This window comes from Haliotis rufescens, unplaced genomic scaffold (genome assembly GCF_023055435.1).
Source record: "Haliotis rufescens isolate VD_foot unplaced genomic scaffold, xgHalRufe1.0.p SCAF_3, whole genome shotgun sequence".
Lineage (NCBI taxonomy): Eukaryota > Metazoa > Mollusca > Gastropoda > Lepetellida > Haliotidae > Haliotis > Haliotis rufescens.
Genome location: NW_025964001.1, coordinates 21,795,660 through 21,867,748, shown reverse-complemented (window position 1 = coordinate 21,867,748; position 72,089 = coordinate 21,795,660). Strand labels below are relative to the sequence as shown.

Genomic DNA, 72,089 nt, shown 5'->3' with positions numbered 1-72,089 from the left:
GGCAGGGGTGTAATACGGATCTGGTTATTAAACCCCCTGAGACATGACCGTCTTTTTGTTGGCTCTAGCGCACATGCAAAATGCCTCACATCATTGATAGGTATATGATAATTACTTGTATTCCAGTCTTGTCAGTTATATTGTATACTAAATAACTAATAACGATTGTAATAATAACAGTTACATTCTGCTACGAACGCACAATTTCGATCAATAATTTTGTCAAACATTCTGGAATACTGACATTAGACTGGGTATATAATCGAGTCTCGACCAGACAACCAAGTGATTAAAATCATGAGCATCGATCTACGCAAATGGGATACGATGACATGCATCAGCCAAATCAGCTAGCCTGATCACCTATCCCGTTTGTCGCCTAGCTTATACAGAAAGCATGAATTGCCAAAGGCCAATTCTAACTCTGATCTTCACGACGGGTTTCAGCATCTGTGATTGAGCAAACTGGGTTTAACGCGGCTTTGAATTGTAATTCAGTTACATCACGGGGTATCAGCTTGGAATAAAGCCGATGCATCCAAGCATCTTCATTCATGATCAGGACAGGGGGGATTATGAATTCGAACCCACAATAAGACCCTGGCACGGTTAGGTTTTGCTGTACTTAGTTTGTTGTTTAACGCAGCATTTAGAAATATCTACCTCACGGCGATCTGTACATAATCGAGCCTGAGCAAGACCAGTGATTGATGTTATGAGCAGCCTATGACGACAATCACCCTCAACCAATTCACCGATCATGGCCTGCATTTCCATTTAGTCGCCACTAAATATAACATGGTGGACTGGGGACCTATTCAATTAGTAAACAGGAATCATCGAGTCGGGATTAGCTGTAGACAACAAGTCGGTCTCAGTGAATGAATAAGTATGGCTTTACGCCTATTTTTAGCAATATCACGGCGGGAACACCAAGAATTGGGCTTTACATATTGTACCTATATATAGGGAATCGAACCCGGGTCTTCGGCGTGACCAGCGAAGGCTTTAACCACTAGGTTATTCTTTTTTGTAGTCCACCAAGTTCTCGGCTCAGCCTATATTGACGTCTAACGCCCTTTCAGGTCCGGTATCCCGATTCGGTAAGGTAGTGAGATACCACTGGACCAGCATTGAGTGAGTGAGTGAGTATGGTTTTACGCCGCTTTTAGCAATATTCCAGCAATATCACGGCGGGGGACACCAGAAATGGGCTTCACACATTGTACCAATGTCGGGAATCGAACCCGGGTCTTCGGCGTGACGAGCGAACGCTTTAACCACTAGGCTACCCGACCGCCCCTGGACCAGCATTGAACAGAATGGACGCTGGGCCAATGGCTTGCGCACAATTAATATGCGGCCAGGCGTCTATTCGAGAAAAGACGGTACGTATGTTACGTTCACCTGAACATTTTGCATACAGATTTCGTGACGTGACATTAATGTGATAAGGATAATACATTTCATACCCCGACCTCTTTTAGAGGAAATACGGTATTGTGGTTCAAATAGCTTATTTCATGCAATGAAAGCGAGATTATTTGACAAGACAAAAAGGACGTATGTTTTATATATAAGGCCAAACACACATATCGTATACGTTTGACATGCGTTCGTTTTGAGGTAAAGGAATTGCCATATATTGAGGCCAAAAACAAAATCACAAAGGAAAATCGACTCCTAAAAGCTCGCCTTTTCTGATGCTTCTATCCAGGGACCATCTGGTCATCCGTCGTTTCATTGATTTCAACGGCATCAGTTGATGGGTGGCCAAACAGGCAGTACAGAAGATTCACGGGCAGTTCTCCAATGCCATGTCTGGCGGAAGGGTCGTTGGTGTAGCAATAAGTTGGACTAAACTAGACATGCATAATGAATGAGTGAGTGAGTTAAAATTTAACGTAGCATCGGCATTATTTCAGCCATTCAGCGACGAGACCAAGTAAATATATTTACAATTTAGTTATTAATGCATTTTGTGAAACATATTTGAGCATAACAATATTATGTATTCAGGTTTAAAACATGGGCTATAGGCCACCAGTCACCAAAGCTAGGCCACCTCACTGAGGATCATGGGGACTTACAGTACCTCTGCTTCCTGCATGATACCCCAGCAGGATTTACGTCATCACTTTAGCCACTGGTGGTTGTAAACAATACTAGCCAGTATTTAAAAATACTCAATGAGTTGGCTTAAAAACACTGGTTGATGATAGTTACATCGGTTATGATAGGATTACGTGTCACACAGGGGGACAATAACTTTACGATACTTTAATCCCCTGGACAGAGCCTTCAATAAAGTCAGTGGATAATAGCATCACACCAAATTTAAAAACAAGCATTTAATTATTCACATACATATTTAAAATTTATTATACAGACCAATTTCTTTCAAATAGCTGATGATAAGATGCCCAATGACACGGGGAAAGAGATCTTTCAGATTTACGCCTTGATAATGTGAATCCCTTGCGATTACAAAGTCCACACAGTCAAGCAATATATGCTTGACGGTGAACCTTTCATCACAAGGGATACACTTAGGAAGTTCGTCCTCGTCGGTCTTAAGCAGATATTCTTGTGTAAACCGACTGTGGCCAATACGACATCGTCATGTCTAATAAGCTCCAATTTTGGGCACGATATTTATGTGTAACTGATTAAGGAGAGGATGACGATTCATTATTTGCATTCTAAAACACAAACCGTGAAAGTATTCTTCTCCCTTTCAATTTGAAGTCAATATCTGCCATGCAATACCGTGACATTGCTCATGCAAACATGCTCTCCATTATTTGGACAATTATGTCCAATCATTCACCTTCTCTCTGCCACACAGTCTCACTACTTCACAAACCACCTTCTCTTTCCTTGCATCTCTGTGACGTCTGCTCTGGTTCATCTTCCCACCCTATGACGTTCCTGTATCGCATATGTCATTCCGCAAAGTTGCTTGAATTTATCTCCTAGCTGTCATCTCCTTTCATCGCCCATCCCATGATCATTCTCAGCTTCTTTTTGTCCATTCTTTCCCGCTTCTCCACAGTCGCCCGTGTTTCCTTGGGACCTTCCAACAAAGTATTCCGCTATCTGTCCTCTTTTGTCATCTTCTCCCTCCTCTTCATGCTGTCTTCGTATCTCCTAATTCTAAGCATCTCCCTTCTACATGTTGTACGCCTGTCTCTTGCTCTCTCCCTTTCTTCGTTATTTTCACTGACTCTCCGTCAGCGCCACCTATTTTCCTCGACTTCACGAGCTTGCAGTCTTTCACCCATTTCGGTAATGGCTCATAATCATCAGGTGGTAAGTAGAACATACGTGTCATCCTATACAGAAGACATTTTTTTACATATTTAAATGATTGTCATTATACATGCATGTCAGTTTACAAGAAGAACAGCTTTAAGGTACTTATTTTGTCCATACGTTCGCCATCGCTCTAGACAACTTGGGCAGAGTAATCCACGCTTTGAACCTCTGCTTTCCAAATAAACTGAGGAAATGTAATTTTCACCCAAATACCCAGTAGCTATTGTTTATTGTATTTGTTTGGAAATACCGGAATTGAGATACTCGTGTACATAGTATGACATAAACACTCATATAATATCCTCTATATCTCCATGTCAGAATGACAAGATCTGATTGGTCCACGTGATAAAATACTATGTATCCCGTCTTAGAGGAAAATACATTTCTGAGAGGAAGAATAAATCCCTTATACCCCGCTTCGAAGTAAAAAGCCTCTTTTTTTCCAGTCAATAAAAGGGGTTATAGCGAAAACGGCACCTCAGCAAAACGTCACCGGGCGAAAACGGCACCTCGACTCAAGCGAAAACGGCTACTATTGCCTGGCGAAAACGGCACCTTATTTTTTTTTTACCTTGGTCAAATAAGTGCTATTAGTGCTAATTAGACCCCTACTCCAATTTACTCGCCGACTGATTGGGAGGCGCAGTTAACTTAATGTGAAAACACTTTACGCTTTCAAGTTTTAAGTACCTTTACTCAATTTAAACTGAAACTGTATTTAAAGGGGCACTGATCTAACGCATTTCCCCGGACTGGTTGTTGCCTTTGTTATTGTTTTTCCCCCGTGAGTACCCGGATGATACGCAACGCAACTGAGCGTGACCAGAGACTGGGCTACCGTCTGCAAGGACAGCTAAATAAACTTGGAGGCTGGAGGCAATATTTGTTTGACGCATTTTTGCATAAACACTGATTGGTTAACTGTGATCTATAAAAATTTCGACAAAGGGCGCATGTTAATTAATTTCTCCAGCCTAAACAAACAGACAAAAAGAACGACGGAGCTCATCGGATGTCGTCATTTGGAAATACCCGAGATGGTTATAGTTTAATACTAAAAAAAGTATCCTTGCAGTGAAAGCATTTTCGGATTTCCGATTGCGTCGATAATACGATTACTACTCTCTTGTTGTCATCCACGTTTTCTCGTATAACCCTACACTTGTGTATTTGTCGTCATTCACTTGATGCTCAGTTAATGAATTTATTACAGGTACAATTAGTGGTAGCACCACTTAGATTACCTGACAAAGGTTCCCATTTGGCATTTATTGTGTCTGGGGTAATTATTCAATCTAAATCCAGGTTTGAAGTGAGATGAAATGTGTGTTATGTAATATGCGAACAAGGAAGCTGCCTAAAATGTATACACATAAATTTGGTAGGTTGTAATTATGGTATTTGCATTTTGTTTTCCTTCATTTGAACCGATTCGTTCTTGGTCCTCTACATCTTGGTTGGGAAATTCTTCAATGCGCGATAGACGTTGTTTTCACAAGTATCCTTTGTAAGCGTGTATATATTACCGTCAATTTGTAAAATCTGATTCTCTCAGGCAATTTATAAAATGTGTAAATATTTCAGGCATTTTGACTGAAAAATCCGTCCAGATTGACTCAAATTGATTAAGACGATCCAACGGGCCTAAAAACACCACAACAGATTATTATGTAGGATGAGAAGCCAAACAACATAGAAATGTACTTTTCAACGTAACATTTTCTCTTGGTGATGACATTAAACATCAAAATGTTTGGAATTCGTTATTATAATAATACAGATGGAAATGTTTTTCAGTCACTTTGTAAAATAACTGAATATTTAGACGTTTAATAAATTTGTTACACATTTTGACAGTAAAAAAATATACACACTATAAAAAAAGCAATGCTCAGGTGAAATATTTACTTTGTGTTGCAAGTCGAAATAGTGTAATAGTGTCGAAAATTCGCAAAATTACCAAGCAAGTGACTTATCAAAACTTCGTCACCATTACCGATGCTACCCACAAAGATACCTACATTTCCTTATTATCTCGAAAACTGTATTTAATTTTGTTGATCAATGTGACCATACGCCCTTATTACTACCCATTGACTAATGCGCTTACGAATAGCGCAGCAGAGGTCGCGAACTAGTCTAGATTTCTGCTATACATCCGGGTACTCACTGGGAAAAAACAATAACAAAGGCAACAACCAGTCCCGGGAATTGCGTTAGATCAGTGCCCCTTTAAGAGGCCTAACATGGTGCTGTCAGATCACAATTATTCACAATGGCCTTTCGATGTGTTGCATGAGAGAAGAATGTCAGAAAACAACAACATGCTGTGATAACTGTGATCATGTAAATAAACCATATATATTACTACAAAACTCGTTCTTATCCTTATTAAAAATAGAGGTGCCGTTTTCGCCCGACACATAGTAGCCGTTTTCGCCAGAGAAATCGGTGACGTTTTGCTGGGGTGCCGTTTTAGCCTGCACCCCAATAAAAGTCACGTGACACAGAGCACAAGTTAACCTCAGCTCAATTGAACTGCTGTTCTAAAATAATTTTGAATTTGTATTAATTCTTCCACAATAACAGATTAAAACATGTTGGTAAGATAAATTCGTTTAAGCAGTATCACTCGGGGTATATGGGGTTTCATGCGTCCCTCGTTAAAACATAACGTGCGACGCATACGTGGTATAAAACATAACGTGCGACGCATACGTGGTATAAAACATAACGAGGGACGCACAAAACCCCATGTACCGCTCGTGATCCTGCTACAACTTATATTGTATAAAAATACGAAGGACAAATGTAAGTTTGTGTTGTGTCCTAAAAACGAAACAGATGGTATTAGAAAAATAAAACATAATGTCAAGGCCTTTGAATATTGATAATCCTATAATCCCCGACGAAAGCCACAAACCAAGAAACCATTTGTTGTTGCTGTTAAACCACGCACTGAGCATTAATGCTGTCACTTCTGATCGTCATGGCAACAACACGCAAACAGAAATACCATCAAATGAAGATTTATGTTCTGTTAGTTTTCTTTTGCGAATTTCCGAAACTAGATGGTAAAGAAAAGATGAGAACCCTCCATTGGAGGAAACGTCGAGTGAACTCTGACCGATCTTTCACCGCCCAGTTAAAACGAAGGATACCAGGGTGTCTCAGCCAATCAGGTGTCAGTTTTCTCAAACGGTCTGGCTTCAGTTCTTTGTCAGATTCGGCAATTCTGGTCACAACACAAGAAAATCCACACAGCATAAAACTTTCAATGGCTATATATATATATATATATAGAGAGAGAGAGAGAGAGAGAGAGAGAGAGAGAGAGAGAGAGAGAGATGATCACAACATCTCAATATGTTATATGTTTTTCATGTTAAACTCATTATGTCTGCATATAAAAGGGTACATTCAAATGAGGTATAAGTTCTCTCTTCAAGTAATATGAGGATGTAGATGTTGTGAAAGTTCAGTAAGCCAGGATACAAATGTACACCTGGGCAAAAGTTAAGCATCCCCCATAATTTTATAAATGTAGATGGAATATTGCTGAGGGCATCATTAAACAACAATAATAATAAACATGTAAATCTTCTACGTATGAAATATTCCTTAAGTGAGAATGGAGCGTGTCATGTTTATTTGCACCCACACGACTCCCACTTGATCCCACAAGTGCTGAATTGGTTTGGGATGTGGACTTCTTGCCGGAAACAATATTGCATCGATTCCATTCCAGCGCAAATGGCCCTACACTGTGCAAGTTCCGAGAGGTAAGACGGCCATTCACGTTTCCTCGAACTGTTATTGTGGTGATATGACAAAGATGTCTTCGTTTGTTAAGTGTGTTTATTCACTGGAAGTGTAGCTGTGTACAGGAGTGTGGCTGAAGCCATGTGCTTCCAGCCAGCAGCATACTCGTCAGAGTTATCTCCCCTCATGTCTTTGGCTGGGGCCCATTTAAGGATGGGGCCCACTTAGGGTTTAGCTAATACCACATCTCCCTTTGTTAAGCACAAAAGCAAGTTAAAACTAGTAATAAAAGAATAACTGTTGATGCTGAACTATACACTCACAAATAATAATGTCCTTTCCATTTTTTTTGGAGTAAACATACATTTGAACCTCAGTGTCTTTTACTGAAATCAAACACAATGTAGATTTAAATCTACTGAACTGTTAACGACTAACATGAAACAATCATGTTTCTTAACTGACTACTATTCATTTTTCTACAAATCAAGTCTGTCAGGTTTAACTGAAACCCTTCCGGATCTGGTCAGAGTCACATCAGGTGGAATGTCACGCTGCACACTTGATGGTACACCAGACGAGACATTCAAGGGCTGTGACCTGGCGTCTGTGTTTGTTGGCTGCTTTCCTGGTACAGGAGTGAGGTGTCTACGATTCCTGCGCAGAATGCTATCACCTGCCTCGATGTAGAATGATCTTGGAGTTTCAGCCTCCTTGTGGATTTGACCTTCTCTGATGAATCCACTGTCATTAACAAGCACTGTATCTCCCTCCTTCACCTGGGGAAGAATGCGTGATCTGTGACGAGAGTCATAGTTCGATTTTTGACGCTGTTGGATTTTGGTAAACGACGACTTCACTTCCTGTGAAGATGGTTGATTAGCCTGAAGTTGAGATGTATGAACTGGGAGAGTTGTCCGCAAGTTGCGTCCCATCAAGAGCTGAGAAGGGCTGAATCCATTTTGTAACGGTGTACTCCTATAGGTGAGGAGTGCCATGTAAGGATCAGATGATTTCTTCAAAAGTTGCTTCACAGTTTGAACTGCTCTCTCTGCCTCACCATTACTTTGTGGGTACCTTGGGCTACTTGTGATATGAGTGAAGCAATAGGTCTCAGAAAATTTCTGAAAAACATAGGACGAGTACTGTGGACCGTTGTCCGAAATCACAATGTCCGGAATACCGTGTCTTGTGAAAATAGATTTCAGATGGTTTATCACACTTGCAGAGGTAGTACTGTCAAGTTTTGCAATCTCAATATACTTTGAGTAGTAGTCCACTACAAGTAAGTATGGTATGGAATCCAGTTCAAATAGGTCTGTCCCCACTTTACTCCATGGGCGAGATGGAATTTCTGAAGATCTCAGAGGTTCAGGTGGGTTTGGTCGGAATCGCGCACATGTATGACAACCCCTAACTACATGTTCTATCTGTGTGCTGATGCCTGGCCACCAAACTGACTCATTTGCTCGCGCCCTGCACTTAGTAATACCTTGGTGAGAAGAATGCAAAATGTCAAGAATTTCAATTCTCATGCAAGCTGGAATTACCAGTCTTACTCCCATCATGAGTAGCCCATCTACTACAGTGAGATCCCCTTGATATGGCCAGTAGTTTCGTGCACAGTCCGGCAGAGATGTGTATTTTGGCCATCCATCAGTACAGTATTTCATTATGAGTTCACATACCGGGTCTTCACGTAGTTTGAGACGTATCTCATCCAGTCGTTGATCTGTTGCAGGTAATGTAGCAAGAACAGAATCAACATAGATATTTGTGTCCCTCAGAAGACAAGACTCTTGGCTTGAGAGTGGAATATCCGTCGGCGCTCTAGAGAGTGCATCCGCTGAACAAAGCTGTTTCCCTGGTACATGTGATATAGTATAGGAATAGGCCATGAGGCGCATCTTGAATCGCTGTATGCGAGGTGGCAATTGGTCCAAGCTCTTGTTTCCCAACAGAGAAAGAAGTGGTTTGTGGTCAGTGTTTATGTGAAACTGTTTACCTAGCAGGTAGTCACGAAAACGTTCACAAGCCCAGGTAATTGCCAACGCCTCTTTTTCCACTTGTGCGTAGCGCCTTTCTGTGTCCGTCATTGATCTAGAGCAGTAGGCTACTGCTTTATATACTCCACTGCAGTCTTTCTGACAGATCACTGCCCCCAATCCAAATGAGGAAGCATCGGCTGAAACACAAGTCTCCGCATTTGGATCATAATGTCCGAGTACTGGAGCAGATGTCAGTTGGTCCTTGATAGACTGAAACGCAGAACGCTGTGGTTCCTCCCAGACCCAAGCTCTGTCCTTGACAAGGAGTTCGCGAAGAGGTTGTGTTTTAGATGCAAGATTGGGTACAAACTTTGCCAGCTGATTAACCATACCGAGAAATGTCCTGATATCAGAGACTTTCTGTGGCTCGCTCATCCTGGTAATAGCATGAATTTTGTCTGGGTCTGCATAAATGCCAGTGCTGTCAATTATGTGTCCAAGGAACTTCACTTTATTCTTTGAAAACTGACACTTCTCCAGATTAAGTGTTATGCCTGCATCACGCAATCTGCTCAAGGCTGCCGCTACATGCTGATCATGTTCGCTTTCATCATGACCATGAATCAGGATATCGTCCATCTGGCACACAACTCCATCTAGACCTTCCAGAACCTGTTGCATTCTTTTCTGAAAATGTTCTGGTGCTGACGAGATGCCAAAAGGTAGGCGGTTAAAACAATACCGGCCAAAGGGTGTGATGAAACAGGTAAGTAGTGAGGAATCTGTGGATAATGGAATCTGGTGGAATCCAGAGTTTGCGTCTAGTTTTGTGAACACTTTAGCTCCACTCAACTGACTTAGTGTGTGATCCACAGCAGGAAGAGGGTGATATTCTCTCCTCACAGACTCGTTCAATTTAGTCAGATCAACACATATTCTGACCTTCTCTGAAGATTTTGGGACGACCACCATACCAGCACACCAGTCGGTAGGACAGTCCACTTTAGATATGACACCACTGCTTTCCATTGATTGGAGCTCCTGTTTCACTTTCTTCATGAGAGGTAGAGGCACACGTCTGGGTGTTGAGATAGAGAAAGGCTTAGCATCCTCTTTGAGCTTGATAGTATATTCACCTTCCATCTTTCCCAGCCCAGTGAACAGTTTGGGAAACATGTCTTTCCATTTGTCCCCAACAACGCTATCAATGCGGCTGACAAGGTTGAGAGCTTGAATTGCGGGTCTACCCAGCAGAGAACGAGTAAGACCTCTGGCGACATATATGTTCTGCTCAGTCACAACATCACCGTACACAGTTTTAAGTTTTGCTCTGAATTTTCCAACAACATACAAACTAGAGTTAGCTGGACCATACAGTCTCTTGCCACTTTGCTGAAGTTTTGGAAAAGGCTTAGACACATAAAGGTCATAGGGAATTACGGTGACGTCAGCACCCGTGTCAATCTTAAAGTCACGAACTAGTCGTGAGTTAACCTCAAGATTTACAAGCCAAGGCCGTGATGGATCAGAGCTTTCACTATCAGCACTAATGGAACCAAGAAAAGCATATTCCTGCTCGTTGGTACACTCATTGTTAGACCCTTGTTCGAGACGAATCTCAGATAGACCCCACCGTTGACTCCTGCATACTACATCCCAGTGTCCAACTTTACGACATTTCCGATAGGTTGACCTGGTTGCAGGACATTCTGCTCTTGGGTGTGAATCTCTACCACAGTATGAACATGTGGGTTTAGGCTTTGCATTGTTAAAAAATGGACGAGGTGAAGTTTTGGGCTTAGTTTTGCCACGAGGTTTCTTGCCTTTGCCTTTAGGAGTGACAAGTTCTTCAACTCTTGAATTTCCACTTGCTGTATTCAAAGACACATTGCCTCGAATCACAGGTTGCTGCTTGTGGATAATTTCAGATTGTCTGGCACTTGTGACAGCTTTCTGTAATGTTAATTCAGAGTCGTGCTGAAGTTTTTCTGATAATTTGAGGTCACGGATTCCAACGACAATTCTGTCTCGAATCATCTCATCATGAAGTGCACCATAATTACAGTTTTCTGCAAGAGAATAGAGATCTGTGATGAAACTATCAACTGGTTCACCATCTCTCTGTACACGCTGGTTAAATTTAGCTCGCTCAAATATGACATTTCGACGAACAGAAAAGTACTGATCAAACTTAGCTTTGACAATAGTATAGCTCGTCTGTTCCTCTTCAGAGAGAGTGAAAGTCGGCAAAATGTCATCAGCTTCTGCTCCCATCAGGTATATGAGCTGATTTACTTGGGTTTCTTGGTCTTTTGTAGCAAGCTTGGAGGTGATGCGATACCGCTCGAATCGACGGATCCATCTTGTCCATCCCTCTGTGTTAGAGAAATCAAATTGCTCAGGAGGAGTTATTTGAAAGCTTGCCATGACAAAATCCTTCTTCTGACACCATGTGGTGATATGACAAAGATGTCTTCGTTTGTTAAGTGTGTTTATTCACTGGAAGTGTAGCTGTGTACAGGAGTGTGGCTGAAGCCATGTGCTTCCAGCCAGCAGCATACTCGTCAGAGTTATCTCCCCTCATGTCTTTGGCTGGGGCCCATTTAAGGATGGGGCCCACTTAGGGTTTAGCTAATACCACAGTTATCAAATACAGTTTTCAGTCATTGGAAAAACAGACTCAAACCCTGACGGACCAACCACCAAAGGGCACTGTGACACAAATGGTCTGTTGATCGAGGCTGTATTTTGATGTTTGATGTCCGTCAGTTATGTGTCGCATAGCTTGCTGCTTTAAATCGAAAACACCATGGGGTAGAAGTAGCAAGAGTAGTAGAGTTTGCCAGTCATAGCTTGATATTATTAACTTCACATTCATTTTTTTTAATAACCATGATCATTAGATTACCATTTCATTTTTAAAAAGTGTGTGTGTGCGTGTGCGGGCGTGCTTCTACTAGCCCAGACTTATGCTAGTATTATAATGTTAGCCCACTGAGATACCAAGCCACACATTTAGCATGGATACCCCACTCACGCACTCAGTATACTTCCAGCCAACCAGTCATTGTTTTATCCCATCAATGCCAAGCGACTGGCTGGGAAACAACAAGTCCAATCTTTAAACGTTTGTTTTGGTATGATGCAGCTGGGGATGGAACTTCTCACCTTCCACTCCCAGGGCAGAGATCTATCCAAAGTTTCCAAGAGATCAACTTATGACATTAATAATGGCTGCGGTTCTCAAGAACGAACCTCAAACTGTCTACCAAATGCATCACAAAATTAGAGATCAAGAAGTACTTATCAATCACATATATCCTTTATTTAAACATATTCTTACATTACCATGCAAAAAATATTAAGCACCAAAGAATAACAGCAACAATCGAAAAACCCTTTAATATATGTTTATATCGTACCTCCACATAACCCAATTGATTGTATTACACACATACCCAAGCAATCATTCTAAAATCATCCATTACACATAGTAAATTAAGCAAAATATATGCACATTTTGTTTCCAAAATCATACAGAACAGATCTTATATAGGAAACAGTACAAGGTCCATTTGCACAATGGGAGCTTGGGGCTCTGACTATGGTAAGCTTAGGGGCCGAGCATTTCATAATCATTTATAGGGGCTAGGATTTCTTAAATGAAAAATGGGAAAAATAATTGTCCTCAGGTTTTACAGAAGCAGTGGACATGCTGGATGCTCTGAAAATAAATATGTTGTGGGTCAAAAAAGAATTCTTTGGCTCTGGCTACATAAGTGTTATTCTTATGTATTGAATTTCAAAATGAAAAAACTATTTCCCCCCAAAACTGTCACTTTGTACAAGAGGGTGCAGGTCTATAGCATTTTTAAGGTGTTTCATGGTTTGGCACATGCTTGAGCTGTATTCATACACAGCAACATGTTACAGTAGTATGAAGCACATATATATGAACAATTTCTCTAAGATTGTTGTATTGAAAATGGCAATGTTTTTTTCCTTTCCTGGAATATTGGCTACAGCAGAACGGTAACAAATGGGTAATTAGGACTATGTAAAAATAACTAACAGACGTGTACAATGAATATTTCAAAACTAATCAGAATTCTGTAGGGTAATTTGAGTGACCCCATTGCTAAGATCATATAAAAAAAAACACCTCCATCTTCATGAAAACCTAGGCGTTTCAGAAGAAATGCGGAAAATCGGTAAGAATATAGCTGGGCCGATATATATATATATATGTCTTTAGAAACTAAATAAACCCAGAGGTTGCAAATACCGCAGAATAATAGAGAGGTCAGAGGACATAGCAGGGCCCAAAATTAAAATATGCCCCAAACCGTTTTAATGTTATTCCCAATACCACAGATTCAATGCATATCCAGTTTATTGTTTCAGATGAAATGTAAAAGTTTATGACTGGAAGCAGGACAAGACACCATGATCACAATGAATGTTCAGGTGAGCTAAAAAGGGAGAAATTCTGCTCAGGATTCTAATAAAAAACAAAAATGGCCAGGTGGTAGACATTTATTTAATGGATTTATTATAGGTGCCAAAGAAAGGTTTCTGTCATTCCTAGGGTGAACCATTACTTTAGAATAATGATGAAATGAATTGTCTTAAGAATAACTAAATAAATAGCCTTCATTTGTCATGTCTAACAAGTCATTACAGTGAGCCTACTTCTGACTATAACAATCATCAATTCCTGGCACTAAGGTACCTCTCTGACAACAGTGTGAGAAAAGGGCCTCCTTCCGTGATTCTGAACTATCAAAGGTGTATTGTCAAGTATTGTAAGGCTGCTATGCAGGCAAGATACATTTGATATCAAAAGATCCATGTCAAACACATATAACAAGAAAAGCATCTTCAACTCAGTTACATGCATCACTTCACACATATAATCAAGGCCAGTAACTCTGTCGGGCATATGCCGCACAGAGATGGAACCATGTCAAGCACCTTAAGATGGTCATTCAAAATTGGTTTGGCTAAAATGGACCAAACTTTTGAAATACAAGAGAGTGTGTGGCTTTAATAATTCAATAACAAACCGAATACACACACTACCTTTAACATGTGTAAGGTATAAATAAGCAAAACTACCACACACACAATCACAGGCTGTTATCAAGTTACCGAGTCTGACCTCCCTATTCATATAGTGAGTGAGTGAGTTGGGTTTTACGCCGCTTTTAACAGTATTCCAGTTATATCGTGGCGTGTCAGCTTAATATGGGAGGAAAGCTCGAAGTGATGCAGGTCTCAGACGTTTACCACTTCGGTGAAACCCACGAGCACAGATATGGTGCTGATAAACCTAGAAACATAATTGGGGTGCACCGGGATTCGAACCCACAATCATAGGTTTCTGGCGTGCACAAGGGACGCAATTCTGCACAGCGAATCGCAGCGCCTTAGACGACTGGGCCACCTGTGCCCCCCCCCCCCTATTCATATAGACGCCTCTTACGACAAACAAAGGTTGCTCGGGACCTGTTCTATCTTGGAATTGCAACAGGGAGGCATGATTTATACTACACAGAATATCCTGTATCTGGACCAGAGTTTGCCATCTTTAAATGGTACATAGCTATGGATGCACCTGTTTTGTTAATAATAGTACAGCACACATCTCTGCTGTGGTACTTCAATATGGATGTAAACAGTTCAGCAGCAACAAAATGTGTAAAGTCCAAGTGTTCCTGAGGCTTTAACTTCATAAATGTAGTTGATACATGTACTTGACCAGCAAATACCAGCCACAAAAATATTGCACAAGTATTGGATTACCATGTGAAGACCAGTTTTTATGTCCATTATTTCAGCAAATAATCTATTACATAAATATTGCACATGTACAGGGATTGCTCATTTTTAAGGCCTACCCCTCATCCGACCCTTATTGACCCGGCAAAATAAATTGTTTTTAATCCCATGGGCTTAAAAAAATAAGGAAAATTGAGTGATCTCCCTCACTGGATGTTGTTCAACAAGTGTTGCATCACACTTCTATGTGGCCAATTTGCACCAATATTGCACCTTAAGCGCTGTTCGAGGTTTCCATAATTAGAAGACACATTGAACGCCTAACACAGTTGATGTTGATAGCTTAAATGCATATGAGACACTCGTAAACTGCTATCAGTTTGTAGTTACATTTTTGACAGCGGTCATTTTAAATTTGAACCTGTTCTTAACTCAAAATTCTAAATTGGGATATTCAGTCTTCGTATCATGTTTCTTTGCTTTCTAGTTTGTAAGCCCTGAGCTTAAAACTGGATAAAATGTTACTTAATTAAAATAGACAAAATCTGCAATCAAACCCAGAGCCCCATTCCACAAAGCGATCGTAATGATGAGATGTTTGTAACTCTAATACTTTAACATAGACTTACAACGGTTGTAGCGGTACAATCACTTTGTGGAACAGGGACCAGGGCCCCGTTCCTCAAAGCAATCTTAGCGCTACGATGAAAGTAAATCTATGTTAAAGTATGGGACTTACGATCATCTTAGAGCTAAGATCGCTTTGGAACGGGGCCCTGGGCTTAAAAACATTAAGTTTCAGCTTAATATGTGAAGACCACTTTCACCATCTAATATTTCACACCAGCAAACCATCTATTACAAAAATATTGCACAAGTTTTGGCTTAATATGTGAAGAATGGTTTCTCTGTTCATTATTATCAGCAAACCGTCTATGTAAATTCCATAATTTTATTACATTACAGTGAAGTAGTACTGTACCCTGAAAGTACTCTTGTACATATGTTCTCTTGGCAGCTTAAAGAGAGCTATGCTCAAAGGTTCAAAACAGTCTTGGCCATGCAGTTGGTGTCATTTGTGTATTTCAGGTAACCATTCACTATTGGATTGGTACAATGAAACATGAATTAACAGGTAGTGGATTTGGGATGACATGAATCAAACACAGTTGGATTGCCAATTGTCCCGAGCCATATTCCCACATAGTATAATAGATAAAATCTCTCTTCGTGTATTTCACCTTAACCAGGACAAATGTCTTGCAAGCAAGTATCACATATATCACAAAATACACTCTGTAAATCAGAAACACTTTCATATAGTACAATATACAGCCACAACACTGTTTACTGCAATTTTGTGCCATGGTGAATTTTCTCTGGATTAACTAAAAGCTTGGTTAATGCCATTGTCGTGTATCTTTGTGATGACTTATGTGACCAAATTAAAATATCTGTGTATTCTCCATCAGCTATTACTGTGAGTGTGATGTAGTAACCTGTTTATTTTCTATAAATTACAAGTTCATCATAGCCGGTCTCAAGATCATCTTCTCGTTGGAACTTTGCCCCTGTGCAATCACCAATTACTACCTCAGCAGTTGTGTAAACAATGAGGTCACCAACAACATGACCTCCGATCACATGACCTTCAGGGTCACTCAATGATATATGAAGATGTCCGCTTTCCCCACCAGAGAGTGTGCCAACAAGGGAGACAATCTCAAAATGACCAGTCAGCTCCTTGATCTATGAAAATAAGTTTAAGATTTTAAAAACATATTCCTAGTTATGAACACCAATATGTAGCGAGATTTTGATGTATACAAATTTTAGCAGTAATCCAGCCATATCAAAGCAGGAGACACTAAGAATGGGCTTCACATTTTGCACCCATGTACTATCAAGTCCCTTAATGAGTATTACCGTGGTAGAATCTGCCATCCTCAGCTTGGCCTTGGTAACACTACCACAACAAGTCATCACAAAGGCAGCCTGAAGTCCATTCCTCTTCACAAAGTCCAGCATGGACTGCTGTATGTCTTGTTTGGGTCGCAGTCGGATAGGGTAGCAGGTCAGTGGACTTGCTACGGCCTAAAAAGGCACCTTAGACGTCTTAGTAAACACAGTGTTATTATCACAGAATATAATACAATTTAGACACATTGTTAAAGGCTTTAAGTCAACATCTAACTTGTCAGGCTGAAAGTTATTCATTGATTAGCTGGGATGCCAAACTCAAAGGAAATTTGATTATTGTGTTTTTATCAATTTTTATTAGGCCCCCTAGATCTAGACAGCTTTGAAGAAAACAAGTCACAAAAATATCATTACTATGTTCCTGCATTTCTTCAATATGCTTCATGTCTCTGGTCTTGTTTTTTTAAGAGAAGATTTTAAACATTTTCAAAATCTTTTTTTTCACTTTCATTGAAAAATTGGCAATCCTGCTATTCCTGGTCATCCTGACCTCAACAGCTCAACACGAAACCTCAAGTGACATCAGTGCATATATGCATCTATATTAGGGTGAAGAGCAACTGTACCCTAATTTTAAGATAGGGTTACATAACTAGTTGAGTCAGTCAGTGCACCAGTCAGGAGACCAAGACACTGTATACATTATCAGTTATTGTATAATTTGATCATTTGTTTATCTTACAACATGGCCACCGTTTATGAATTATTCACCGTTGACAATGACATGCCGCTGTAGATTAGAGCAACCGTAACAGACGAAAACGTATAGAAAAGCTATAATGCACGCTTCATAATTACCATAATTATCCCCTACAAAACTACACTAATGTTCCTTATGACACACCTGCATTTTAAAATAAGAAGCTTCGTTCACTTTTTGGTGTCGTCAGATTGAAAAGCGTGTCACAATTTCAAGAGTGACTTCCCCTTTCCCGCGTTCATCGCAATGATCATTAATTGCATAGAATTGGGAGAGGGCCGAAACTTCATTATCACGGTACTTTATGTTCTTTAACCGATACATTTCATACAGTTTATATTTATAACTGTTCTGATCACAATTTTCTTTGTAGATCTATGCCTATGGAATATTCAAGTTCTTTTATTGCAATTAAAGGTCGTGCGATTACTTGAATGCTCCCCTGTGTTTCCTGTTGCAAGTAAACACAAATTTTGCTTTTAGCAGACAAAATGTCAGAAACACCAGAATCAAGTGGAAAGGCAGATGCCGAAGACACTGGTGTATCCATGGTTGAAATTCTAGAGGAAGAAGAACGACTTGAGGCGGATGCCAACGCCGTTCTAGGAGATAGCGATGATAAAAATTGCACTTATCCGAGGGTGACATTTAGTTTTTTGATTTTGCCAGTATACTTGAAAAATAAGTTTGTCATTTCATTGTTGGTAATGGTATGTTAGCAAGCTTAACAGGATTATTTTAAACGTAGTGTTGAGCAAAATGAGAACACAGCAGCCCCATCAAGAAAAGCTACTGAAAATAAAGTCTTGATCTCCACGGTTCGCTTCTTTCAAATATGTATTCTGTAAACATTGGAAAAGTGAAAAAAAGACGAGCCAAACGGAATTCATAAAATATTCATAACATCAAAGTATTATGCCCATACAGCTTGCTGACTGTCTAAAATGTCATGACACATTCATTACTATACCATTTTCAGCTTTCTTTTAATTTATGTGCAGGGTTGAAAACAAACATTATTTTTTTAGTAAAAGCATAGTGCAAATTTTGAAGGACAGCATTTTATAATCTAGTTGTGTTAGATAAACCACTATTTGATGATTGGCAGCTGATTATTTAGATTTACTTATGGTGTCAGAACTGTTTAACTTAATAACCAACTATTTCCCACTTTATACATGATGTACTGTAGTTGGGAATGATTACAACTTATTGTATAAATTATGAAATGACTTTCAGTTCTATGAATGTTATATATTGGGTTTCCCAGGGGCCATATTAATTTAACCAAGGGGTAAATCTAGTCCCCCAAAATTTGTTACCAAATATAAATATCAGCATGATCTTGTACACAATGTAAGAATAGCAATATATTCTAATGAACAGCTATAATAGATCGTTATGAATGCTGCTCACTTCATGTGTCTTCTTATACAAACCCCTCTCTTGGTAATTTAGTATTTAAATAATATTTAAGTAAATGCATGTGCTAAAAAAATGTCTTTTCATTTCAGGGCTACATTAATCGTCAGGCATTGTATTCCTGCAGCACATGTAAAGCAGAAGGGGCGGAGCCTGCTGGAGTGTGTCTTGCATGTAGTTACGAATGTCACGAAGGGCATGACCTCATTGAGCTTTATACCAAGAGGTAAGCAAGCCTTGACAAATATTTTGACAAACTAAGACAAATGCCAGGGAAATGTAATCCTGGCACGGCTTGTATATTTTGACTTGACAAGACAGCTAGTGAAATAAATAGAGATCATGCCCGTGCTAAAAACTACCTTACAAAACTTTTGGTTAAATGTAAGGCTGCTGAACTAGTTTACCATTTTTACCAGTAGATTATTTGTCTTGGTAGCAATCAACAGTAAACAAATTATGTTGACTAGTTACTTCTTTTCATACCTTTGGAAATATGTTCTATAAATATGTTCTAAACGTGGTAAGTGCACTGTGAATAATGTCAATTGATGCATATCATGCAATATCTCGCAACTGCAATATGCTTTGCACTTTTGGATAGGGTTATTCAAATTTTGCTACTTGATTCTGTTCTTTGCTGGCTAGTGTCTATTTGTTATGAAAATCCCTGGGGGTATGGGGGGTCCCAGTTGTCTAAGGCGCCACAGAGTTGCGTCCCTTGGGCACATCAGCATCATACCCATGCTCGTTGGTTTCACCGAAGTGGTCAACATCTGAGACCTGCATCATTTGAGCTTTCTCCCCACATTAAGCTGACACGCTGCGATATAACTGGAATACTGTTCAAAGCGGCATTAAATCCAACTCACTCACTCACAATGAAAATCCCTGGTTAGTTCTGTTTGCTAACCTAAAGAGTTAAGAACGGCTGACGTTCAGTCGATGACGTTTGTATAATACCGGTAAATGTTTCACTTGCAGATATGTTACCTGTGGGTCATAATATTTGTTTTTTGCTTGAAGCAGAAATAACATGATTATATGCTGGATAATCTCATTCTGCTGGTGCTCAAAATCTGATCTTTTAATCCTCTCTTCGTGAATGTATGAGGACAACTCTATAGGATTTCAGGTCAGGGAAACTTTCTATTCAGCTAAGTAGTTGCATATCTCATGTCTGTATCCTGAAAACAAGTATGATCACAAGTTCCAAATGCAAAAAATAAAATCATCACTTGCTTGATAAAGGTGTTAGGATCTACACCGAAACGTCACACTAATTGTAATAAAGAAGTTGTTCATCCATAGAACTCGTCTTACTTCAAGTTATGTGTAGTTGACAGTGAAGAAAATTCTTAAGATTAGTTTTGTGTGATTGTAGCCAAAATACAGGATTTATGGCAATGATGTAATAGAGGTAGTATTCTTAGAATTATTAACAATAATGTCTATTATTCCTGTGGTTGTGGATTCGGTTCCCAGTTGTGTTTGTAAGTTTGTCAGCACTATACTCATGCTCATGGGTTTCACTAAAGTGGTAAACGTCTGCGACTTGCATCACTTCGGACTTTCCTCCCACAGTAAGCTGACATACCGTGATATAACTGGAAAACTTAGAAAGGGGTGTTAAACCAAAGTCCCTCACTCACCAGCTCTTACAGAAACTCTTTGTTTAGGTATTATTTTATTTTAGAAATTATTCCAGTATTGCTTGCTTGATTTGATTAGATATGCAAATGAAGTCTGAATTAATTAGTGCTACTATTTATCTACATATTTTTTATCTTGACTCTTGATGTAAATGACTCCATAGGCATTCCAAGTTAGAATTTGTCCCAAGACATCTGTGCTTGTCATAGAGAAGCGGCGGATGGATTGGATGTCAGGCTCGGTGACTTTTACGATTGCGTGTCATTGTATTTGAGTGTTCATAATCAGAGACTCAGTTATTTACAGGATGATGCAATATAGCTGAAATATTCAGACTGTGGTATTAGGACAACATACATTCCACCATGTGAATAAAGGAGTCGTTCATGCAGTGATACAATCATCTGTTTGATTCTTTTTTTCGGGGCGGTCGGGTAGCCCAGTGGTTATAGCGTTCACTCGTCATGCCCAAGACCTGGGTTTGATTCCTGACATGGGTACAATGTGTGAAGCCCATTTCTGGTGTACCCCGCCGTGATATTGCGGGAATATTGCTAAAAGCGGCGTTAAACCATACTCACTCACTCACTGATTCTTTTTTCCAGATTTTTCCGCTGTGATTGTGGAAATTCAAGATTTCCCAACTTAAAGTGCAAACTGTATCCTGTGAGTGTTTATTGTTTTTCTTGTAGTATTTATGGCATGCATTTGTCAGTTGAATAGGTCTGTGGACCAATAGAGCTAATAAGAATATAACTTGCTAAGCATCAGTCTTTCGTAACGTGACCTTTTTACATGTTCAAAGGCATTATTTCAGTAGTGTTAACTAGCCGTATTCTTACTTCTGTACTTTTCTGATCAGGGTTTCATTTGCAAACTAGCCTCAAGTGTCTGACATGGAACCAGAGACAATAGAAGGTATCTAGGATCAGGACAATTGCCAGTCATAGCAAGTTTGAGTCAGTCTGTTTGCTGAGGTTAAAGATTAGTAGACAATGTCTAATTTGGACATGGATTCCTGTACTGTGGATTCTGATCCTTCTTTAAAGGGCAAGTTCACACGGAAATGAACCTGATTTTCTTGTACTTTTTCCACAATAAAAGTGTTAACCTAGAAGTGTCATAGACAAAAATATAAAAATATCACAATTAATCAACATATGTTTTGCGTTAAAACGATTTATATTTTTCACATTTACCAAGTGTTCTATTTCCATAACAAAAACACCATGGCTTATGCCCCTTGCAATATGACGTCATTGGTGCCAATTGATAAACATTATGACATCATCATGCTTTGTTAGAGCCGCTTCACGTGGTGTAGGTACAGGTGTGTGATTCTAGCGTCTCAGATGCCAGCCAGCATAGTGTTATGCTGAGTCACCACTGCGCCGGAGTGTGTCGTAGGCCATGTTGTTTTACCGCAAACTGGTACTTGATATCTTTTGCGTTGAGAATAGACAGGGACCCAGTTGAATTGGCACCAATTACGTCATAATCTAAGGGGGATAACTCAGGCCTGTTTCGCTCGAAAAACGAAGGCCTCATAACGGCATATCATTTTCACACTATTGTGAGCTTCCTACTTTCACTGTGAAAAAATGAGTGTATATTTTCAAACACAGATACTAACTAATTCTAAAATTGCGTTTTGTTTAGAAAAAGAAAGAAATTAACTTTTGCGTGTACACTTCCCCTTTAACGCATCATAATATCAAATGAGCATACTGTCACAGTGAGGCCTTCGGTTAGGGTATGTAATTGATTGTGTGGTTTGAGAATTGTATAGGTCAGCCGTAAATTCTGAAAAGCCCTTGGTTGTTTTTCTTTTAAATCAGACCTGAACCCCTAGTAAATATTGTCAAAGGTAAACACATGGTAAATTTACAAGGATGGAAATTGACACTTGCCTGTAGGTCCGAGGCTAGTGGACATAATTCTACCAGTCCGTAGGGCCAGTTAGTTGTTTTACACATGCAATTAAATTATATATCATCCTCTCAATTCCGCTTGTCAGATCACCGCACTAGAGTAGACATTTGGCACAATTTTTTGAGTCATTGGAGACTAAAATTTGAAAGTCTTCTTATCTTATGAGTAATCTTTGCAGGGCTAGCAGAAAAACAATCCTACTAGCCCTGTGGGCTTGTTGTTTTAAATTTTTTTATTTCAGCACTAAGGAGAGTTAATTAAAGAACATGTTAAAATATATTTTTAAATCTTTGACTGAAAGACTCATCTGAAACACCAGAATGTAAAATATTCCCAACATAACAGCCTCGTATTATTCTCCATTCAGAACTGCCTGTTTATGTTCATTTTGAGACTACTTGGTCGCAAAAGATATTGTTATGGTATCTATGAATGACATCACACTGCAACATTGCTTACCCCAGTAAGTGTATTATTTGTTTTTGTTGTTTAGGATAAAGATGCTGTTAACCCATCCAATAAGTACAACCATAACTTCAGCGGCTTGTACTGCATTTGTAGTCGACCCTATCCTGACCCTGACGATGAGGTAAGCATGCTCCATGATCCTGATAAATTCACTGAACTGATAGTAATTCGACAATAAAATTTCATATAACTAACAAGTATTAACCTTTGAACCATGGATCCATCACCTGGACTATATCTCAGAGCTCCAGATAAGCTGCGTATCTGCGTAAAATTAGAAATGCAGAAATACGCAGTAAAATAAAATCCAAGCGTATCAAATACGCAACGAACATTACAGATACGCTACAAAAATAAAACTTGTGCGTATCATCAAAATATTGTGAAGTAACCCTGCATATTTGATTAGCAAATCAGCAACTTATTTTGAAATTATAAACGGGCATTCTGTCAACCTTGCCAAACTCCACGATGACAGTTACATCATGATCATTTGCCATCACACTTTCTTGTGGAAGTATCGTGGTATTTTTGAGTCTTTTAAAGCTCTCGAACCCACACGACACTAGTTTGCAGGGACTAGATGAATAGTGTTTTTAAATATTTAACTTAAATACCCACGTGTAAAAACTAGTGGGTAAAAGAAATTTGAATACCCAGATACCCAATGATTTTAAAATGCATGGGTAAAATACCCACAACACCAAAAGCTTATCTGGAGCTCTGTATCTATCTAAATTTTTCAGGTTAGAGACCATTCGGCAATGACAGAAATTAAATGTGCATCACTTCCGGTTTTCATTCCCATCAAACTGATTCTGTTCAAAGCGTCATTGAACGAAGCTGAGTCACTCGACGTTTTCTGTCCCCAGGTTGACGATGAGATGATCCAGTGTGTGGTATGTGAGGACTGGCACCACGGACGGGTAAGTCAGAGAGTAGGGGTAAATAATCACTGATGATCATTATCATTATTAAAACCTAGCCATCTGATTGGCCAGACATGTTTGTAAAAACCCATACAAGTCCAATGACTAGCCTGTACAGATATCAGTATGCTATTTATGTTGGACGTTGGATCACCAGTATGTCATGTCACAATCCACCCTGTACACGCTTTGAGATAACAGAGTGTGTGTCTGATAGTGCGCAAGGTCAAATTGCAAGTGATTCCGTGGCATTTGATTGGCTAACCAATCAATATTTTTTAAGTGTTAATGTTTCCATAACTGAAAAACATGTAGCAGTGTTCCTGCTGACTTTTGAAACTACATCTCATTCACACAAAGTTCAGTTAATATTTCCTGTTCTTTTCTCCGGAATATTCAACTTTGGTTCGAGATTACGTCACTACAAATAGATATTTAATCTCATAGCAAAGTGAAATGTTATTTCCTTGCACTAATAATAGACATTGGGGAAAACAAGCTGACTTTGTTCGAAAAATAATCTTTACTTATTACCATCAATAATTTCTTCAACAGAAAAGATTTTTAATGTATTTTACTTGCCAGTCACATGAATTACCGGCCCAGGCATAATTTTACTGGTAAATGAATACCATGAAGCCATATTGAACCAAACCACAATGACATCATTTTGAGGTATTGGCCATCTAAAATAGGTCTTCAGCAACCAAGGCTTACCATAAAAGGTGACTATGCTTGTCGTATGAGGCGGCTAACGGGATCGGGTTGTCAGACTCGCTGACTTGGTTGATGCATGTCATCGTATCCCAATTGCATGGATGGATGCTCATGATGTCAATCACTGGATTGTTTGGTCCAGACTTGATTATTTACAGACTGCCCTCATATAGCTGGAATATTGCTGAGCACGGCGTTAAACAACAAAGAAACAAACTGACAAGAAGTCGACATTAGCCAATCAGAAGGCAGCTTTCTCGTGCTGTACGGCACTCATTTTAAATTGGCGACTACGCTTCGAATCATATTTTGAAAAATTCTGGATTAAAAATTTGAAACCTGAGCAAAAGAACATTCTGGAATGGCTAATAGATGGTCTAGGTTGTATGGATTCAGTCGTTAAGCATGGTTACTATCTTTCGGAATACCCTGTGTCAAAGTTTACGAGGTTGCATGATTAGAAATCACATTCCGACTGTCACTTTCATGATCTGGTAAGCAACACTCTGATTGGTCGGAAGAAAGGTCGTTCTGACACGACCCATAATGGGATGTCCTCAGATCTTTGTTTAGCAGTAGCGAGAACTAAGATCTGATTTAAGTGAGATTGTCTAAAATTTTCAACTTTGATGCCTGAACAAAATAACCTTCAAACGTATCTGGTCAAATCCTTGGCAACAAACTGGTAACCTTTTTATGTTTTGTACATAACTCTGTGTGAATGTTTGGGAAAGATTATTTACACTGGTAATCTATGTTATGAATGTTTGGTTCAGTATGGCTCCTGTTTGTAGTAATGATTTGAACTTAAATGACAAACAGAAGTTGTCATCATTTAGAAAACAACACACACAGTTTATTGAAACGATAAATGCGATAAATACAATAAACCACAACATAAGAATAAATGGATCTGCATGACTAGATTTAATATATTTGTTTATATGCCATTATGAACCAAACCTAGGAATATGTGGTTGGCATATTGTTTGTGATACCAGTGGATGGTTCTCTTTGAATGACTAATTTGACTCTAAAGGGCAACATGGATTTGAGTTTTTGCCTGTTTTATTGCTATTTGTGTCCTATTGAACCATATTGTTAGGTATGCATGCGAATACACTCTGAACTTAATTTTTGTCAGCACAGACTCTTTCAAACTGGTAAATGTCTTGGCACCTGCATCACATCAGGTTTTCCTCCCACATTAAGCTGACATGCAGTGATATAACTGAAATAATGCTCAGTGCGGTGTTAAACCAAACTCACTCAAAGCGGTGTTAAACCAAACTCACTCAAAGCAGTGTTAAACCAAACTCACTTGTGTATAAACACATGCATCCAGCGGTGTCTGCAACTTGTGGACTTGTTCAGGCATGATGGTAGCGATGATGGTCGCCGACACCAAAGTTGAATGTACTGTGTTAGAGTTTCATGTATTGATTTGTGTCATTATGCTGCCAATGTGAATCACTCTGACACCCCTCCTGATTGGCTAGTACTGTGTGTTGTTTCAGCATCTGGGCACAGTAGTTCCTGACAACCAGGAGTACAGCGAGGTGGTGTGCTCGGATTGTATGAAGAGACATGACTTCCTCTGGGCTTACACACTAACGTCTCAAGGTAACCGCTGTTCAAACTAACTTAGCCACATTTAAAATGTCAGTATTTGCCCATTCCTCATCCATTTGTTCTATCATTTTGAGGGGAGGTCGGGTAGCCTAGTGGTTAAAGCGTTTGCTCGTCACGCCGAAGACCCGGGTTCGATTCCCGACATGGTTACAATGTGTGAAGCCCATGTTTTGTGTCCCCCGTCGTGATATTGCTGGAATATTGCTTAAAGCGGCGTTAAACCATACCCACCCACTCACTCGCTCTATCATTTGGATATTTGATGTTCAGCAAGTATGTGCTGTACAGGATAACAAATAGTATGCATTCTTATTGTAAATATTGATTTTTGTCCAAGGTACTGCCTTTGACTTCTCTGACCTCTAGAGAGATCACAGGTGGCACAGTCATCTAAAACGCTGCAATTCACTGTGCAGAGTTTTGTCCCTATCTACTCGGGACACGTAAAGGCTAAAAAAAAATAATAGTCTTGGTTCTCAGGCACCGCCCGCATCATCATAAAGTCTGTCGCACGTTCGTTTTTATTTCCTTTTTCCAAAAAGAAATTAAAAATCCTTATACTTATAAACATTGCGATCCAATATGGCATGCAGTTACTTCCCTTTACATGCGCACTGCTTTACTGTTACGTCATGGCGGCATTGTATGCTTGTCTATGTAGGGAGGCCCTTTCCCAGGTTGATGGTACACAACTGTTTATTTGGTTACATATTACATACTACTTTGAACAAGGGAAAAAAACAAATTCCAGCCACTGTATTGAAGAAGGAGGAAAGGTACACTGAAGTTGATGTGGTGGCCAGTGATAGTTCCGACCAGGCTAGTTACAGCATGAGCGCTGGCACCAGCAGCCTTGACGCAAGCGCATCCAACGTCAGCTTGGGCAACCTCTCAGGCAACAGCGACGACCCTGACTGGTCCAGTAATGACCCGAGGTTTGAGGCACTTGTTAAGAAGTATCCACCACGGTCCCAAGTTGCTACAACCTCAGACGGGGTAAGGTCAAGTCATTCAAAGGCCAAACTTTTGTTTCATGTGTGATGGAGTTTTGCTCTTGAAATAGTTATCTGAATAGGTGTGCTGTGAAGGTTAAGAACATGAATACATGACACTTTTTCATGGATAAATCTTTTTATCCCCCTGGCATATAATGCGGGGTGATATAGCTATGGGCATGTCCGTCTGTCTGAATTGTTCCCGGAGCAGAACTCGAAAACCGTTAAATATTTCTTCATCAAACTTTGCATTTATATCACTTAAGTGGTGAAGTTGAGCCTTTTGCTATTTACGAATTTTTCCAATGTTTTTATTTTCAAATTTTCATGAAAGAATGCAGGCTAACTTTGTGAGTGATATTTGTTTCCGGAGCAGAACTCCGAAACTGTTAAACATTTCTTTATCAAATTCTGCATTTATATCACTCAAGTGGTGAAGTTGTGCTTTTTGCCATTTAGGAATTTTAGAAATTTTTATTTTTATGTTTCCATGGCAACAAGTTGGACTTATCTTCTATAATGGTGGTGTTCATTTCCGGAGCGTAACTCAAAAAACGTTAAATATTTTCTTACAAAACTTTGCATGTCTACCAGGCACATACTAAACTGGTGCCTTTTGCTATTAAGGAATTTTATAAATTTTTATTTTGTATGTTTCCATGGCAACAAGTTGGATTTAAGTTTTAATATAGGGTGGGTTCACTTATGGAGTATAACAAATAGACTGTTCAATATTTCCTTGCCAAACATTGCATGTCTATATATAAAGCACATACTGAACTGGTGCCATTTGATATTCAGGAGTTTTAGAAATGTTTATTTTCGAATTTCCATTGCAGCTATTTTGACATGGGCTAAGAGAAATGTTGGGTCAGTTACCTGGTTTGCATGGTTTGGGACCATAACGTGTTAAAATGGGCGGGGGATATAGATGACTTTGTTGACTATACGCTTGTTTAGTTATTGTTTCTTGTAATTTGTCATTTGTTTGCATAAAAAAAACCCCACAGAAACACACTTGTTTTACTTTCCATTTCATATGGATGCGACCATGGTGGATCTTTTGTGGGTAAACAATGTATGGTTCTTCAAGAACATTCAACTCTTGACTCATTACATACAGAATTGCACATTTACTTGTGGTTACTTTACAGACAGCTGCCGGGGGGGGATATGTCATCTTTCTGATGACTCTTGTTTTCTTTCGTTTGAGAGCTACTCCTTGCCCTTTCATCAGGTGAATACTGAGCACACTACAAGCTTATTGAGGTAATGCTGTAAATCTGGAAACATCCATTGTCAACTACAAAAACATACATCTATAGTTTAAAAAACACTGACTGATGCTTCCTATTTATGAAATATGCCACGTGCAAATGTATCTTTGATATTTGGTCACCTCAACAGGGCATCGCAAAACTTTTCAGACACAGTTAAGTTTAGTGTTAGCCACTAGCAATAATTTCAAGGCACAAAACCTTCCAGACACAGTTAAGGTTAGTGTTAGCCACTAGCAATAATTTCATGGCACAAAACTTTCCAGATTTACAGTACACATGCTGATATGTGTATGTTTACTCAAGGTAGGATTAAGGTACCTTGTATAAACATATAAACATGGGATGTATATTACATGAACTCAATATGCTTACTCATCACCTCATTCAACCTGAACCTCCAAGACACATATAATCACCTACAAAAATTAAACCACCACTAATCAAAACTAATCCAACACAAATCCAAAAACCACACAACCACACCCACCCTTAGTCCCCCCGGCTATTGCGAGTTTCCAAATTCCAAATTTCTCAAAATTGAAAATAGGCAACCCTAACGTCCCCCAAGTTGCCTCACCTTTCGGACATACCCTCCTTGGCAATCTCGACCGACTCCGTGGTCTAGTGGTAGAGTGTCCGCCCGGAGAGCGGAAGGTCCGGGCTTCGATCCCTGGCCGCGTCATACCAAAAGACGTTAAAAGATGGTACTTGTTGTTACCCTGTCTGGCGCTCGGCATTAAGAGGCTAAAACAAGGACTGGTCGGCTCGGAGTCAGTATACTGTGTCTGAGTGGGGTATTCATGTTAAACTGCGGCATGGTATCTCAGTGAGCTAGCACTATAAATCAGCATCAGTTCGGACTAGTACAAGCAGCCACAAAAACACACACGCGTACATGCACGTCGCTATATAAGTGCAATAATCTTAGACGCGACGTTAAACTCCATTTCACCTCACCTCCTTGGCAATCTCACTAAATGGCCCGGCGGGCCCATGTGAGAAATACGTAATATGTCGGAAAGTGCAAGTTAAATCTCCAATAGTTAGTAAGTAAGTAAGTAAGTAAGTAAGTAAGTAAGCTTACTCAGTATTCACCTTATGAAGGGGCAGGAAGTAGCCCTGAACCATTCTTACAAAGAATAAACAAGTTGTTAGCCATAAAAAAAAATGTCATGTCTTTAGACTTCTGGTTCTTTCTGTATAGCGTTTTGATTGAGTTGATGCACATTTGTTTTGTGGAGAATATATATTTTTCCACTTTTCAATTTTTAGGGTTAGTGGATCTATTAACCCTTGGGGAGTCCGGGTTAGAATAGGTCCCATGCAACCTATGCTCCTAAAAGAGGTGATTTAACGGATTGGGTGGTTAGGCTTGGTGACTTGGTTGATGGCGTGAAATTGTACCCCAATGATGTGGATCGTTGCTCACAATATCATTCACTGGTTTGTTTGGTCCCCACCTGATTAGTTTAAGGCTGCCGTCATACAGCTGGAATATTGCTGAGTGCACCATTTAACAAGAAACAAAAGCACATATAGTATCATCTATTAACATAAGAACTCGGGTTATTGTTTTGAAAATGCCTGTTCACTAGTATGCTGGTTGTTTTGTACTCCTGAAAAAGATCTGATTTAATAACAAGCAATTGAAACAATTGTCCTAGAAAGGGAATTATGAAATCTGATGAAACATTTATATCAGTGATGTGTACAGTTTCATGTGATGCTTTCCAACAGCGACAACAGCCGTCTGTAGACACCTGTCTTCTGAAGGATCTTAAGTCTCGCAAGTATGAAGTGAAAGAAGAAGCCATCTTCTTGCCAGAAGGGTGGAGGAAGAAACTCTGTCAGTGTGTGGAATGCATGGTAAGGCTACATTCGCACACACATGCACACATGCAGACACACGAAGACACACACACAGACACACATATTTCCACCCATCCTAATTAGGGTGGGTAAGTCTTTCTGTGGGACGTTTTATATAAATTTCTTCTTGGAAAAAGGGTAGTATCAGGGACTGTTGTCAGTTATCGAGATCAGCAGGTCTAGCAGAAACTGAGGGTTTGCCTGTTCGAAAATGAGAACTAAAGTTGGTTTTTATGTTACATACTGTTTATTTGAACTAACTAGATCTAGCTGACAGATTCAATCCCTTGGAAAATCCGAGAATAATTTCAGATTGAAGTATTATTATTATTTGTTAATTATTATCAGCTCACCGGGTTCAAAGGACCAAGGTGAGCTTATGGGATACTGTGGCATCAGTCGTCCGTACGTCAACAATTTATTCAAATGACTTCTTCTGAACCACTAATTGGAAATTAACGAAATTTGGTTGGAAGCATCCCAAGGTGGTTGGGATTCAAAATTGTACAAATGGTGGGGCTGACCCCCAGGGGCTTAGGGGCAGGGCCAAATAGGGGAATTTGGCTAAATTGCTTTAAGCAACTTCTTCTCTGGAACTAAGAGATAGATATCAACCATATTTGGTTGGAAGCATTCTCCGGTGGTGAGGATTCAAATTTATACAAATGGAGGGGCTGACCCCCAGGGGCTGAGGGGCAGGGCCAAATAGGGGTAATTTGGCTATATTGCTTTAACGACTTCTTCTCTGGAACTAAGAGATAGATATCAACCATATTAGGTTGGAAGCATTCTCCAATGGATTCCAACTGGAGAAATGGAGGCTTTGATATGATTTATCCTGGGTCATAACATGGAAACGTTTCAGATCTTTATGCTACATTTGTATGTAGAGAAATACACGTTCATGCTGTCAGATTTGCCATCCACCCAGTTTAAATGCTGACAGTCAAAATTACGAAATATTTGCAGTATTATGTACATGTACAATGCAAATGTATACTTAGTCATGATTGCGTAAATATCCAGATGAGCGATATAGGCACTATTGGTCTCTTGTTAATGAGATGGATTGAAGTAAAGATTGAAGAACACTTAAAATCTTTGCTTCGGTTTCATTTGGAACTATATCTGTGCATTGTAATACTATAATGTAAATAGAACTCGTAGAATACTGGTTCAAGGATTTTCACATTCTCTATAATAATAATAATAAAAATAAATGTGAAGTTATTATAATAATAAATGTTTGATTAATAATAATTGTTGGTCATTTATCAATTATTTAATCATAGAAAACTGAATGGTTATTGTGGTGTGGATGAGCGATCCACATGCCCAATTCATAAATAAGCTACTTATTGCCTCTCTGCACAAACCAAACCCAATGATCAATGTAAAGAAGACCTATTTATTCATGTATAATACGCACTTGTGTGTTATATGCAACCTTAATTATGGGCAATTAAAATGGAAAAATATATCTGTCCTATATCATATTTCAGGCTGTCAGCATGAACCTCGAAATTTATCCTTTAACTCTGTTTTTTTTCACCAAAATAATATTCTAATAAGAGCCCCCTATTTCTAATTTTGAGAGCGTCCTGGGCGCTTATTACGTTGAATACGTTACCCCTCTTCACTCTAGCTTGCTAATGGTAAAATGTCCTTCAAAACGTCGCTATATGCAATAAACCAGATGTTATCCATAAAAGTTGTACACTTTGTTATATAACCTGTATTTCCCTGATAACAGGACCAATAAATAGGAAGAGGTTTTAACTCTTAGTTTTATATTATTTCATTCCAATCTCAAGACACAATTTAACTTTATTAAAAATCACAATTTTGAATAAAATAATTATTTCCCCCAAATTTACCTGCCGGGGGCCCTTGGTTAATGTCCTAGATAAATCCATGAGTACGTCAGTTAAATCCTGCTTTCACATGAAGATAATGACTGGTTTATCTATAGTTGAGCGCAACAAATTTTCACTAGTGGCATAAATTGTGTACAATACCAGCATGGTGACAATAAACATGGTGCTGCTTGAGGAAGATGAGGAAACTGGTTCAGGGTCAGGGACTCTGGGTTTGGTCAGTCGGGAAACCAGAAATAACGTGTTATGTATGTTTACCTGAGAACAATAACAGCTGCGAATGGATATAAATATTTATTAGGCAAGTGACCTACTTATGACAAAGATGGGTCAGGTATCAGAGATGATGGTCTGGGCACCAATGTGGCTCATAATTGATTCTGGACATTGTGTCTATATGTATCATAATTTGTGCTGGTTAAAATTAGTTGTTTTCTGCATTTTCTGGACAAGAAATCCTGTTTCTACCCCAGGGATGCTTTGAGACTGCAAGATTAGGAAAAAGCTATGGCCACTTGTCTTCTGCCTGGTGAATAACAAATCTTGTGAAAAGTGCACATGCACACTTTTTAAAATCCTGGATCTTGTCCAGGCTTCTTAGGCAAATTAGAGACACAATGTTATGGCATTCCGGGTATTACCGTATTCGACGTAATAAGCGCCCCGCTCTAATAAGCGCCCACGGCGATATTTATTAATATATTGGCTTGTGAACAATCCCAATTAGCACCCCTTCCGATTGATCAATGTACACAAGACTTATTTATTCGTGTATAATACGCACTCGTGTGTTATATGCACCCTTAATTATGGGCAATAAATTCTGGACAAATATATCTGTCGTATATAAACATTTCAGGCTGTGAGCATAAACCACGAAATTTATTTTTCAACTCTTTTTTTTTTTCACCAAAATACCATTCTAATAAGAGCCCCTATTTCTAATTTTGAGAGCGCCCTGGGCGCTTATTACGTCGAATACGGTACCTTGATTAACAAAAGTGGTGGTCATGGAGCTCCCAATAATTCATTTTAAGAGTCCTTACAGGCAATATGAGGGTCCTGCAAAGTTATGGAATGGTGTAGTGTACTGTACATTCAGATAATTACTAATGAGCCTGGAATGAATCAGTGATGATGTTGACAGTGGTCATGATTGTGGATGAAATAACAGACACTCATAACTGCTCTTGATGTGATGTAGCTTCAGTGAATATTATCATGCGTCCCTCGGGTGTCGAGACACAGTATATATTTTTTCTGCCTCCATTCTCTACATTTGTGCGTTGCGTAATACCTTGGCATTTCACAACATCGTAAGAGGCGACTAACGGGATCGGGTGGTCAGTCATCGTATCCCAATTGCGTGGATCGATTCTCATGATGTCAATCACTGGATTGTCTGGTCCAGACTTGATTATTTACAGACCACCATCATATAGCTGGAATATTGCTGAGTGTGGCGTTAAGCAGCAAACAAACATGCCTTATTTGGTTCATATGAAACATTCTCCCCGGTTAGACACAACCATTAACCTGCTATATTTCTAGGACAAATCATTTTCTCCCAAAATCTAGTTATTTTACATAAGCCTAGAGCTGTAGACTAGTTGGATAGGATTGTGTCTTCCCCTGATTGGGACGGTTGGGTAGCCTAGTGGTTAAAGCGTTCGCTCGTCACGTTGAAGACCCGGGTTTGAATCCCGACATGGGTACAATGTGTGAAGCCCATTTCTGGTGTCCCCCGCCATGATATTGCTGGAATATTGCTAAAAGCGGCGTAAAACCAAACTCACTCACTCGCTCACTCACTTCCCTTGATTGTCATGCCGTTATTATTTTTCCACTACATTTTCCACATCCCTGCCTTCCCCAGACCATGTACAAGGACAAAGGGATCCTGTTTCTGACTGACGACCATGACACCGTACAGTCCTATGAGGAGCGTGGACGTCAGAACCAGGTGCCAGTGTCGCAGCACGACAAGGAAGTCAGTGCTCTGTCCCAGATGAACCGGATACAGCAGGTGGAGCTACTCCAAGGTGAGGTTCTGGAGCTGATGGTCTGCTGCATTATGGGACCTTCTGCTGGATGCTGTGAAACTGTAACGAACAACGAACAACGAACAACCCACAATGAAGGGTTTGACACATCACCCATTTAAATTTTCAAGTTTGAGATCAGATTAAAGTAACTTTCAAATGTGTCATATAAAATCCATGCCAATGAAGTCAATTTGTTCAGATTTCTGTACATGCATCATTATGTTTTTGGACCCGTGAAGATTCCGGGGTAGAATAGGTCTTCAGCAACCCATGCTTGCCGTAAAAGGCGACTATGCTTGTCGTAAAAGGTGACTAACGGGATCTGGTGGTCAGGCTAGCTGACTTGGTTGATGCATGTCATCGTATCCCGGGGCGGTCGGGTAGCCTAGTGGGTAAAGCGTTCACTCGTCACACCGAAGACCCAGGTTCGATTCCCGACATTGGTACAATGTGTGAAGCCCATTTCTGGTGTCCCCCCACCGTGATATTGCTGGAATATTGCTAAAAACGGCATAAAACCATACTAACTCACTCACTCACTCATTGTATTCCAATTGCGTGGATTGATACTCATGATGTGAATCACTGGATTGTCTGGTCCAGACTCGATTATTTACAGACCGCCATCATATAGCTGGAATATTGCTGAGTGCGGCGTAAAACAGCAAACCAACCAACCAACCAACATTAAGATTTGGGAACAATTCCTTCCTTTTTATCCCTTCGTTTCAAACTTAGGTTCTCCAGAGAACTATTCATGCGTAAAAGTCTTTGATGGGCATTTAAAAGTAGGGAGAACATGAACACCTGACACTTTTTATGGATGTCAACTTCTTATATTCTTTGTCACGACGTTTCAGAGCTACTACTTGCTCCTTCATGCTTAGAAAGTGCATACAGTTAATATAGTCATGAGATGTTTCCACAACACAAGGTGGGATGAATGTACAATAACAAAGCCAATGACTTGGATTAATGTGCAAGGATAACTATATAATGACAAAGCTGCTCGAATAGGCTTAATGTACAAAGATAACAATATAATGATGAAGCCAATGAGATTAATCAGAGAGGATTGAATAAGTACACTGAAGGTGAAATGCTGACAATCTGGCTACTTGAACACCAGCAATAAGGTAATCACGATGCATTACTATGGATGTTTGAAATAAAGTAAAAACCACTCTTGCGATCGCGAAAACTTTATGTTGACATATGATAGTCAAACTACAAGAAATATGTCTTTCAACGAGTCAAAGTGTTGCATGTATGATATATATACCGTATTCGACGTAATAAGCGCCCACAGCGATATTTGCTAATATATTGGCCAGTGAACAATCCTAATTAGCAACCCTTCCGATTGATCAATGTACACAAGACTTATATATTCGCGTATAATACACACTCGTGTGTTATATGCACACTTAATTAGGGCAATTAAATTCTGGAAAAATATATCTGTTGTACATAAACATTTCAGGCTGTCAGCATAAACCACGAAATTTATCTTTTAACTCTTGAGTTTTTTTTCAATAAAATAATATTCTTATAAGAGCCCCCTATTTCTAATTTTGAAAGCGCCCTGGACGCTTATTACGTCGAATACGGTATATCTATTGTCTGTCAACTAAAGTTTGTCTCAAGGCATCAATAGCGGTAATCTGACTGGTTGCTGTAAATAACGATGAGTTGTACTATCTACCGATCACTTTACACACGATTTCACAAAATGAATGTGAACAATATTGAATGAAATTTTTAATAAACCTAATAAAATAGGTTACAAACGTAAGTCCAAATATACAAAGATTACTTTTTATAACGAGACAGTGTAAATACAAGATTAATTTGCATTACTTTAGTATGGATTTGTTGACCTGGTATATCCGGTGTTATGTGCTCACGGTAATGTCTTTGTGTTGGGGGGAAAAAACGTCCCAACTCTTCTACCCTGTGCATAGGGCAACCCCCCTTGAAATCCCCCTAATTCTAGGTGCAAAAAACCTGCCTCATTCATGGTGATATCCGCACCATTAGAAACTAACAGTTTTCGTCCACTAGTCCTTATAATAATAACATATGGCAAAACCCTTGAAAATGGCTAATTTATACTAGTCCTTATGATACCCCAACTATTGGGCAGTTTGGCAAGGACTACAGGACGAGTGCCAATTTCAAACACTGTATACGGTTATTGCTTATCTCTTTTCATTCCCAAAAGATAGTGGAAACTTCCTGTGCTGTGTTCCCCAAGAACACAAAAATATCTCTCCCTCAAGCGAGCCGACAATCAGAAATCCGACATTCAACCACGTCTTAGGGATCAGATTCCTAACGACACAGAATCTTATTCAAGTGCCAGAGGATCGGTGGATCGAAATCCAAAGCTATCTTCTAGTAGCTATTTACAAACAGATTTCATTCAACCAACGGCAAGTGACCTTAGGTCTGATCACTACCGCTCAAGCTTTGACATATGGGGCAGGCTTTATCTGAGTCCCATCCAATGATTCCTCAAGCTGTTCTTGGACCTTCCAGAACCTTGACTTTGACATCAAATCGAATGTCTGCGGAGGAACATATTTGAACGAGCAGGAATACAATCAACACCTATTAGTAGACGCCTCATTACAAGGATGGGGTGCCCACCTCAACTCAGAGGTTGCATCAGGACTAAGGTAGGTACAAGAATACCACTTCCACATAAACCACAAGAACAGACAACTCAACTGTGGCCTTCTACATAAACCTCCAAGGCACGACCTGATCAGCAGTCCCTTCTGAGGTTATCCTTTCAGCTGTACAAACTAACCGACAGTCTAAATCTACCATCTTCCTGGGATAAGGCGTGAACTGACTATAAAAGTCAAGTTTCCGCCTTTGCCAGACTAGGCTGGATTCCCTGAGTTACATTTTGGCTGCACCAAGTCCATGCATAGTCCATTCAAAATCGTGTAACAAATTAGTCATTCGAGTGGTAAACAACATGGATTTCAGCGTGCAGATTTCGGTCAACTGTAGGATTTGCAAAGCATGGGTACAGTACTGCCAACTGGGTGTCAACAGATATTTTGAAAATATTTTTATGTTTTTAATCAAGGGGCTCAAGTGATTTGATGCACTTCACGGGGTAAGACCCGTTTTATTACAATATAGATTATTGATCAGATCGTGAAGACTGGGTGCCACCATTTTTATTGAATCAAATGCAAGTGATATGAGAGGTGGAAACTGATTGGTCAATAGGTTGGACATTGAAGGTACATAACTCGTAATGTGGCACTACGATTGAGCCTGGAAATTCCAGCCTAATTTGGCTTGGGTGGAAAACATGACTTTTATAGTCAGTTAACCCCTTGCCATCGGAAAAATGGAATCTATGGGTCAAAGCAAGACACATTCCAGGAGCATCCGATGTGTTCACAGATGCCATCAATACCGTTACCAACAGAGTGGATGCTACATCCATAAGCATTTCAACTGGCAACAAGGGAGGAAGGTTGCCCATCGGTGGACCTATTTGCCACCAGATTCAACAGACAGACAGCAGCTTAAGTGTCCTCAGTAGCAGACCCTCTGGCTTGGTCCAATGACAACCGGCAATATTGAGGGAGGGACTGGACACGTAAGTGTTACCACTACCAGCACTGATACCTCTGGTTTTACAGAAGATCATGCATATGAAGAACCTGAAACTGCTTTGGTGGGTCCCCATTGTCCGGCGAGAACGTGGTTCCCGTACCTCGTCGCAATAGTTCCCGAACTGGCCAAATCTGCTTCATCATCCAAGTTCCAAACAAGTTCATCCAAGACAGATCTCTACGAGCTTACATATGGAACATATTATGAATAATTACGAATTATGATTCGAGAGTGGTGAACATGCATCGGCTTGAGATGGGACTTCATCACTGAAATCAGTTACCTGGACAGCCATTCTTGATTCAAAGGAAACCAAGGACTTATCCCTTTGCCCAGCTAGGGCTCTATGCATCTACCTTCGATAGACAAGTATTTTAAGACTGTATATTCCATTATCGAGGAATGTTTCTTCAGAAGTCTCCAGAACAACCACTGTACTCAGGCCTACAGGGCAGGAGGGTTGGACCCACATTCAGCGTCCAGCCCATGCGAAAGTCAGGGCGATAGCATCTACTCTAGCCCTACACGGGAGCTGCACCACCCTGACCATCATGGAGATGTTTCTGGAGATCTGACTTCATTTCAGTGAACCATTAACCCAGAGATATCGCCACAGAAGATGTTGCTGGTATTCATCAATTTGGACCACAGGAACTAACAATACCAACCAGAGATAGCCTAAAGATGTACATTCACCCATAATCACATGACTCATTGACTTCAGGTTGCTGACCCATAACCACCGGCCGAGAAGCCATGTTCCCCTGTATTACTATGTAATTCAGCTCATGAGTGATAAATATTGTGTCAAGATTACACCCTTCTCTTAACACTGTAATCGTTGTAAAGTAAGCTGGATTGTTATTCTATGCCCGCTTTATCAAATCCACAAACAGCATACATTTACTCCCTATTCTCCAAAGAGGAGGTGGTACCCTTCTAAAGAAATAGAAGCCTACAAGAATGTCTGACCACGTTCCCAATGGGTTTTTTTACATCAGAATAGATCATGTCAGAATTACACATGGAGGGGAGACTCACCGCCAACTGTGTGACTTTATCAATTAGTATGGTGAGGTGAAATATGATTTTTTTTTAGGGTAAGATTGTCATTTGTACTTATCCTGACTCATACGCTGAAGCATCCACCCACCTGTCCCTGCTGTCCCTGATGTGTTTTTCGGACATATAGAAGTAGGAAAATGGAGAGTGACGAGTAAGCCGGTGTGGTGACGTAGTTCCGGTGCAATTGCGTGTTGCAGGGGTGTTTTTGGGTGAGATGTTTTTTCTGTTCTTCAGGAATACAGCACAGGAAATTTCCACTACCTTTTGGTTATGAGACGAGACAAGCAATAAGTATGAGTCAGGATACGTATAAGTGATATTTTTACCCTAAAAAAAATTCATTTTTGTGCTTAAGTCCACCTCCAAGTACATTTGAACGAGATTCGTAACCTGTACAACGATATTGTTGTGTTTGAAGATCTCATCCCCCCTGAACAAGTTAATTTGATTTTTGTGGCAAATTTGCGAAATATTACAGAACATCGAATATGAGTTTTCAAAGTATTATGCAAGAATACAACTATAGCATTTACTTAACAACTACCAATATTTACTAGTAGAGGTGTGACGATATGGCAATACAGTATTCTATCCCAATACAAGACCCACGATACTCTGCAACCCCGTATCGTGATACAAGTAATATTGGCGTAAAAACAGATTAGTTGTTATTGTCAGTGATTGTCTTCAGGGATGTCCTCTCAACATTTCTGTAATAAGAACGTCAAAGAGTTTCAAAGTGTTGTCATGACATGAGTCTTGATTCAGGGTTGTGATTCACCTGCAAAAAGAAAGCATATCAACTTGCTAGTTTTGGTTTGAATATCCCACTTTCCCCCGAGTATTATCCCTGGTCATGCAACATGAAATGATGTTCAAAGTGGTGTTTTAACCAACACACCAGGGTTTTACTGGAGGCATTATGTTGCATCTACACTCATACAAATTGTGCATGGTTGCAAATAATTACATTGCGAGTCGTGAGGTATGAAAAAGTCCCCTTTGAATTTAAAAAACTAATCCAAATTGTGGATTGCATGTTAAATGTAACTGACATTTCTATTCTGGTTGGAAATTCACTTAAGATTCGAAATCATTGTTGATTTTATTCAGTCTAGCACTGAAATCCCTATCTATAATAGAATAAAGCTTCCGCGCTAGTGCAGTGATAGGACGTAGTAGTATGTATGGAAATCAACATGATCCCGTGAGCATGCCTTATGTCGCCAGTCGGGACTCCCATGTCCGTGCCTTGGACACAACAAGCTGAGAGTCCCTGGGCTAAAAGATAAACCCAGGTAAATCTGTGACTCACTCATTCATTTGAATTACAGTTTATAACATTATTTTATGTTGCTGCAGGTTTCAATGATATGAAGTCCCAGCTCAGTGATTACCTGAAGAAGTTTGCTGAAAATGGAAAGGTGGGTTGCATATTGTACAAGATACATGACACACATTCATTTGACAGACTCAGGTTATAATGAAATCAGCTTTCTGTACACAAGTGCAACAACTTACAAGATACAAACTACCCTCTGGGACTCCAGTGGGTGGGAGATCATACTATGGATAGCAGGGTTCAACAAATATGCTACTCAAAAAAAAGTTAAGGGCCACATGATTTGTTCATATTACTATAGTTAATCTGTCCTGCCATGATTGACAAATAACTATAGTAATATGAAAGAATCAAATGCCAGGTGACATTAATCAGGATCAGTCTAGTTATAACTGAGGTTGTCCGGGTCAAATATGCAGGTACCTTAATGTTTGACAGTAATCTACAGTTACCTTAATGTTTGACAGTAATCTACAGTTACCTTAATGTTTGACAGTAATCTACAGGAACCTTAATGTTTGACAGTAATCTACAGGTACCTTAATGTTTGACAGTAATCTACAGTAACCTTAATGTTTGACAGTAATCAACAGGTACCTTAATGTTTGACAGTAATCTACAGTAACCTTAATGTTTGACAGTAATCTGCAGGTACCTTAATGTTTGACAGTAATCTACAGTAACCTTAATGTTTGACTGTAATCTACAGGTACCTTAATGTTTGACAGTAATATACAGGTACCTTAATGTTTGACAGTAATATACAGGTACCTTAATGTTTGACAGTATTACATTAAGTAATACGTTACCACTGTTATACCGAGGCTGTTGTCTCCCACAACTGCTGCTATAGCGAAATCTACCACAGAGATCTCAATTACCTCATGCAGCACGTGCGTAGCCACCTAGCTGCCATGTGACACCCTTCACTCTTGTCTCCTTCGTCTGCTTAGCAAGACGTGTTTTCTCCTGCTGAAGCGTTCCTTGAAGATTTGGTGATATTTATTATAGTTTATTCTCTAATAAACTGTGCTTTTATGGGGCGTTGCGGTAGCTACGCTTGGTTATAATTTTCCCTCCCTTTTTTCTCTATACTTGCGGGGTTCGCGTATGCACGTTGTGTTTTACGTTTCCCCTGTTCTTGTATGTTTTGGGGGTTAACATAACTTATTTCTTTAATAAAAGTTATATGTGTATGTTATATGTTCACATTGCTCGTTTATTTTCTTGTGAAAATGCTCGTTTGTGAATCGTTGTGGTGCGTGCGTTGTAACCATGTTTTGTTCTTTGTTTATAGCAAACAATGTCTGACATGGATATGTCCCCAGTATCCACCCCCTCTACCCCTGCTCCTCGGAGTTGTGGGGTGTGCAGAAAGTTTTTGTCATCCCGGGATCCCCACGATCGTTGCCCGCGGTGCAGGGTTCCTTGCGGGGACACCCGGTGTACCCTGTGCGAAGGTCTGGGGCCTGCGGAGTTTGAGCGGTACCGGCTGTACGTACAGTCCGTCTCCACCCCTGTGGTGGCCGGTTCGTCCGGTCGGGGTCCCCGTGCGGGTACCACCTCCTCGGCTGCGGCGGATCCCCTTGCGGCCCTCGGGCTGTCTGGGGCTTCCGTCGCCGCATTATTGTCGAAACTTGTGGACTCCAAGCTGGCGGCCTTATCGCAAGATAGGCTGCTGGCTGTTCCGTCCCCGGCCTCTTCGGTGGCCGCGGGTTCGGACGCGGGGTCCACCGGTACGGCGGCGGCTGCCGTGGTTACCGGTCCTTCCCCCGAACCGTTGCTTCCGCTATCGGTTAAGGACCGCGTTGCCATGGTGTATGACCTCTTCGAGGACATGCCAAAGCCCCTGCCGATACCGCGGGGAATCCACGGTTCCGTGGGTTCCTCCGAGGTATACGACGAGACGTCCGACAAGGCTTTCCCGGCATCAACCTTGCTGCGCGGGATTAAGCCTTCTTTGGAGAAGGCCTTCACGGCTGCCTCCGGTTGGGGTCTCCCGTTACCTCCCCCGTCGTGGAGAAAAGGGTCTTTCCCAGTACATGACCTTGCTTTCCCGAGGCTGGTCCTTCTGCGGAAGCCCATGTGGAGCGTTTGGGGGTCCGTGCCCCACCGGTTGCCACGGTACCACAAGGTACCTTGCAACAGCTGGACACCCTCGCTCGACACTCCATGCTGGCAATGTCTCACGGAGACACATACCTGGCTGCAGCGGCCAGTCTGGTCGAAGGTTCTCCCACGGACCGAGACCAGCGCATTTACAACTGCTTGCTCGGTTTGAATGCTTCCCTGGAATACGTTGCCGGGGCTTCGGCCTTTGTTTCCGGCACGTGCCATTTTCTTCGGCGCTAGTCGTATCTGGTTGCTTCAGGGTTGGACGCTGCTAATCAGGAGGTGCTCCTTTCGCAGCCTTGGTCTGCTCGGACCCTGTTTAATAACAAGATCCCTGGGGTTCTGAAGGAACAACAGGCCGCTGTGTCTGCCGAGGCCTCTCGGCACACACTGGATCTTGTGGGGTCCTTGCATAGGCGCCTGGGTGCCGCTCCGAAGCGGAGCGCGCCCCAGGATGCTGCGTCCGGCAGGCCTAAGGGGTCGGGTCCTTCTTCCTCCGGGAAGAAGCCCCGCTCTGAGGGCTCCGGTAAGGGTTCTCAGCAGCCCTTTCGCGGGAAGAAGGGGAACTGGGGGAAGCCCAAGTCGTCTAAGGACGGCAAGGGCCCCTCCAGGTGACTCTCATTGGAGGGGTTCGTATGCCGACAGCGCCAACTTCGGTTGGCCCGTAGGCGAACCCGAGTCACTTGGCCCTGGACAGTTGCGCCTGCCGCAGCCCGTCCGGCCCCCCTCTCTTTCCCCAGTGGGAGCCAGACTCCAGACTTACTGGGAGAATTGGGAACAAGTGTTCGACGACCCGTGGGTGGTCAACACGATTCGGTACGGCTATCGGCTCGATCTCATAGCGAATCCGCCGCTCACCGTTGCCCCGTCGGCAGGTTTCTATTTGGAAACCGATCTTCCCTTCCTCGCCGATGCCATCGGCAGGTTGGTGGAGAAGAGGGCAGTTCGGGAGTTAGCTCTACCAGAAATAACACCGGGGTTTTACTCCAGGATATTTCTCGTTCCCAAGAAGGACAGTGCCGAACTCAGAATGATTCACAACTTGAAATCGTTCAACGAGTTCTACCTGCGCAAACCGCCCAAGTTCAGAATGTTGAGCTTGACGGACCTGAAAGCACTGATCATGCCGGCCGACTGGCTAGCTTCGATCGACCTGAAGGATGCTTATCTGCATGTTCCGATTCACTCAGATCATCAGAAGTATCTCAGGTTTGTCTTTCAAGGCAGGCACTACGAGTGGGTTGTACTCCCATTCGGTCTTTCATCCGCTCCCTGGCTGTTCACCCGGTTAACCACCCCCATAGTGGGGTTCCTCCACCGGAGGGGTGTCCGGTACTTCGCGTACCTGGACGACTCGCTAGTAGCAAATCGAATGTCGGACACCCTGTCACGCCATCTCGTTTTCGCACGTCGGCTCTTGGAGCAATTGGGGTGGATTGTCAATCTCCCCAAGAGCGAGTTAACCCCTTCTCAGAACTTGCAGTTCATCGGAGGTCGGTTCAACACGGTGTCCCATCGCTTATTTGTCCCCCCAGACCGGTGGCACAAAATTCAGGCGATGATTGCCAAAGTCTTAGCGGTGCAACAGACTGTTCACTTTTGGGAACAGCTGTTAGGGCTACTTGTATCAGCCCAGGACTGCACCGAACGGGGTCGTCTCCAACTCCGCCCGCTGCAACGGTTTTTAGTCCAGTTGTTAGCTACGGAGGTGAACTGTGCGACCGTCGCCCTCCCGGATCGGCTCCGACCGCATCTGGAGTGGTGGACGCTCCCTTACAATGTCTTATCAGGAGTCTCTATGCGGCCCTACCGGGCCACGTTGAACCTGTATACAGACGCCTCTCTAGTGGGCTGGGGCGCCCATCTAGAGGGGGAGGTGAGCTCGGGGCTGTGGTGCGTAGACGAACTAGGTCTTCACATCAATTGTCTCGAGTTCAAGGCAGTGATCAACGCAGTCAATCACTGGAAGCATCGTCTCGTCGACGCCCGGCTCATGCTGGCGACCGACAACACGACGGTAGTGTCCTATGTGAACAAACTGGGGGGAACCCACAGTCACTCGCTACTCGATCTCACGTTCGAGTTTTACGCTCTGGTGGACAGTGTCCCGTGCCAGATACGCGCCCGTCACATCCCAGGTGTGCGGAATGTACTGGCCCATGCTCTATCGAGGCCTCAGGATCAGAGCCCCACAGAGTGGATGCTGAACCCAGTGGTGTTTCAGTGGCTGTGCGAACGTTTGGGTCGTCCGATGGTCGACCTGTTCGCAACACGGTTCAACAATCAACTCCCGTTGTTTGTATCACCAGTCCCGGACCCGAGGGCCATCGATCACGATGCTCTCGCGTTAGACTGGACGGGCTTGGACGCTTATGCTTACCCGCCGACAGCGTTGATACCACACATTCTAAGCCGGCTTCGAGGAGTTCGCTGTCGAATGTTACTGATCGCGCCCATGTGGCCGAACAGATCGTGGTACCCCGACTTGCTGACCCAGGTCACGCAGTCGCCACTCCCACTGCCTGTGAGACCGGATCTCTTGATCCACCCTCACACCCGTCAGCTTCATCCAAACGCAGGGCAGTTCAATCTGCACGCGTGGATGTTGTCACCGAGCGTCTGAGGAGTAAAGGTTTTTCTCGCCGGGCGTCTCGGGCATACGTTAGTATGCATCGTGATTCTACCCAGAAGGTGTATAATGCACGTTGGGTTATTTTCACGAAGTGGTGTTGTAAACATCACATTCATTCGCCAGATAAGGTATCTGTGCAGGATATTGCTCGTTTCATGTCTCACTTGCGAGAGACCCGGAAACTCTCCGGGGGTTTCATTGCCAACTGTCTCGTCCGTTGCTACGGTACGGGACGTTGCTATTGGTACCAGTCTCTCCAAAGAGCCGGTGATACGGGGTATTATCAAGGGTTTCAAACAGCACGATCTTAAGAAGGGCCGCCTTCGGGCACCGGCCTGGGATCTTTCCCTAGTGTTGCAATCACTTACGGAAGCTCCGTATGAACCCTTGCATAGTGCTTCGTTCCGGCATGTGACTTGGAAAACAGCATTTCTCCTCTCCTTTGCCACGGCGGCACGTGTATCCGAAATTCATGCACTCGATGTCGCCAAGGTACGATTCGATAGGGGTGACGAAGGAGCGGTCCGCCTGGGCCTGCTCATGGGCTTCGTCGCCAAGAATCAGAGAGTCGGGCAAACGGAGAGAGAATTCACTGTAAGATCCCTCAAAGAAATCTTACATCCTGCTGATACTGAGGACAGAGCGCTGTGTCCGGTTAGGGCCCTTAAGTATTATCTTAAGGCTTCGAATGAACGTAGACAAGGGCGTGACCGTCTGTTCATATCGTGTAACCCTAATCGCACGGTTGACATAACTCGCAACTCGATTGCGTTGTGGCTTCGTTCTGTCATCAATCTGGCGTACCGGTCTCGGGGGTTACCGGTAGCGGGGTCAAACCCGCACGAGATCAGGGCGCTTGCGGCAACATTTGCCCTACACTCGAATATCTCTGTTCACAGAATATTACGAGGTTGTTACTGGCGTTCTGACTCGTTTTTTGCCAATCATTACCTCAGAAAGGTTTCTGATGAAGACGTGGAGGGGGTGCACCGTCTTGGGCCGCTGATCGCGGCACAAGCGGTCATCTAGGGGGTGTGTCCAGCGCAATTCCAAACTCCGCAGTCGTCAGTCCTTGCACGGTGGTCAATCTGGGTCGTCTCCAATGTTCCCACGCCGTGGGTACAGGAGTGGGGGTCCTGCAAACCAGCGCACTCACACCACAGGTGAGGCGGCTTTTTGTGTGTTTTGTCCTTATTTGTATTTTGACAATTATGCATTTAATTGTCTGTCGTGTATTCCAACCTTGCGATACATGCTTACGAATACTGGAATTAGGTCACGCGCCTAATGCATACTTTAAGTAGGTTTGCTCTGGGATATACGGTCTGAAGGAAATTAATTTCCCTCTTTTTGACTGTTTAACCTGATCTAAGATTTAGCTCACGCGGATACAGTGTTCTCATCCGCTGCGGCGATGAAATACCTATCCAGTGGGGCCGTTTGGAGTCACCAATCGTTTTGGCATTGACGATTGAGCCTTACGGTATGCGCTTGACAGTGCTTTGGTATTCCTATAGGGTAACGCCTAGCTAGGTGCATGCGCATCGAGTGCTTCCGCCTTGGTGTTTACTTCCGCTGGTCGGAAGGAACGCTAGCAGTCAGGATTCGGGTTGTAGGTGCTCCCCACCGCCTACTGTGGTAGTCAGCCTCGGTATAACAGTGGTAACGTATTACTTAATGTAATTTGTAGAATTTTCCTATTCGGAATATTCTATAAGTAATACGTTACCACTGGGCTGCTGCCCGCCCGTCCGTCCCCCGAGCACTTGCTCTCGCAGGAGACAAGAGTGAAGGGTGTCACATGGCAGCTAGGTGGCTACGCACGTGCTGCATGAGGTAATTGAGATCTCTGTGGTAGATTTCGCTATAGCAGCAGTTGTGGGAGACAACAGCCTCGGTATAACAGTGGTAACGTATTACTTATAGAATATTCCGAATAGGAAAATTCTACAAAATCTCCAGTTACCTTAATGTTTGACAGTAATATACAGGAACCTTCATGTTTGACAGTAATCTCCAGTTACCTTAATGTTTGACAGTAATCTACAGGTACCGTTAGGTTTGACCATTAGGTAATCTCCAGTTACCTAATGTTTGACAGTAATCTACAGTTACCTTAATATTTGACAGTAATCTACAGGTACCTTAATGTTAGACAGTAATCTACAGGTACCTTAATATTTGACAGTAATCTACAGGTACTGTTATGTTTGACAGTAATCTACAGGTACCTTAATGTTAGACAGTAATCTACAGTTACCTTAATATTTGACAATAATCTACAGGTACCTGAATGTTTGACAATAATCTATATGTACCTGAATGTTTGACAAAAATGTACAGGTACCGTCATGTTTGACAGTTATCTACAGGTACCTTAATGTATGACAATAATCTATAGGTACCTAAATGTTTGACAATAATCTATATGTACCTGAATGTTTGACAATAATCTACAGGTACCTTAATGTTTGACAGACATCTACAGTAACCTTAATGTTTGACAGTAATCTACAGTAACCTGAATGGTTGACAGTAATCTACAGTTACCTTAATGTTTGACAGTTATATACAGGTACCTGAATGTTTGACAATAATCTATAGGTACCTGAATGTTTGCCAATAATCTACAGGTACTAAATGTTTGACAATAATCTACAGGTACCTGAATGTTTGACAATAATCTACAGATACCGTTATGTTTGACAGTAATCTACAGGTACCTGAATGTTTGCCAATAATCTACAGGTACTGAATGTTTGAATATAATCTAAGTGATCTCCATGAACTTCCTAAGCAATCTGTAAACTTAGGAAATTGTAGACATGTATTTCAACTATTGCAATATTATTTCAAGTGGTTATATATATTATTTTAGCTATTGCAGTGCCCCAATTTTCAACCCATCCCTCAGTTTTCCAGTCTATTGTATCTCCATTCTATTATGATAAGGATGCTGGACTAACGTGCCACCATAGCCTCGCTTCTGAAATGTCATCACCAACTCCATTGCTCCTATCTCATATTTGGAGAGGCGGTCGGGTGGCCTAGTGGTTAAAGTGTTCGCTCGTCACGCCAAAGACCCAGGTTCAATTCCCGACATGGGTGCAATGTGTGAAGCCCATTTCTGGCGTGCCCCGACGTGATATTGCTGGAATATTGCTAAAAGCGGCGTAAAACAATACTCACGCTCTTATTTGGCACAGAATGCTTCTTGCTCATGGGAGTAATTTGATTGGACAGTAGTTCTTAGCTCCATGGAGTGTGGCGTTAAACAGGAAACAATCTTAGCTACATGCCGTTCAACAGCTTCAAAACAGAGCTGTAGTTGTGAATAGGCCAAGGGTATATATGAAAGTTTAGTGGAGACATGTACGGCATGGTCAAGGTTGTTGTCCTGCCAATGGGAGCTAACTCTGTTTTCTGTCCAGGTTGTGAGAGAGGAAGACATCAAGGAGTTCTTCTCCAATATGCAAGCGAGGAAGAGGCAGAAAACAGAGGAGGGCTTTCAGTACAATTGTAAATAAAGACCAACTTCACAATCTAAATTCTACTGAAAGTCAAGATGACCATGTGATGACCATTGGCTAAGACCATTGAACAAAGAGACATGTATACAGTGTTTGGCCCGGAGACATTGAAGGTGCATTGGACCATGTTGTACTCAGTTGGGATTTTATGTCAGACTCAGTTTGCTCCTTATACAGATTTGTTTTAAGATTTGCTCACTCATAAGATGCCCCCATAGGGTTTCCTAAAAAAACCTTTTATTTTACCTACACAAAATTAAGATTTTACTATGAATTCTGTTTTGAGTTTTACATCTAAAGGAGATGATAATTCATGATTCATTTGGATGAAATTCTATTACTTTACAGTGTTTATCTCAGTATTTTACCCATGCCCTAAATATGAGACTTCTAGTGACGGAGTGTTACCCTTTGGAATATCCATTTTTGAAACAAACACAGTGCTTCCTTAGTCTGGAAACCTGTTCCCTCTGACATTGTTATCTGAAACTGAAACCAGACTTCACTCTGACATAATAAGAGATCTGATAAGAGGGCATATTATGATGTTTTTTTTAATTTTTATCTTTAATTTTTTATATTTATTATATTGACACAGCTGGCCAAATTATAAATTTGTTGCCTGCATCAGTTACAAAAATATCTCACAAGGTATATGTAAAATTATTATTAAGTATATATTTAGCAATACCATAAGTTTTAGTTTATGTGCATATGTTAATTATTTTATCAATTTGTACACAATGCACCATCTCTCTTGTAATCTAATAATATATGTCGCCTATGTTTTCATTTGAATGTTTGCATTGCTGCAAGTTGTTGAGCATTTTATCGTTACAGTTTCCTCCAACAGATGTTATTGCTGCTGTTTTTTTAGAGTTGGCAATTAGCAAGACTGGTTCTGATTGTTCCTGTTTTTGGAGCTGTTCACTATTATTCAAATTGTTTGTTCTAATGAAGCCTAAGATTTTATGTTTGTTTTTCTGGATCCAAACTTTGAATGATAATACCCCAAAACCATTCAGATTTAGTCATTCATGTGATATTTTTTTAATTCATTAAATCAAAAGAAAAAAAATACTTTGCAAAATAATAAAAAAATTGAAAATCATTTACTGAGGCATTCCAAGAACAATTGAATGTATTGTATTTCAGATTGATCTGTGACTCAATGATCAATGCGAAAGCAAAAATAAATTTTGCGTGTGTTTACTAGTTTTTTTACGATGAAAAGGTTCTTAACATATATTTTAGTTTCTTTCACATTTTAACAATATTTACAGTATGCTTTTCTTTATAGAAACAAACTGAATTGGCCAGTCCTGAGAGTATATTCAAAATTCTGACATTAAAAAAATTACATTCATTTTACATATTATGTGAAATATTAAGGCGTAAGTTACTTCACTGCATTTATGAGAAGTTACCGCTTCAGTCCAATATTTGTCAAATCTACATGTGTAAATTATCAACATGAAATATATTCTACATGAAGCAAATGTTGCAAACGATTAACAGTTGCTGGAGATGTTATCTGTGACCCTGTCTCAATTTCTTTACTGGCTGTTCAGTGTCAACATTCCGTCCTACTGCTGTCGATTCCCCTCTGTATTAAACAAGCAATCTGTCATTTAAAACTTTTCTCCCCTCCCCTCCCCTCCCCTCCCTCATACAGATTTGGGGGCGGTCGGGAAGGCTAGTGGTTAAAGCGTTAGCTTGTCACACCGAAGACCCAGGTTCAATTCCCGACATGGGTACAATGTGTGAAGCCCATTTCTGGTGTCCCCTGCAGTGATATTGCTGGAATATTGCTAAAAGTGGCCTAAATACATACTCACTCATTCATACAGATTTGATATGATCTTATCTTTTGCAGAATCGATTATTGTGACCCTTGAATTTTGGACTGGACTGTACATGACTTCAATGTTGCTAAATGTTTCATGAAACATATTCATTTAATATTGTTTGTTATTTGAATAATAATTGTCCTAATTGTGACTGTCCCAGTGAGTACTGTGTTGGGGTGAAGTGTAGTGGAGCTTTAAGGGTGAATGTGGACAATAAGTGATAATTTCCGTCATGTTTGAGTCCTGTCAAACTGATGGAGTTGATGTTTTTTTAATGATTGACCTTTTTACTGTTACTATAACACCTTGTACAGATGTTGGGTGTTTTTATGTTCAGTGATGGTGCAAGTGACACATAAATAAAATTTACAGTTACCTGTCGTTTTTGTTATTCAATGCAAATTAATTGTAAGGAATTTTATTTATTTTTTTATTTATTTTTTTGGTGGTTGTTCGGGGGATCTCGAAATGAAAAGTGGGAGTAAATATCTCGCAAGCACTATAAACTTTTTCACATTTTGACAAATTCAAACTGGTGTGCACCACTAAAAACATTTGCATACAATATCTTTAAATAAACTGCTTGCCTGGGGAGGCCGGGTTATCCAACAGGAGTGACAGCATAATCAGATAACATTTAAAAAACACAAATATTTGTAGGACGAGAGTGGCCTAAGGTCTGTGAACTTGCTGATTGAGATCATGTGAGTTGGGGTGGATAGTTCTTGATGCGACTGAAGATCCGGGGTAGAATAGGTCTTCAGCAACCCATGCTTGCCGTAAAAGGCGACTAACGGGATCGGTAGGTCAGGCGCGCTGACATGGTTGTTGCATGTCATGGTATCCAAGTTGCGTGGATCGATACTGATGATGTCATTCACTGGATTGTCTGGTCCAGACTCGATAATTTACAGACCGCGTCATATAGCTGGAATATTGCTGAGTGCGGCGTTAAGCAACAAACAAACTATAGTCAGCACATGCATGCAATATACCAGTTTTATCTAACGCATGCACTTATGATACCGGTGTTATATATATATATATATATATATATATATATATATATATATATATATATATATATATATATATATATATACACACACACACACACAAGACACAAATATTATAGATTTTATTATTTTCAGAAGAAACGAACACGATACTTTAAAACACCTCAACTACATTCGATACGAGATTCTTAGTATGTGTATTCAAAATGGTGTTTTATTAGTTAAAAACATATGGTTGATAAGCACAGAGACCATATACCGATAGCCCTTGTTGAGAGCAACGTTTAAAACATAATTAAAGTGACGAGACGGCCGACACCCTGTTCGAACATGTTCGGTGTTCATCTGCACTCTCTCGGCCGTAGCGTGGCAACCATACGGCTCCATGTAGGCAGTGGTTCTTCTCACACAAAATACGCAAAACAAACGATAGGTGGTGAGGTGAAATGGAGTTTAACGATTATCGTGGGGTTCAAGACTACGTCATTTGTATAGCAACGTGCATACGCATGGTGGAAGTCTTGTCATACAGACCCTGAAACAAATATTTCCAATATACCCCATGCAAGTCTATAATGTTTGGCAAGTCTATAATGTTTGGCAAGTCTAGTTCACTAGAGGCTGAGGGGCGGGGGCAAAATAGGGGTAATTTGGCTACATTGCTTTAAACGACTTCCTCTCTGGAACTAAGAGATGGACATCAACCATATTTAATTGGAAATAATCTCAGGTGAGGGGAATTCACAATTGTACAGGGGCTGAGGGGCGGGGCCAAAAAAAGTTTATAACTTGGACACGGTTGAGATCCCCACCGTTTACCATCTGTACAATTGCTGAGTATAATGAGAGGAATGCTCATATGCTACCAGGACTGGCCCTTCTGTTGATCTGTCCTTGTGGTGGGGCGGTTAAGGCTAGAATTGTGCACTTTGGGTTAAAAGCACCAAACGTGGCACACTTATACATTGAACTATTCCGAACCTTTTTTTGATATGGATCCACCTCAGCAGAGCCCCCAGGTGGTAGACTAAAATCCAGCCTTAACCGCCCCATTATTGACCATAACATGCAAACGGCTGTTATCCCCACTCTATAATAAACAGATACATTGTATACATTTGTTTGTTTTGAAGAGAATAATACCTTTAATATGACTTATCCTGGATCATAACATGGAAACGGTTCAGATCTTTATACTACATTTTTATCTTGAGAAATACATGGTCATGCTGTCAGATTTGCCATCCACCCATTTTAAATGCTGACAGTCAAAATTACGAAATATTTGCAGTATTATATACATGTACAATGCAAATATTTATTTTGCCATGATTGCGTAAATATCCTGGTGAGTGATACAGGCCTTATGGGCCTCTTGCTATATTTTATAACTATAATTTCACAACTGTTTTTTCTGTAAAATATGTTCATTTCAGAGACTTGATGTAAGTCTAACATGGTGGGTGCGGCTGCTTGTACTGGTCCGGACTAATGCCGACTCTGCTTTATGCAGAGATTTCTATTGGATGTGGAAAGGGTTTTGTCGCTATATTTTACGTCATATAGCTGGACTATTGCTGAGCGCGGCGGTAAACAACAAACAAACAAACAAACAAGATGTTGATGCTGTCGACCACAGATTTGCCTTCCCCATACTATTACTTTCAGGCCACACTAACATATAGCTGGAATATTACTGTGTGAAGAGTACGACAACATTCATGGACTTGAGGATGTTCTTATTCATCCTTGACTTACTCTAGCAATTATGCTACAATTATATATACATAACACCCAAAAAGTAGGACAAGCCTGGTGATCATATTCGCCAACAGCATGTATTCCTTGACATAGTAAGGTTTTTGTCCATCATCAATCTGCTATGTTCTTGAAAGACTTTGGAAACTGCTCGCATTGCAATAAAAAGTATAAATGGCCTTCAGATTTGAAACCAAACTCTTTTCATTTACACAATTGTGAAAAGTTGGCGTGAAATATGGTTTTAAAAATGCGTTGGAAATGGAACCCATCACTTAGAGTTAGAAGGTTTTGTTTGAATGTAATGAAAATCTTTTAGATAATAAATATTCATCGAGGTCAACATGATATACATCAGTGTAACATTGAAAATGAATTGCACATACACTTGCCAGGCGGGGACGAAATATGTTTACATTTGTCAGTGTTTATGATGTTGGTTAATAAAAACAATGAAAATTATAACCTCTCAAAAGTTGCATATTATCAGAAATAGAAAGGCATGGACAGGGTTTCTTCTCTTCTTAATCTGCCTGTTGGTTCCAGTCTCGAAACGAAACGTTTACAGGGCTCAATTTCCCACCAAGATGCTTCAGTGTACGAATCGACCCGTGAACACCCGGGTTAGAATAGGTCTTCTAACGGGATCGGGTGATCAGGCTCGCTGACTTGGTTAAATCATGTCGTCGTATCCCAGTTCTGGGATCGATGCTCATGCTATCAGCCACTTGCCTGTCTGGTTCAGACTCGATTATTACAGACCACCGCCATTTATCTGCAATACTGCTGAGTGCGGCGTAAAACAACAAACAAACTGTATGAATCTCCCCGTTGGGATTCCTGGATAGAACAGATCCCTTGTAACCAATGCTTGTTGTAAGAGGCGACTAAATGGACCCGGAGCCTCTGATTGTCGTTTCGAATCCAAGTCTCTCCGTTGTATAAACTACCTAACAAGTGCGTAGGCTCTACAGGCGGTGTCTCATCGTATTTTCCGGTACATGGGTGACCAAGTCGTCTACAAAAGCGACAAAATCCTTTCCATAATCATAAGAAATCGATTGTACGATTCTTCTATCATGAACTAGTGTTTATGAATTACTATCAAATAGTGATGATACCAGGTCTTCCCGAAAAAGTGAGCGTATCTTACCTCGTCGGTGCCACCCGACACAAGCACTTCCAAATGCAAGTCAATTGTTCCCACGAAGAACGGGGACACGAAAAGTCAATTTGGAAATGTCCACCATTAAACGTTTTGAAAGCTTGAATGTTGTACGCCTGATCAAACAAAGTTTGAGCAAGAGTCATATGACGCTCTTTGAAACCTTAGTAGAAAGGGCATGCTCGATTGTACGTTAAACGTGAAATGTGGACACCAAACGCTGGATCTGCTTGACTATTGCTCGACATAAAGCTGGTTGGTTGGTTTGTTGTTTAACGCCGTAATATTCCAGCTATATGACGGCGGTCTGTAAATAATCGAGTCTGGACCAGATAATCAGGTGATTGATATCATGAGCATCGATCCACGCAATTGGGATCGATGACATGTATCAACCAAGTCAGCGAGCCTGACCACCCGATCCCGTTAGTCGCCTCTTACGACAAGCATAGTCACCTTTTGCGGCAAGTATGGGTTGCTGAAGACCTTTTCTACCCCGTGTGTGTGTGTGTGTGTGTGTGTGTGTGTGTGTGTGTACTCTTCAAAAAGGAAACGCACAGGTAGTATGCAGCTCACTGAACCTGACTGCACAAAAAATCCGGTATATAAATTGGATATATGTTATTGGAAAATGTTGGTGGCCTGATATTCGACAAACGGTGCGTCAAAACGCAGCCATTGTCGATTTGCAATGTCTTAAACGGCATTGTTTCACACTTGTTCAAAAATGTCATGGAGGAAAACAGTAAAGACAAATGCACGTGCAAGTCATGGCATTCGTAACTCGTGGTAGTGGCTAGACAAAGGCAAGCATAAGCCAATTATTTGTCATGTTCGAAAATGCCGAGTCTCAGCGCTGCCGATCGGAACATCGCCATAGGACGTCTCCAAAGAGGATATCACAGTCTTCTGTTGCACGCCACTTCAATGTCCACCACAGCACCATTTGCCGCCTTTGTGACCGATACACACAATTCAATTCCGCTGCAGACCGTCCGAGAACCGGCCGACCAAGAGCTACCACCCCTGCACAGGATCGCTACATTCGACTGTTTCTCCTACGTCAGCGCAATGCCACAGCTACGGAGACTAAAGGACGCATCCCTGGTTTGAGGAGGATATCGGACCAGACTGTCAGGAACCATCTTCGCGAGGCTGGATTTCGACCCTTAAGACCAATGATCGTCCCTGTTTTGCAACAGAAGACGCTTGCGTTGGTGCCATTCCTTACAGCCTTACGGGTATATTTAATATCTCCTTTTCCCCCGCCACTCGACACATGGAATATCATATTTATTTTATACTTGTAGTTGTCTACCAGAAACCTTGAAACGTAAATTCTCCCTACCTAACACACAACGGTTCACCACCTCTTAAAAAGTAGTTTCGTGTTCTCAAAATCTTTTAAAATTATACTCTTCAAAAAAAGAAACTTGACATAGATGTAAAACCACTTTTTGCCAAATATCTAAAATAATTACATTAAATGAGAACCAAATAAGTCAAACAGTAAGATGATGTGTCTATAATTCGCGAAAACACATGCAAAGCACATAAACGTAGCGTTTGGGGATCAATTTTACAGCTTCATCCAAACGCAACCGCCTGTGGAAAACGTGCAGTACAGGATCCTGCATTTAGGCATGCAGGCCCCCCTGCTATAATTGGGTATAAAAATCCACACCAACGGCTGTTCATACAGTCCTTATAACGGCAGTAGAGGCGGTGACAGAATGCCAAGACTGAATGCAGGTCAACGGAACAACGCCATTGGGAGATTACAAGCTGGAGCAACTCAGCAAGAAGTGGCCAGGCACTTTGGCGTATCCAGACAGACAATCTCCGCACTGTGGACCCGATACAACAACACCAACAGAGTTGACGACAGACCAAGGTCAGGAAGACCAAGGGTGACAACCCAAGCACAAGATCGATACATCCGGCTGCGACACCTCCGAGACCGCACTACCACAGCCACGTCTACAACCACACAGATCCTTGGGGTACGCAGAATATCAGATCAAACGGTACGCAACAGACTGAGGGAGGCTGGACTTTTTGCACGGTGACCTGTTCGACGTCATGTATTGACCCCACGTCATCTGGCAGACCGTCTGCTTTGGTGCCAACAGAGGGTTAGATGGGCACGTGCAAGGTGGAGAAATGTACTGTTTACTGACGAGTCCCTTTTCCTACTCACACGTGCTGATGGGCGCGCACGTGTCTAGAGACGTCGGGGTGAACGTTACGCCCCTAACTGTGTGCAGCAGGTTGTCCCATTTGGCGGCGGGAGTGTCATGGTATGGACCGGAATTCATCACGGTGGTAGGACGCCTCTCGTGCATGTGGCAGGTGCATTGACAGGTGTGCGTTACAGAGACTTGGTCCTACAGCCTTACGTTCTTCCTCACGTCAACGTTCATGGCGGACAGTTCCAGCAGGACAACGCTCGACCGCATATTGCACGTGTTTGTCAGGACTTCTTACAGCACAACAACATCCAGACATTACCTTGGCCAGCCCGGTCACCAGATTTGTCCCCGATTGAGCATCTGTGGGACGAGTTGGATCTACGCGTTCGTTGAACGAATCCACCGCCCCAAACACTTTCGGCGCTTCTTGATGCACTTCAGCATGAATGGCAGCACATCCAACAGCGTGTTATTGACAACTTGATTGCATCTATGGGTCGGCGGTGTCAAGCGGTGTCAAGCGGTGATAGATGCACGTGGTGGGCACAACCGATACTGACATTTTCTGTACCCCTGTGACATTAACTGTATCGTGTACGTGTGTCTGTCTAGGTGACACGATTAATGTTTTGAACATTGTGTACATTGATCTTCAAACAGTGTTTCAATTATGGTTTCTGTGTCCTATTTTGAAACAATCGCATTATATTACATTTTGAAAGTCAGTGTCAAGTTTCTTTTTTTGAAGAGTATATTAGGAATATCATTACCTACAACTGTGCCAAGTTTCATGCTTTTATCACAAAGTGCACAATACCCGTGAAGATCCGGGGTAGAATAGGTCTTCAGCAATCCATTGCTTGCCGTAAAAGGCGTCTATGTTTATCGTAAGACGCGACTTACGGGATCGGGTGGTCGGGCTAGCTGACTTGGTTGATGCCAATTGTCAATCACTGGATTGTCTGGTCCAGACTCGATTATTTACAGACCGCCCTGATATGGCTGGAATATTGCTGAGTGCGGCGTTACACAACAAAAACAAATAAACAAACAAACGGCTGCACTATGGTGCCCATGGGGATGCCTACTTCCCTAAATGTCTCCTCGCTAACCTCGCATAGAAGTTTTCTATAAGGTATACCAGCATTTCCCATATTGTTTTGTTTTATACCCACATTCAGACAGCGCACCACGGCAGCTGTTCAGAATAATCTCTAACTATAACTGCAGGTGTAACAGCGTTATTACATTGTATATTTAACACATGTTGGTTGTACATTTCAGTAGAAACAATGGGAATCTTGCCCTGTATGGCGGAGAGGGGATGATGCGTGAGAAGAATGCATTAATACTGATGTGTCGCTATTGGAGAAGACAAATATATCAATGTCTGTAATATTATTCCCAGTGCGATGCAACAGCAAGCAGCAAAACTATTTTTTGAGCTAATGTCTTTTATGTCTACACGCGGCGGACGTGTAACGATAGTGTGAGTAATGAGGCCACTGACGCGATGATATTTATTGCCGACACTTCAGTGTGATCTGGCCTTAAAGGCGTCTTCTGTTCAGCATGTTTAAGGCTGCATTCAGCAATATTTCAGCTGTAAGACGGCGGCCTGTAAATAATCGATAATCGACCAGACATCATCATGAGCATCGATCAACGCAATATTGGGATACGATGACATGCAATCAGCCAAGTCACCGAGTCTGAGAACCCGATCCAGTATAGGCTACTGGGGGCCTATTTTGTTGCCGGCAATCACCATTCTCTTCAGTTAATGATTATCCCAAAGAAAGCCTGATCATTGCTCAGAAGACGAGGATCAACGCCCAGCTGTATCAACTCTGACGTCAGTATCTATAGTCCGCGTGTCTTTGTTTGTGTAATGGCCCCAGGCTAGTCTGTAGCCCAAACCCTATAGAATAACCAAACCATCTCAAGTCTAGAATGCCTCTACTATAATTAAGCTTTGTTCTGGGCTACATTGGGCACGGGTGGCCCAATCGTCCAAACGCCGCAAGTCGCAATGCAGAGTCGCGTCCCTTGGGCACGCCAGGAACCTGTGGTCGTGGGTTCGAACCGCGTTCGCCCCGATTATGTTTTTGTTTTGTCAGCACCATACCTGTGCTCGTAGGTTTTACCACAGTGGTAAACGTCTGAGACCTGCTTCACTTCGGGCTTTCTTCCCACAAAAAGCTGATACGCCGTGATGTAACTGGAATACCGGTCAAAGCGGCGATAAATCCAACTCACTCACTCGCCATGTGCTCCATTTTGGATTTTCTTTTATTTTGTATATGAATATTTTTAAATACAGTAACTTTATTTCTGGGACTAAATGTTAGTCTAGGCCGAGGCGTCTAAAGGCCGTCCCACACAGAGTCTGCGCTGTGCAGCACGTTAGAGCGTTTTTTATGACCCACATTCAGGCATATATACTCACACGCAAAAGAAACGCAAGTGGTTTTAAGCAAATAGGTAACAAACACGGAACCATAAATTGATACGAGTTTTAGCATGTAGTGTAGCCTGGTGGTGTTATCAATATTTTTGGTTGCATTTTGGAAGCCCCGAGTAATAACGCAACATAAAAAACGAATCGCCAAAACGCACCATTTCAATGAATATGTGGGTATCTTGCACCCATTTCTCGCAAAATCGAAAATGCACGAACTGTCACGAACTGTAGTGGGTATAAAATTGTGGCCTAACTCAAATTCAGAGAAACCAGGCTATCGGACGTTTGGAAGCTGGAGAGTCTGTCCAAGATGTTGCCCGTCATTTCAACGTTAACTTAACCACAAATTACCGTCTCCTGCATCGATACAATGCTACACAGACCACAGATGACCTTCCTCGGAGCGGTCGTCCTAGGGTCACCACACCTCGACAAGATCGGCAGATTACCCGTCAACACCAGCGACATCCGTTCCTAACTGCAAGTGAAAGTGCTCGACAGACCATAGGAACACATAATCGACACATTAGACGGGACACTGCGATCCGACGTCTCCGTTCCAACAACCTCAGATGCCGCCGACGAGCACGTCGTCCTGTTCTCCAACTACGGCATCGACAAGCACGACTTCAGTGGGCACAGGGTCATCACAATTGGCGTCATCGTGAGTGGAGGCGTGTCATCTTTTCTGATGAAAGTCGCTTTTGTGTCGCCCATGCAGACGGAAGAGTAAGAATTTGGCGGCGTCGAGGTGATCGTTTCGCTGACAGAAACGTTGTGGAAAGGGATCCATGGGGTGGACCTAGCGTCATGATATGGGCAGGGATTGGACTTAATGCGAGACTTGGACCCATGTGCTTTCTGAATGTTGGTCAAGGTCGGGGACACGGCGTCACTGCTCAGCGGTATATCGACCAAGTGATCAGACCCTAAGTTGTTCCATTTTTTGCACAACATCAACAACACATTTTCCAGCAGGGCAACGCTCGTCCCCATGTTGCCAGAGCTACCATGGCCTTTCTGCAACAACACAACATCCGTGTTCTACCGTGGCCAGCCCTCAGCCCTGATCTGAACCCCATCGAACACTTGTGGGATGAGGTTCAAAGGCGTCTGCACAATGTGCGCCCAGTCCCTGCAACTGCCGATGAACTACGCACAGCTGCTCTGGATGTGTGCAGGAGGATCCCTAGGGCCTTCACAAATCGTCTGATCCACTCAATGTAAGGAGATGTGTGGCAGTGATCAATGCCCATGGTGGTCACACCAGCTAATGACTGACATTTTGGGTATTGACCCGAAACTGTGTAAGCCCTTAACATTTGAAAAAAAACAATTATGTCATCTGCCTTTTAATCCAATCTTTCATCGTTTGTTCAGAAGTAATTCACACATAGTTATAACCATGAAACAAACAGTACGTATCAATTTCAATTTCGTTTAATTCCGGTCTCCAACAACTTTTCAAATCAGTGAGAGGGCCCAATTGGCCCAATCGTAGAGATGACGCAATTCGCCATGCAGAGTTGCGTCCCTTAGGCGTGCCATACAACTGTTTTTGTGGATTCAAATGCCAGCACCATACACATGCAGCTCTTCGGGCTTTCCTCCCATACCAAGCAGGCGCCGTGAAATAACTGAAATACTGTGAAAACCAGATTAAAACTCAACTCACTTACTTGTGTATAAACACGTGCACCGGACGGTCCTTGCAACTGCCGTATGGGCTGCTGCGCTGAATATTACGTCAGCTTGTTCAGACATGACGGCTGCAATGATGGTTCTTTAAATCGGAGACTATTGTCTATGTTGAATGTATATTGAATACTATGATTTACCTTTGAATCGGAGACTATTGTCTATGATGAATGTATGTTGAATACAAGATATACCTTTGAATCGGAGACTATTGTCTATGTTGAATGTATGTTGAATACTATGATATATACCTTTGATTCGGAGACTATTGTCTATGTTGAATGTATGTCGAATACTATGATATACCTTTGATTCGGAGACTTTTTTCTATGTTGAATACTATCATATACCTTTGAATTGGAGACTATTGTCTATGTTGAATGTATGTTGAATACAAGATATACCTTTGAATCGGAGACTATTGTCTATGTTGAATGTATGTTGAATACTATGATATATACCTTTGATTCGGAGACTATTGTCTATGTTGAATGTATGTCGAATACTATGATATACCTTTGATTCGGAGACTTTTTTCTATGTTGAATACTATCATATACCTTTGAATTGGAGACTATTGTCTATGTTGAATGTATGTTGAATACTATGATATACCTTTGAATCGGTGACTATTGCCTATGATGAATGTATGTTGAATACTATGATATACCTTTGAATCGGAGACTATTGTCTATGTTGAATGTATGTTGAATACTATGATATATACCTTTGATTCGGAGACTTTTTTCTATGTTGAATACTATCATATACCTTTGAATTGGAGACTATTGTCTATGTTGAATGTATGTTGAATACTATGATATACCTTTGAATCGGTGACTATTGCATATGATGAATGTATGTTGAATACTATGATATACCTTTGAATCGGAGACTATTGTCTATGTTGAATGTATGTTGAATACTATGATATATACCTTTGATTCGTAGACTATTGTCTATGTTGAATGTATGTTGAATACTATGATATACCTTTGAATCGGAGACTGTTGTCTTTGATGAATGTATGTTGAATACTATTATATAGATTTGAATCGGAGACTATTGTCTATGTTGAATGTATGTTGAATTCTATGATATACCTTTGATTCGGCGAGTATTGTCCATGTTGAATGTATGTTGAATACAAGATATACCTTTGAATCGGGGACTATTGCCTATGTTGAATGTATGTTGAATACTATGATATACCTTTGAATCGGAGACTGTTGTCTATGATGAATGTATGTTGAATACTATGATATAGCTTGAATCGGAGACTATTGTCTATGCTGAATGTATGTTGAATACTATGATATACCTTTGAATCGGAGACTATTGTCTATGCTGAATGTATGTTGAATACTATGATATACCTTTGATTCGGAGACTATTGTCTATGTTGAATACTATGATATACCTTTGATTCGGAGACTATTGTCTATGTTGAATACTATCAAATACCTTTGATTCGGAGACTATTGTCTATGTTGAATACTATCATATACCTTTGATTCGGAGACTATTGTCCATGTTGATTGTATGTTGAATACAAGATACACCTTTGATTCGGAGACTATTGTCCATGTTGAATGTATGTTGAATGCTATGATATTCCTTTGAATCGGAGACTATTGTCTATGTTGAATGTTTGTTGAATACAAGATATACCTTTGATTTGGTGACTTTTATCTATGTCGAATGTATATTAAATACTATGATATACCTTTGATTCGGAGACTATTGTCTATGTTGAATGTATGTTGAATACTATGATATATACCTTTGATTCGGAGACTATTGTCTATGTTGAATGTATGTTGAATACTATGATATACCTTTGAATCGGAGACTGTTGTCTATGATGAATGTATGTTGAATACAAGATATACCTTTGATTCGGAGACTATTGTCCATGTTGAATGTATGTTGAATGCTATGATATTCCTTTGAATCGGAGACTATTGTCTATGTTGAATGTATGTTGAATACTATGATATACCATTGAATCGGAGACTGTTGTCTATGTTGAATGTATGTTGAATACTATGATATAGCTTTGAATCGGAGACTATTGTCTATATTAAATGTATGTTAAATACTATGATATACCTTTGAATCGGAGACTATTATCTATGTTGAATGTTTGTTGAATACAAGATATACCTTTGATTTGGTGACTTTTATCTATGTCGAATGTATATTAAATACTATGATATACCTTTGATTCGGAGACTATTGTCTATGTTGAATGTATGTTGAATACAAGATATACCTTTGATTCGGAAACTATTATCTACGTCGAATGTATGTTGAATACTATGATATACCTTTGACTCGGAAACTATTGTCTATGTTGAATGTATATTGAATTCTATGACTACGACGCATATATGTCAAACCAAATGCTCCTTGGTATAATGTTGACACACAGCCAGCACAACAACTGAGACGAAGAGCAGAAGGTGGAGAGAATCAGGACTAGAGACCCATTGGCAGATTTTAAGTGTAGAAGATCAGATTTAAAGAGAGCTACCCACGAGGCCAAATCCCATCACTGCCATGAAATTATACTCTATCTAATATGAATAATGCAAAAATCTCTGGTCTCAACTGTCAAAACTTCTTGGAAAGGATGAACTTATGTCACTTCCATAAGAAGAAAGCGATGTTATCCTTTCGAAAAGTTTACATTCTTCTGAGGCAAGATTGACAAAATCAGGGCTGGTCTTAGATCTCCGCAAACCCGTGAAGCATTTGATACACGTGTTGAGGATGTGCATTCTGGAGGTTTCAATGGTGTGGAGCTGGATTTGAGACGGGGTCTGAGGATCTAGTCCTTATTGAATGAATCAAAGCCAACTGCTAATATACTTGAACCGGATCCAACCAAACTGAATCTGCACTGTCGTCATGTTCTTAGTCCTGTCATAACAAATATCGTCAATATTTTTTCAGGCTGGCTGTGTACCAAAAGTGTTAAAAAAACCTGGTTAAGCCTCTCACTAAGAAGACAGTTCTTGACATGAACGTCCAGCAACTATCTTCCTTTCATTTCTAGTGTCCCCCGACGTCATATTGCTGGAATATTGCTAAAAGCGGTGTAAAACAATACGCACTCACTCATCTTGAAGATACTAGAAAAGGTGGGGGCGGTCGGGTAGCCTAGTGGTTAAAGCGTTCGCTCGTCACGCCGCAGACCCGGGTTCGATTCCCGACATGGGTACAATGTGTGAAGCCCATTTCTGGTGTCCCCCGCCGTGATATTGCTGGAATATTCCTCAAAGCGGCTTAAAACCATACTCACTCACTCACTCACTCACTCACTCACTCACTCACTCACTCACTCACTCACTAGAAAAGGTAGTTACAAAACAACTGTTGGAACATCTGGACAAACGGAAGTTACCACTAAAATGTCAGTCAGCCCACAACCGATCACACAGCGCTGAAACCTCCTTACTTCGTGTTATGGTTGTGGATGACGGCCAACTGGCAATACTAGTACTGCTGGTCCTCTCCAGAATTGGTCATCACCTCTGCTTGTCTTTTATTCTGAGACCGCCTCCGTGGTCTAGTGGTAGAGCGTCCGCCCGGAGAGCGGAAGGTCCGGGGTTCGATCCCCGGCCGCGTCATACCAAAAGACGTTAAAAGATTGTACTTGTTGTTACCCTGTCTGGCGCTCGGCTAAACAAGGAACTAAACAAGGACTGGTCGGCTCGGAGTCAGTATACTGCGTCTGAGTGGGATATTCATGTTAAACTGCGGCATAGTATCTCAGTGAGCTAGCACTATAAATTGGCATCAGTCCGGACTAGTACAAGCAGCCACACAAACACACACACGTACATGCATGTCGCTATATAAGTTCAATAATCTTGGACGCGATGTTAAACCCCATTTCACTTCACCTCACCTCACCTTTTATTCTGACTAAAATGGGAATCGGCAGGTCCAGATGAGCGTGGTCTGTTGCTCATTCTTTCAACCATTGGCTACACGGATTTACTCACTAAGTAAATAACAAATCCCCGTGTGATGAGTCTTAACACATCCATATTTAATAAAGTACCATTAGGGATATGTTATTAAGGACGGTAAAACATAAAGACCACTGTACACGAACCTCTCAATGGTGCAGAGCACGTTTTTCTTGCCGACAGGAAACCATAGACATCAACGGTCACCGAATGTGTGTTATGACAATAGCGCTGGGTCAGCGTGGCAATGAGGTTTGTTTATGGGTCTACGCATGTTCAACACATATTTACTGGACTGGACTGGACTGCACAAGGTCAAAGTCAGAAGCTTCTTGGGATCGTCAAAGCACGGACTTGTATATAGGTCCGTGGTCAAAGGAAGAAGTGTGTCAAAAATAACAAATGATTGTGCTATTATTGTCAGTTACTGAAACTGATCTCCGAAGCTTTCCTATTAAGACATTTCTCTCTTTCGTGGACATCTGATGTCATCGCTTATTTTCAACGATCTATTCATAGATTTCACCCACTATTTGCACTTTACGCCCAGTTGAATCTGTTTCGACAGATATTCGAGATATATTCTCTGGTGTTGACGTTTTATATTTAAATCTTCTGAACGATGTATTGGTTTGTCCTCAAAGGGGGACTGTGCTCAACTGTATGGTGCCCATGGCCCGACGTCAAGACGTTCTCATTAGTGTGAGGCATTGCAAGTGTAAGTTGGATCAATATTAACTGATTCGCTGTTTTATACCATAACAGTTTAGACAGTAGACAAATAATGTGGATGTGAATTACTTTAATTCAATTTGTCTGATGACTGGCACGGAACCAGTTTATGTCCTCCCTTACGGACCGTTTCAGTAGCTCACCTTGCTTAGTTACAGGTCTATGGAACTTTGAATATCCATGCTGCTTGTAATTCCAGGCAAAAGAAAGTATACATCCTTGTTTGAGGGTGGCTAAGAATGAAGAAATGGTTATTCGATGGTGATGTATTTGAACCGGGTGTCACAGCTGTGTTTTGGACCTTACCGACTGTATCCAGCCTCGTAACGTTTTGATAACGTTTGTAAGTTTCTGGTGAAATCCAATTTTCAAGTGTGTACTTAATTTTGACGAGCAGATTAGTAAGAGAATGACCAACGAGGTCGGAGGAATTACAGATTATATGTCCCAAGTGAATAAATAGTGTAAGAGACAGGGTAACAACAAGTACCATCCTCTTAGATCTTTAGGTATGACGCAGTCGGGGTTCGAACCCCGGACATTCCGCTCTCCGTGTGAACGCTTTACCACCAGACCACGGAAGCGGTCTATGGAGAGTGTGGAAGCTCATCGAACCCACATTGTCGCACAGGAGCCGAAGCAGCCATTGCAAGTCGAGAGGTGTGAGATGAGGCATTGCCATGAAGTAGTAGAACTCCAGCAGTCAGCATTCCTCGCCTCTTTATTTTGATAGAATCTCACATGCGATGAAGCATATCAGCATAGTAGGCACAGGTAATCGTCTTTTGACTTTCTAAGTAATCAAGAAGGATCACACCCTTTGCATCCCAGAATACAGGGGCCATAACTTTCTTCTTCAAAGTCATAAATTTTCACACATGGTAAAACAATTTGGGGATTCAATGGGGAATCCGGGCTAGAACTGATCCCCAGAAAGACATGCTTGATGCCAAAGGCGACTGAAATAATTCGGTGTCTTATCGTGATCAGATGACTTGGACCGTTGCTCATGGCTTCAGATACTGGTTTGCCTGGTCCAGACTCGATCATTTACAGGCCGTCGTATTATATTTGGAATATTACTGTCCGTGGCATTAAGCAGCATTCACTCACTCACCCACATTTAAACACCATGTCGTGATGTAACTAAAATACTGTTCTTACACCCAACTCAATCATACACTTAGGACGGCCCCTACCCAGTTAATTTCATTGGCAGTAAAACTGTACATTTTTAAGTGAAATCTTTCCTAGGATCACTGATAACCAGTAACGGCTCTGCAGTACTTGTGCTTTCAGAAGAGATCGGTTATTTAATAGCAATTGTGTGAAGCCCATTTTCGGGTGTCCCAGACATCGCTGGAATATTGATAAAGCGGCGTAAAACCACACACCCTCACTCACCCACTTCTAAAGGCAGGTTAAAGAGGGACTCTGCTGCTCGGGACCTATTTCCGGACTGTGTCTAAAGTTGTCTTCAATCAAACAAAAACATTGTACCTAAAATCATTAAGATAAAGATTCATATGCATCCTTGAAAGATGCTTTTGTCCTTTTGATTGTCAGTAATTACATCAAAGAAAGCCATAAAACGATATCCAAAGTCTGGAAGGACTAAAATAACACGTGGCCAAAACACAGGTATATAGAGAAAGAAATAGAGAAAGAATTTTCAGGGACCGGAAGATGAGTTCGAGACAACCGTGAGTTCGAAACATCAAAGTTCGACACAACGAGGTTTCAACGTTACAATGGAATTCAATTTCTGCACATGACACAAGTGTTATAACTTTTAGTTGTTAGTACTTATGTGTAGAAAAAATCTGGTGTCGGCAATTCATTCATATAATTTCCAACGTTATTTTCACCACCCAATGGAATCCGTTTCCGCAGATAAGCGAGAGTGATTTCTCTTGCGTTGGCGTCATCTGGATTTCACCCTACAACAGAAGCAGGCCCACCTTAACCTGTCTGTCCCAAAACGTAAACACCAGAAACATGTATCATGAACTATTCTGACTGCACGAAATCAGGTGACTTCACCAATATTTACCTATATTCGTTTTGTATCCACAATGTTGTCCAATGCAATACCATTCAGTCGACCCGTGAAGATCCGGGTAGAGAATAGGTCTTCAGCAACCCATGCTTGCCGTAATAGGCGACTATGCTTGTCGTAAGAGATGACTTACGGGATCGGGTCGTCAGGCTCGCTGACTTGTTTGATGCATGTCATCGTATTCCATTTGTGTAGATAGATGCTCATGTTGTCAATCACCGGATAGTCTGGTTCAGATTATTTACAGAAAGCCGTCATATAGCTGGAATATTGCTTAGTGTGGCGTTAAACAACAAACAAACAAACAAAAAACCTTAGTCCTATCTATTAACAAATTACAAGTCAGCCCTGGTTAATGACATCACTTCCAGGTTGGTAAAACAGGTCCCATGCTTCTAGCCAAATTAATAAACAGTACCATCCACTTCCGGGTTATTGACTGCACATCCGGTTTGGGAGCACACGTCCACAAGGCAACTCTAAAACAGAAAGTCCTATGCATTGATCTACTTTAATAATAAAGTAAAGGTCAACCGGTCGAGTGTTATTACTTCCCGTTGGGGATATTCCATGATGTGTGCAGTGCTTCATTAAAAGACGATGCCTCATGAAACGGGCTACATTAATAAAAACGTTATATGCACTTCCGGTTTAATGACATCACGGTTGAATAACACATTTTCAAAAATGAATGCATGATTTTTTTTCGCTCGTACAAACATAGCATAGACACAAACAAGCAATACTACTTTACGAATGGGAATTCCAGTGTCTTAGGCCTTCAATGAAGATCGCTTAAAACATTATTACTCCAATGCCTCACCATAAGGATGCTTTTGAAGGGAACGAGAAGGCCGACTGTAGTTCAACGTTGTTTATCGCTTGTACTCAAACATATGATTGACCTTGACAATTTTATCACCCTCGCAACGAACCGTTCTAAACCGCGACACCCAATACACACAATCCCATACATTCATAACATTTTAAAACCACCAAACGATTTCAAACACGCGCCATCTTGGTTACGTCATGAGTAGCCAAGCTTTGGAGTTTCATTAGAGTGCCGAATTTCAATTTTCATGATTAAAAGGTAAGGAACATAGTAACTTAGGAACTACCCCGCTAAGTGTCTCTGTGACAGCGCGTCGTAATAGATTTACAAAATGTTCAGGACGTCAAAATGGCTGACACGACAAACGCGACGGGAGGCATTGCCAAAGTTGCTATTCAACCTATGGTGATTTCAAGTGCTGGTCATCATTGACAAGTTGGCCGATCATTCAAATGTGATTATAAAGATGTGTCAAATAAATTCATAGATTGCTGTAGGCTTTTAGTGTCAGTCTAAACAGGTGTAAAATATGTGTATTTCTTCGTTTTGTTGACTAGGACGCGTCGTAGCGATGACATTCGTGAAGGGACATAAAGGCAAACTCTCTGCCTTATCCACCGTATGCTAAAATGCTGATTTCAAGATTAAAGTATGAGAAACAAGGCTTCTTTATTCATTCGTGCTTGGGAATTCCCAGGGGTTCCGTTTGATAGTGGTAAAGGGAAATCTCAATGGACAGCGCTACGGCAACGAGATCATCGGCCCTGTTGTTCTATCGTTTTTGCGTCGTCATGGCCCAGGCCTTACCTTTCAACATGACAACGCCCGGCCTCATATTGCTCGACTTGTTCAGGATTCTCTTCAACAAAACAACGTGAATGTCATCCCCTGGCCGGCTCGCTCCCCTGATCTGTCACCAATCGAGCACATGTGGGATGAGATGGATCGACGCCTTCAACGTCAACCACGTGTTCCACAGACACTCCAGGAACTTCGAAACATGCTCCAACAGATATGGACAGATATCCCACAGGACCTTGTGCGACTCCTGGTCCATTCCATGAGAAGAAGATGTGTTGCTTGCATCGCAACCAGAGGTGGAGACACGGTGTTCCTGTGTAAATTGACATTTTGGCATGTTCATGTTTTTTTAAATTGTTTCAGATTTGGTAAAAAACATAACTTTGCATTAAATCGTATTCAATATCGCAGGAACATTTGTTGTTCAGTATAATATTATCATTTAATTATTTAACGACGCGTTAGTAAACGAAATATGTTTAATTTCGTATCATGATTAAGTACACTGATATCATCCAACTGTGATATTTTCCCATTGATCAACAACAAACCGTAGGCGAACTCCATTTGAATTTTTGATATTTGAAAACCCACGACCATGACATGCATTAGTGTTCCTCGAAATAACACTAACGTCTTGTATATCGCTTCCTTGACAACCAGCTCACGTGTGTGTGACGTCAAACGACAGGCGACATTCAAACATATACCCGTTTGCAATTTCACATTCGATTTCCGTGTACAAATGAGATGAATTCGATGCAACTGTTAGCAATATTCTGGCAACATCCCACCGGGGGACCCCGGAGGCAATATGGTGAATCTCAGCCGAAACTTTTTCGCGGAATCCGTGGTGGTTGATTTGGGTGGTTACAATGTGATCCTGATAATGTATAGTGTTTGCATAACATTGTTCTGTCGCTTCATGTAGGTAACATTGTTCTGTCGCTTCATATAGGTAACATTGTTCTGTAGCTTCATGTAGGTAACATTGTTCTGTAGCTTCATGTAGGTAACATTGTTCTGTAGCTTCATGTAGGTAACATTGTTTGTCTCTTCATGTAGGTAACATTGTTCTGTCGCTTCATGTAGGTAACATTGTTCTATAGCTTCATGTAGGTAACATTGTTCTGTAGATTCATGTAGGTAACATTGTTCTGTCGCTTCATGTAGGTAACATTGTTCTATAGCTTCATGTAGGTAACATTGTTCTGTAGCTTCATGTAGGTAATATTGTTCTGTCGCTTCATATAGGTAACATCGTTCTGTAGCTTCATGTAGGTAACATTGTTCTGTCGCTTCATATAGGTAACATTGTTCTGTAGCTTCATGTAGGTAAAATTGTTCTGTAGCTTCATGTAGGTAACATAAATCTGTAGATTCATGTAGGTAACATTGTTCTGTCGCTTCATGTAGGTAACATTGTTCTGTAGCTATATGTAGGTATCATTGTTCTGTAGATTCATGTAGGTAACATTGTTCTGTAGATTCATGTAGGTAACATTGTTCTGTCGCTTCATGTAGGTAACATTGTTCTATAGCTTCATGTAGGTAACATTGTTCTGTAGCTTCATGTAGGTAATATTGTTCTGTCGCTTCATATAGGTAACATCGTTCTGTAGCTTCATGTAGGTAACATTGTTCTGTCGCTTCATATAGGTAACATTGTTCTGTAGCTTCATGTAGGTAAAATTGTTCTGTAGCTTCATGTAGGTAACATAAATCTCTAGATTCATGTAGGTAACATTGTTCTGTCGCTTCATGTAGGTAACATTGTTCTGTAGCTATATGTAGGTATCATTGTTCTGTAGATTCATGTAGGTAACATTGTTCTGTAGATTCATATAGGTAACATTGTTCTGTAGCTATAAGTAGGTAACATTGTTCTGTCGCTTCATGTAGGTAACATTGTCTGTAGCTTCATGTAGGTAACATGGTTCTGTAGCTTCATATAGGTAACATTGTTCTGTAGCTTCGTATAGGTAACATTGTTCTGTAGCTTCATGTAGGTAACATTGTTCTGTAGCTTCATGTAGGTAAAATTGTTCTGTCGCTTCATATAGGTAACATTGTTCTATAGCTATATGTAGTTAATATTGTTCTGTAGCTTCATGTAGGTAACATTGTTCTGTAGCTTCATATAGGTAACATTGTTCTGTAGCTAGATGTAGGTAACATTGTTCTGTAGCTTCATATAGGTAACATTGTTCTGTAGCTACATGTAGTTAACATTGTTCTGTAGCTTCATGTAGGTAACATTGTTCTGTAGCTTCATATAGGTAACATTGTTCTGTAGCTAGATGTAGGTAACATTGTTCTGTAGCTTCATATAGGTAACATTGTTCTGTAGCTACATGTAGTTAACATTGTTCTGTAGCTTCAAGTAGGTAACATTGTTCTGTAGCTAGATGTAGGTAACATTGTTCTGTCGCTTCATGTAGGTAACATTAATCTGTCGCTTTATGTAGGTAACATTGTTCTGTCGCTTCATGTAGGTAACATTGTTCTGTAGCTACATGTTGTTAACATTTATTTGTAGCTACATGTAGGTAACATTAATATTGTTCTGTCGCTTCCTATAGGTAACATTGTTCTGTAGCTTCATGTAGGTAGCATTGTTCTGTCGCTTCATATAGGTAACATTGTTCTGTCGCTTCATGTAGGTAACATTGTTCTGTCGCTTCATGTAGGTAACATTCTTCTGTCGCTTCATGTAGGTAACACTCTTCTGTAGCTACATGTTGGTAACATTGTTCTGTTCTTTTCTGTTCACTCACTCATGTTGGAAAGGCAACATATTTGTGATCTGTTCATGGTTACATCTAAATCTAAAAAGATAATTCCTGCATGCAAGATGCAAGA

The 72,089-nt window shown here is 41.1% G+C and overlaps 3 protein-coding genes across 5 annotated transcripts; 1 reads left to right on the top strand and 2 right to left on the bottom strand.

Moving 5' to 3' along the window:
• Positions 1-7,562: 7,562 nt before the first annotated feature.
• LOC124123372 lies at positions 7,563-11,498 on the bottom strand. Its single transcript, XM_048403372.1, has 2 exons — positions 8,772-11,498; positions 7,563-8,207 (listed from the first exon to the last, which is right to left on the bottom strand). The coding sequence occupies exons 1-2, from the start codon at positions 11,496-11,498 to the stop codon at positions 7,563-7,565; spliced, it is 3,372 nt and encodes a 1,123-aa protein (XP_048259329.1).
• Positions 11,499-14,447: 2,949 nt separating this feature from the next.
• On the bottom strand, positions 14,448-17,762 carry LOC124146456 (bifunctional protein GlmU-like). 2 transcript variants are annotated; one of them, XM_046516748.2, is made up of 3 exons: positions 17,677-17,762; positions 16,779-16,946; positions 14,448-16,601 (listed from the first exon to the last, which is right to left on the bottom strand). In XM_046516748.2, the coding sequence occupies exons 1-3, from the start codon at positions 17,680-17,682 to the stop codon at positions 16,356-16,358; spliced, it is 420 nt and encodes a 139-aa protein (XP_046372704.2). In that variant the 5' UTR covers positions 17,683-17,762; the 3' UTR covers positions 14,448-16,355. The 2 variants fall into 2 exon arrangements, with proteins under 2 accessions (XP_046372704.2, XP_046372705.2); XM_046516749.2 differs by having other exon boundaries at positions 17,631-17,755.
• LOC124146455 (putative E3 ubiquitin-protein ligase UBR7) lies at positions 17,718-50,902 on the top strand. Of its 2 annotated transcripts, none has more exons than XM_048403906.1 (12): positions 17,718-17,829; positions 18,019-18,173; positions 19,047-19,180; positions 21,213-21,273; positions 23,033-23,128; positions 23,880-23,933; positions 26,171-26,276; positions 27,037-27,281; positions 30,298-30,426; positions 34,183-34,348; positions 40,424-40,485; positions 48,579-50,902. In XM_048403906.1, the coding sequence occupies exons 2-12, from the start codon at positions 18,024-18,026 to the stop codon at positions 48,672-48,674; spliced, it is 1,299 nt and encodes a 432-aa protein (XP_048259863.1). In that variant the 5' UTR covers positions 17,718-17,829; positions 18,019-18,023; the 3' UTR covers positions 48,675-50,902. The 2 variants fall into 2 exon arrangements, with proteins under 2 accessions (XP_048259863.1, XP_048259862.1); XM_048403905.1 differs by having other exon boundaries at positions 17,766-17,829; positions 18,016-18,173.
• The last annotated feature ends 21,187 nt before the right edge of the window (positions 50,903-72,089 follow it).

What these genes read in the sequence shown, in the direction of transcription:
- LOC124123372 (XM_048403372.1), bottom strand. Translation starts at nt 11,498, where the DNA reads ATGGCAAGCTTTCAAATAACTCCTCCTGAGCAATTTGATTTCTCTAAC. An exon ending in TCAAACTACGTGAAGACCCG is followed by an intron (nt 8,208 to 8,771) that starts GTATGTGAACTC and finishes TATGTTTTTCAG; the next exon opens with AAATTTTCTGAGACCTATTG.
- LOC124146456 (XM_046516748.2), bottom strand. An exon ending in GGATGGCAGATTCTACCACG is followed by an intron (nt 16,602 to 16,778) that starts GTAATACTCATT and finishes TTATTTTCATAG; the next exon opens with ATCAAGGAGCTGACTGGTCA.
- LOC124146455 (XM_048403906.1), top strand. Translation starts at nt 18,024, where the DNA reads ATGTCAGAAACACCAGAATCAAGTGGAAAGGCAGATGCCGAAGACACT. An exon ending in ATTGAGCTTTATACCAAGAG is followed by an intron (nt 19,181 to 21,212) that starts GTAAGCAAGCCT and finishes TCTTTTTTCCAG; the next exon opens with ATTTTTCCGCTGTGATTGTG. An exon ending in GCAGGTGGAGCTACTCCAAG is followed by an intron (nt 34,349 to 40,423) that starts GTGAGGTTCTGG and finishes ATGTTGCTGCAG; the next exon opens with GTTTCAATGATATGAAGTCC.